This window comes from Pinus tabuliformis, chromosome Q, assembly GCF_031772625.1.
Source record: "Pinus tabuliformis cultivar Carrire ecotype Pingquan chromosome Q, CPIR1, whole genome shotgun sequence".
Taxonomy (NCBI): domain Eukaryota; kingdom Viridiplantae; phylum Streptophyta; class Pinopsida; order Pinales; family Pinaceae; genus Pinus; species Pinus tabuliformis.
This window is the reverse complement of record NC_142296.1, coordinates 132751136-132823224: the sequence shown is the minus strand read 5'-3', so window position 1 is coordinate 132823224 and position 72089 is coordinate 132751136.

Genomic DNA, 72089 nt, shown 5'->3' with positions numbered 1-72089 from the left:
TTCATTTTTTAACGAGGTTGACACGAGATAAAAACCGTCCTCGGAGTCCAAATCCATTAGATATAGAAGGTTTCATATTCCACTGTGGCCACTTCCGCCAGATTACTCGGAGGCGGTATGGCAAAAGTACCCATTAAGGCAGGGTCTTTTAGGAGACCTACTCCGATATTTTGGAGCGAATGATTACTTCCATGGATCATTGGAATGCTTCCAGTAACTTGAGAACCATTGGGGAGGAAGTTTTGCTGATCGACAATTGTAATCCCTCCTTGAAAGGGAAATGCAATCTTTCTGAAATAGGTCGACACAACAGCTGCCATGGCATATATCCAGGGTCTTCCCAATAGGATGTTGTAATCAAGGTTTCCGTCGATTACTTCAACATCAATTTCTATTGTTTTCCCTCCTAGTTCAACTTTCAAGTTACTTAGGATACCATATGGTGTATATATCCTTCCGTCGAATGCTTTTAATGTCGTCGAAGATCGCGAAAAGGTTGGAGATCCTAAAGTTTTCTAGCAACTCATCGACATAATGCATGTAGATGCCCCCTCATCAATAATTGTTCGATGAAAATTTTTGTTGAGGGCTTTCACTTGAACAAGGAAAGCTAGTTGAGCTGGTAACTGAGGATCGTATCCTTTGTGGACAAAGGATACAAGATTGGAATCCTTAGGGTCAACCCCACCAATGGCTGATAACAAAGCCTGCCTTTGGGATGGGCAATTTTGTAGTACTTCAAGAGTCGACATAGCGGATGGCGATTGGGCCAAATCTTCCACTATGTTATAATGTTGCGCTGCTCTGGCGCGAGGATTAAATGTCGACTTGTGTACTACTCCCTTTGGCGGTTTTATTGTTAATTCAGGAAAGATGGGTGGTACAAATTCTGTCGAAGTTGTTGTCGAACTACTCGGTTGATCTTTATCCTTTCCGTTCAACAGCTGCGGATTCCCGTAATCTTTGTTCCTTGTCGAAATCAAAGCATCATTTTGTTGCTTGGAAATCGACAACATAAGCACTTGCGACGGGGAAGCATTTCCATTATCAACCAAATTTTGTCTTGGATTTGGAAACGGATCAGTTAACACAGCTGAGGTTTGCGAACTCTTAAAGAATCTTTTAAGCTCAGCTTTGTATGGACATTCTTTTGTCCAATGATCCTCATCACATATCTGACACCCTGAGGGGGGTGGTTTCCTATTTCCAGGAGGGTTTGAAGAAGTTTTTTCAGGAGATGACTCACCCTGTTTCTTCTTCTTCCCTTTGTTTTGCTTATTCTTGCTTCCTGGTTGTTTGGTTTCTTTGCCCTTATCTGTCGATACGGCATTTACTTCTGAAGCAAGAATTTCGTATTTTGCATTTTGATCTGAAACCTTACGGGCTTTCTTGGATGTAGCCTTTGTCGATTTCGCGTTTGTCGTGCCAATCACGCCATCGCCGGCGTGAGAGTCATTGTTTGATTTAGGAGGAGGAGGAATGGAGAATTCTGGTCTATGGGCGTCAGGTATTTTGTCGTAGAGCATGCCAGACTGAGTATAGACCAAGTCTAGATATTGCGCACGAGCGATAACTTGCTCTTCCATTACGACTCCCCCCTTGGCCACATCTTCCATGATGGTAGGAAGTAATGACTTTATAAACCATTCAGCTAACAGCTGATCGGGAACGTATGTTTTTACCATCCTACGACGATGTCGCCACTCATGTATATGATCAGATATGTGAGTGGCCGTTGTCTGTTTGAAGTTGGTAAGGATTTTTGTCCCCGTTTCATACCTTATAGGTAATTGAAAATGGGTTAAAAAGGTAGTGGCTAAGGTGCTGAAATTGTCGAACGAAGCTCTAGGTAATTCAATATACCATTTAGCCGCTGGACCCGTTAACGCCCTATGAAAGAGGCGAAGCCTTATCGAATCATCATTTAAGGTGTTTGACGAACACCATAGATGAAATGTCATCACGTGATTCGATGGATCTTCACCCGAATTTCCATTAAATTTAGGAATGTCTGATGGAAGTTTGTGTGGAATCGCTGGCCACCATGGGGCGTAAGCAATTGGATCGTTTGTTAACCGATGTAAATCAGGTAACTCTAGAGTTGCCACGAATGGTAACTGCTGGCTCAGATTAGGTGAAGCATAGCCAGGATACGATGGGATCGCCTCAGCAGTTGGTCTTTGCATACCAGCATAATGCAACTGATGCTGGTATGACTGGTAAGGTTGGTGGACAAGACCATTATAAAATGGTTGATTTTGACCGTTTTGAATGTACGGTTGCCCACTATTTGCAAAGATCGGTTTCTCAAAACCTTGGTATACTTGTTGGAATTGTGGTTGTTGGTATTGCACCAGCCATGGTTGAGAAGCCATGTGTTGTTGCGCTATACTAACCATTGGACCAAGGTGTGGGGTAATTGTACCCGTTTGGACCTATGTCACCCCACTAGTTGGTGATTGTGGTTGAGTCACAGGGTCAAGGGGCTGTTGCATTACAACCTGAGAAATCTGAGGTTGACATACAATAGGCAACGTTTGAACTTGCGACACCGTCACAATCGCTGGTGTAGTTGGGATATTTGACATAGGTACACACTGTTGCATCGAATACACAACCCTTGGTTGTTGAGGTAGCATAGGCACCCAACCACTTGAAGCAATTCCAGTGTAACATGAACTTTGTTGTGAACTCCCGTATGGATAGCCTCCCGGAGGGGGTAATGAAAGGGCATACTGCCCCCCATACGGTGGTGACCCGGCACCGAAGGGGATTGTTTGCCCTTGGGGACCGGATTGCCCAAATTGACCTCCAAACGGATCAATTTGTCGAGTTTCAACATAAGAGTTGTCGGGTATTATTCCGGAAGAACAAACAGGAACAGACCATATTGTCGTAATAGCCCTTGAATGGGCTCCTTCCAGCGGTTGAGAGCTAGTTGGGATAGATGGTATGCCGGCGAACATTGTTGGAGTGACGACAGGGAGTTCTGCTGTCGCTGTGTTAGGTGCCACAGTCCTAGATGTTTACGGTTGTTCAGACATATTTAGTCTATCCAAGAGATTCCCTAGCGATTCTATAGGAACTTCCGCTGGTGGTAGACTAACTTCTGAAGAAGGATATAGAGTGACCCCGACTCCAAAGTGAGTTGGAGTACTTGTTGGAGGGTCTTCTACAATTTCTTCAATCGCAATCAGACCAGGTGGAAGAGGAAGACCGTCAGGTCCGTAAAATATTTCTGGTGCCGAAGAAGGGGTTGTATCGGCAGCGACAGATGTTTGAAGAGCACCACTCTCCGGACCGGTTACTGATGGAACTGGTTCGGTAACACAAGTGTTTACTCTCAAACTAGGATCAGTATCACTGTCCCTCTGTGGCTGTTGAACTTCTTCTGTAGAGGTAGGGATTCCAGAAATGTTTGGAGTAACCAGAACCTCCGATGTCGTCGAAACACTTGTTCTAACTTTAAGAGGAGATTTGGAACCGGTTAAACGAGTTCGCTTTGTCCGTACTGGTTTCGATTCCGGAGACAAAGACGGTTGACTCGTAAGCCTCCGCGAACGACGGGGTTTCAATTGACTTTCTTCCACGATTACGGATTACTCGATCAACTAAAACAAACAGGGGAAGTATGTTTCTGGATTAAATGAATTTTAGACGCTTTAAACACAACTTGCTTTTTCAATTTTAAAGAGTCGAGAAAAAGCTAAAGATGACTCTAGTCTCCTTCGATGTTTTAACGAGCCCGAAGTGACAAATGCTCGGATGGACTTTTTCCGTTATAGAGTCTGAAAAAGGCCAAAAGGAACTGCTCTGGAGTTCTAGGTAGAGGGTGTGCCAAACTTTTCGCAAAACCGCAGAATACTTTTTAAGGTACGGGCGGTCAATCTTCCTGAATGTTGTGTTCAGTGCATTGCGATCAGTAGGGCGGCCGACATGGCTTCCTAAGGATAAAGTTTTTATGCCTATAGGGGTCTCCCAATATATACTCGACGGTACATGGGAGCACAATCCGTACTGGCGCTATCGTCCCTCAGGAGGAATCACCCACCATCAGTGAGATCGACAGTCACCAGGCTTTACGACGCCGAAACACGTCTCTAGCCTAGACCTCTATGTTGTGCGTTATGTTACAAAGCGTTATTAAGTTCATTCAGTTTATTTTATGTTGATCTTTCTTAGAAGTTTGCCTTTTGAGGTTCACCACGAGATGTATAGACAACTTCCTAAATGCAATCTAAAAGATGATAAGCAATTTTATCTCTTTTTCAACAATGAAAATCCTAGCTACAAAGGGAAAAGAAAGACACCATCTTTTCTCAGAGAGCAATCAGCACACTCTAAATGCACTTTCCCTAAATCAATCATGCAAACTATCAAGATGCAAATGCACAATGCAAGTGTTTGTTTTCCGCTTTCTTAATATTGATGCCTAAAAAGAAAGCTTTTTGCACAACTTTGAATTTGCTTTTAAATGACAAATACAAACAAGTTTACTTTTTCGAAATCAGAAAGGGTAGAAGAGATTACAACACTTAACGATTTTCGAAATGAATACTTGTTTTGACACTCAAAAGAGACAAACTCAAACCAAAAGCAAAAATGAATGTATAACCAACTGTAAACAGCCAATGAACTCTCTCCTAAGATCACAATCAACAGATCTGAATCAAGGGCTACAGGATGACTATTTCACTCTTACAAAGGGAAACTGTAAATGATGCCACACACACATAAAAACACTCACAGTCTTTTGTACAAAAGGAGGGGGAATTTAAGCAGAGAAAAGGGGCTATCAGGCAGGTACCTATGCTCATTACAGGCTGCAAAAATCAGAGATCAAAACAAGGCAAAACAAAGCAGAGAACCCCAGCTGCACAAGACCTAACTGGATCAGCGCACCTGTATAACAGGGAAACTGAATTTCAACGCAGGTCGCCTTCACGGGAACTGCGTTGAAATGCAGAGTCTCTTCACAGAGCCTCCGCTGAAGGAGAAACGAGAGTTCCTCACTGGGTTCTGGGTCACGGTTTGCTATTTAATCTATAGTTTCTGGCCAAATCAAAGAAACAAGCAAGGTACAATCAAAGGGATGCTTTGAAGGAGGAATACGATCTATCACAAAGGATCATCAGATCATTTGTGAGTCCATTGTTCAGATCATAGACAAATCCAGTGATTGGATCAAAGCAGCAGCTGTCTACTTTGCATATGAGAATAGCAGATGCAGTTCGATTGTTGCTGTTGAGTCTATGAAACAAACAATGATAGAAACACAAATAAAATGACTAAACAGATCTCCCCAGCGGAGTCGCCAATTTGTTGTGGGGAAAAATGCCTATGCAGGACGATCCTATCCACCTAAGGTGTGACAGTGCCTTAGCAACAAACAGAGGCAGCTATTCTAGTATTCTTCCTTTATGAAATAAGAATGAAGAGAGATGGATGGACTAACCGGTGTCTTACGTTTGTCCCTCGATCTGGCTTCTCTTCTCTTTGAGAGCTCCCAGCTACTTGCCTTCTCGCTCGCCCATCTTCAACAGGTTCCTGCAAGATCACAAGAAGGGAACACTACACAAAGACATAGATTCATATTCATAACTAGTTCAGGATTAGAAATAAACCAAATACACTAATGTAATCATACATCAAAGACACATCAGCATATAGGAGAAACCAAGATAGCTTTATTGATGAATAACAAGGTTCAAGAGGAGATACAACCATAAGAGTTCCAATCCAGCATCTCCTTCCCAACAAATGAAATTCCTATCTTCACCTCCCTTCAAAGCATTAAGCACCCAATGATTCCAATCTCAAACCAACAGCAATTCTTTGTAATAACAAAATTCCAGCCTCTAGATCTCATGGAGAAGAGATCCATATATAGATGTTTGGAGTGAGGATGAGTCAGCTTGTGATCTGACTAGTGTCCTCTCTCTCTGTCAATTCTTACTTCCACTTGGAGACTAAGAGCCTCTTACTCATCACTTAGTCGAACTCAGCAAGGCAAGTGTCATGGAGGAAGATTCTGGAAGCTTCCACAGTCTTGACACCTCTCACAAGAGACCCTGACATTTGTCATTTCCCGCTCAGCGCACCCTGGTAGTGCTTCCACCTGCGTTGCAATGCAACTAGCCAGTGTAGCCTCTGCATTTCAACGCAGGAAGCTAGTGGAGCTTCTGAATTGATCCTGAATTGACTTGTTTTTGAGCAGTTTCTGGTGGAGAACTTCTGTGAATTGTTGTGGTTTGTTAGCCTTGTTCCTCTAGGGGTAGGAACAACATGTTTAGGGACTTTGGATCCCTTGGATTATGGACATTTCATGCTTATAGCTGTAAGGCACAAAAATTTATATAACAGGACCGACTAGAGGACCGAGTATTAATAGGACTAGAAGTAGTGCAAGATATGGAAGAACAAATGACTATGATTAGAGGAAGGTTAAAAGAAGCACAAGATCAAAAAAAGAGCTATTTTGATGCTCAATGGGTAGACTGAAGTTATGAAGTGGGAGATAGGGTGTTCCTGAGAGTAAGGTCGCCCCAAAAAAAAAGCTCTATAAGGTTTGGAAAGGGAGAAAAACAAACTGCCTCCACAGTTTGTGGGACTTTTTGAAATCTTAGAAAGGAAAGGGCTGATGGCATATAGGCTTGCCTTACCTCCATATTTAGCATGTATGCATGATGTGTTTCATAATTATGTTTTGTGTCATTATATTTTAGATCCTTCACATGTTATTGAATTTAGTCATTTGCAGGTTTCAGTTAAGGGAACAGTAATGGCCGAACTAGTTCGCATACTAGACTAGTGAACTTTGCAGATTAGATGATGGTTAGTGGATTAAGTTGAGGTCCAATGGGGCAATTATATTCCTAGTTCAGCTACTTGGGAGGACGCCGAGGAGATGTGTCACCATTTTCCTTACCTATTCCAAGGACTTTGATACGAAGTCTATTATTAAGAGGGGTGTATGTAGTGCCCCGCTCTAGTTGAGTCACTTGATATGAGATTAACATTTATTTAGCCCTAAGGCCCACACTTTATTATTTGAGGACCTTAGGTTGAGGATCTGGACACATGACTCTATTATTATTGGCTGTGATATTAGTGGTTGTGATGTTTATGTATGATCTCCATTTATATTATGATGAAGATAGCTTTAATGGTTATGCATGTTCTCTATTGATATTATGATGATTGTAGCATAAATGGTTATGTTTGTTATCTATTTGATGTTATGATGTTGATAGCTTTGATGGATATGTATGCTTCCATTGATGTTACAATGATGATAGCCACGATGGATGTGTAACCTATGTTACCTACTTGCATTAGTTCTATTTCACAATGAACAATGATGTGAATGACCAGGTGATGGTAATGATGCTACTATGATAATGAATAACACTAAGAAACCTTATTACTGATTATTATTGAGTATCACAGGAAACCACCAGAGGCACTCGCACATGACAAGTTGACGACACTTGGTTTGATCAAAATTTATATTATTTTATCTTTGAAATTCTAAGTAAATTTTGAAACTTGCTATATATGTTTATATATATTCTAATGATATGATAATGGTTGTAGGCACAGATTAGTTGCTTGGCCGAAAGACTCACATATGGGTGATGGGGTTGTACAATTGGATGGAACTGCATGGGAGGGGTGGGACAGTGTCCCTGATCTCACCCACTAGCACTCCCGCCGTGACTTGGGCTAGAAAGGTTGAAACACCTTCACCTTGAAGATCATGATGTCATGAGGGCAGGTCCCAAAGTTGGTTTGCTCATGAGGATTTTACTGTGGGGGGCGCATCAAGGCGGATTCCTTGATCCTAGACACCATTAGTTTCACTATAGTAGGCAACATAAAAGATGATAATGGTCTCCATTGTTGCACCTATACCTTCCCCTTGTAGTCACTAAATGCTTGAAGGGCAACTGGCGTGGCACCCTTGGAACTTCAAGGGAAGTTCTTGAAGGGCACCACCAAGCTTGGCACCCTTGGCATCACAAATAAATTGTTAGGCATGGCACCCTTAGAACTTCAAGGGAAGTTCTTGAAGGGCACGACCAAACTTGGCACCCTTCGAATCATTAAAAATAAATAAATTAATAAATATAATCAAGAAATGAAAACTAGATAAATTTACATCAAGGGTAAATGATGCTAGAAACCGAAGTAATTAAATCAAGAATAAAACTTGGGTTAAGAGGATCATAGGAAGAAATAAAATATTTTATCTTAAAAAAAAAAATCTACCCTCTACATGTTGGAAAATATTAGGTAGATTATGTAGTTGAATTAGGTAAAAAAGGGGAAAGAAGGACACAAATGTAAGGATAAAGATTAATCCTAAAATAGTTAAACCTAATTAAGAGAAGAGGATGGTGAATTAAAATAAGATTAATAAATTAAATTTTAGAGAAATGTAGAGAACTTCCATGTGGCAACAACCAACATAAGAATATCCATCTAAGAGATAACTTGAGTTAAATTAGGGAGTATATAGGCGATCAAATATTGACTCATTAATTGACTTTAGTAGTGAACGCAAATTAAGGAGTAAAAAGGGGGATCAAGAGACAACTAGGAGATAAAATAGGAATCTTGTTGAGGTGAGGAAAAGTATTATTAAAATCTAAGTAAATAATTTTGGAGATCCTTGGTGAGAGAGTGACACATGGGTGGGTGAATAATCAAATTATCGAATTATCAAAAATAATTAATTATGCATGAAATTCCAAGTGTCACCTATGAGGACTCCTATAAAAGAAGGGGAAAGCCATGGGAGAAGAGACCTTTTCTTTACCCTATTGTTGGATGGATGAGACTATGTTAGATTAGTGACTACGAGCTATAGTGAGTTTGGTGAGGTAGAGGACTTTAGAGAGGGGACTCTTGAGCCAAGGAGTGCTCTCCTCTACTAGCTAATACATTCCTCTATTGTACAACCCCATTGCAGCTCTGGGGTCCGCGGGGAAGGAGAGTACCCAAGGAGTAGGCTGGGAGGTCAACCAGTGGGTCATTGCATTCAGATCAAGCACATCGACATTCACACTCGGAGGCGACCGACAACAAAGGAAGACAAGTAGCGGCAAGTCAAGTTTGAATCTCGTCTTCTGGTGAACGGTACCTATGTTGTATTATATTCTTTTATGACTTCGTTATGGTTCTAGTTAAATTTATGTAAATTAGAAGATATGTTCAATGAAGTGAAATTCAGGAAAGTTTTATATAATGGTTAATAATTTTTGGGTTCCTAATGCTATTTTCCTTCTGGTTGTATTTTTAGCATTAAAAAATAAAATAAAAAATTATAGGGTTAGTCCTTACAAAAGGAGTAAAAATTAGGAAAACTGAGGGGAAATATGAAATCCTTATGATAAGATATTTTATAGATCTGATAATTCGAATGTGAATTGTAACCCTAAGGAAGATAGATTTTTGTGAATTTTAACCATAAGGAAGATAAATGTTTAATTGTGTTTTTGCATACTCTAGACACCTATCTACAAAAAACTTAATTAAATTTAAATAACATTTTAATGATAAAACATGATGTGCTTTTCATGATCAGTCTCATCCTTGCTCTATAAAATGTAGATACAATTCTCTAAATAATAATTATTTAATATTCCTATTATTCACCCAATTTATATCTATTTTTCCCTCATTTCTTCCCCACCTTTTAATTAAATAAATATATTTAAATAAGTGTGGGTTATACAATTAGTTAAAATGCTCCTTTTGTACGTTTAAGTTTAATTTTATACATTTTCTCATTTATTTTATAAAATAAAGAAGGGACAAATTTTATCATATTTATTTAAATGAGTGCATCTATATCAATATAATTATTATATTTAATTACATAAATGTGGCTTTCAAGGGTTTATTTTGGGAAATGGAATCACAACCAATACCAAGGGTAAGACCATAGTCAATCTATCCATGGTACAAAAACATTCACATGAAGAAACTAATATTTTATAGGTATTATTTTTCACTGCAACCCATTTACATTTGGTGAGTGACTCATAATCTAGTAAGGGATATAGGCTTCATGCCCTTATTGTGCAACCCTCATTTTATTGGCATGGGTGTGATCAAAATACCATACAAACATGTGAGGACATATCCATTCCAATGTAGACTATGGAGGTAGTTGATAATAGGTGGGAAAATACTCCAACCTTCCTTATGGAACACATCTTAAATCCACATCATACAAGCATTACCTATATGTAGGCTTAATTGTTAAGGCTAACACTAGATCCTACACACTTAGGAGCACAACATTGGAGAACACTATCAAAATAATCAAGCCATGATATATATATATATATATATATATATATATATATATATATATATATATATATATATATATATATATATATATATATATATATATATATTACCAAACATTTCAAGACATCCATCCTATTGATCACATATTCAATCCATCTTCGTTGAACTTCTTTTGGAGTCCATGAATAATTAGTTCCTACCTATCATACGCAATAGATCGTCATATAACAAGCCAACGATGCATATCTTACAATAATGAATCAATTTCACATGTCAATATATTTCACAAAATTTGATTAATAAAGCATCACATCAAGATTAATATAAATCAATATTCAAGATTATGACACCTTATTACATAGAAATGAATCCCAATATATTTCATCTTGTTTTTACAATGAAACAAAATATAACTTAGCATGTTTACAACTCATGTATAGTCAACCCATCATATTGAAATGGTTTTTCCTACAATAGCACCATAGTGGAAATTATAACCATGGCCACTACCTTGATGCAATAATATTTGTATTGCACTAGTGCCATCTCAATACAATATCTGCCTCATTCTAGGCTGACCATTGAATCTCTTTTGGTGAATTAATAATGTGCAAGCTTATATTTACATGAATCCATCCACATTATGTGTAAAAATCTAAAGTAAAATTATAATATAAAATGATTAAATGTTTTATCATAACCAATTGAAATAAATAACATAAAGCCACAATTACTCCAATTGAAAAATAAAATGTATGAGCTATTGGATGTGTATGCCCAATATGATGTAGAGGTAAATAGAAAAAAAAAATTATATTTTCATTTAGGTTATTATCATTCTAATAAATGAAAATAAATGAGGTTATTTGAGATAAAGTATCTTAGATCCATCATAACCTCAGATCTATCAAGCACTGAGGGGAATCAGATATCTCAAGGTGCAAACCTCTTTTTGATTGCATGACTTGAGGAAAGGTTTGCACCTTAAGATATTTGATCCCCTTCGGCACTTGATATATCTAGGGTGAAGATGGATATAGGTTGGTTATATAATACTACATAATATCTATATTTGTACCTATGTGTATATTTCTTATTCCCTCTCTCTATCTCACCCACCAAAAATACACTCTCTCTCCCCCTCCCTCTTCCTCTCCCTCTATCTCTCTTCCCCTTCTCTCTCTCATCCCCTTATCCCCCTCTCTCTCCCCTTATCTCTCTTTTCCCTCCTGCTCTCGTCTATCCCTCATTCTCTCTACATGTCTCTCTTATCACTCCCTCTCCCTCTCCACCTTTCTCTCTCAATGTCTTTCTTCTCCCCCCCCCCCCCCCCCCCCCCCCCCCCCCACTCTCTCCCCTACGATTCCATCTCTCTCTCTCTCTCTCTCTCTCTCTCTCTCTCCTCTTTATTGAGTCATATATATCTTCCTTACACTCTCTCCCTTTCTCTCCCACCTCCCTATGTCTCTCCCCCCATCGATGTCTCTCTCTCTTCCCTCCAACTCTATCATTGTCTCCCTCCCTCTCTCTTTCTCTCGCTCCCCTCCATCTTTGTGTCTCCCTCTTCCTCTCCGCTAACTTAACAACTGAAAACTCATCTCAGGATTTCATGTGTTAAACCATGATTGAAACAAACCCTTCTTCTTATAAATAGGGGCTCGCAGCACTGAAAAAGGGTTCCGAAATCTGAAAGAAAATCTGTTATTTTTGTGAAAATTGTATGACTTAGTCACATAGATCTTGCATAATATTATAGAATTGGCGATGGTTCTTTCTCTGAAGTATAACAATGTTTTATTTCTCATTTTCATTCATCTTTTATATTTTCCTCTTTCGAATTCATGCAATAATATATACTCTGATATTTCAAACTTGTCTACAAATTCATCTACATTAAAGTGTTAATGCATATACTTGTGTGAGGGGTTGAAATCATATTTTCAAGCTATATTGCGTGAAGCATATTACTCAACTTATTTTTTGTCCATTACATCTTCCTCTAATTCAGTAGTTATAGTAAATCTCGTGGTTTCAGGCTCTATGTGTTATATATAGAATTCTCGGTGCTTTGAGCTTTATAAATTGAGTTGTCCTTTTGATTTGACTTCTCTCATTTATCTTATAAAGTTGATTAAAACTGTAAATCTTTGAAGTGCTCGGGCTCCACTATTTATGTTATATTTCTGGGAACTATGTGTGTGTAGAAAAGCTAAAACATATGGCTTGTATCTTTGGATGAAAGAACCAACTCTCTGATATATATGTATAGAATACGGGTGATGTCTCCTCCTACTTGAGAATCATTTGACGCACACCGATTTAGATGTACCCAGGCACTGGTCTTGTAAGCAATCCATGGCTGTCTTTGGGAGAAACAACAGAGCGTTAGACTTTGGTCTTGGGAATAACCCATGAGTTGTGGGCGAGCCTTAGAATATTAAGCACCCAAAGGAATAAATAGAAAGAAAGGCCCAACAAACATATTCCATTGCATAATCAACCATGATTGAACAACCATAATAACCATAGCCAATCATATTCTATCATAGTCAACTATGGTTAGATTTGGAAAACCATGTTCATTTATAGTTAACTATATGTTGACCCTAGTAAACTTCCTCAACCATAACTTGAATTTATTTAGCTATAGTCAACCATGGTTTATTAATCGTCTCCATGCACATCAATTGTCAACTAGTCCAATTACATTAAATACATTGAAAATATCTAGCCATAGTCAACCATGGCCTATTAATCCTCTCCATGTAACTAATCCAATGACATTTACTTTGATAGTCTTCAATTTCTACCTTCCATATATCTCTCAACATCATTAAAAGTTAAAAATAATGCCATCAACATATGTCAACCACTTGATTTAATATGGTTGTAGTTAGGGTTGGAATTTGACAGGAAAAGTGGTCATCATAAGGCATTTTGTCCGTTAAATACGTTTAAATATTTTGCATGAATGTATCTTATGATGTGTCTTGAATTTTTCAAAATGTATTTTTAGTGGTCAATTATTTTCCTTAAACGTTTTTAAAACGCTATGGCACTTACATAGATAACATAAATAAATTGAATTCGCATATCTTGAAGTTGACAAGAGGTTTATCATTGATAGTGGTTATATAATTGCTGGGTGGGAAGATTCCCCAAGAAATCTAAGAGAAAGGACAACCTTGGCCTACAACTATGTGCAATAATTAAAAAATAATCACATGCATCATGGAAATGAGTGTTGGAACCACCAATAGTAGTAGGCTAGGGTAACTTGTAAAATAGAAAAATCCTTTTGGTTTTGTTAATGGAGGATTTGATTTTCATATCTGTTTTCTGTGTTTCTGAAAGAAGGCTCTTTATCTCAATTCGATGGTAGCATTTACTACAACAGATAAAGGTCGTTTTAATAGGTCTCAAAGAAAATGAGGTGATGAAAACTTTCATCCATCTCTTGATAAAATAAACATGCGTATAAAATCGTGGTTTATGGAGAATAGGTGGATAGATAAAGCCATGGAGGAGTACAAGTGGAGGTGAAAAAATAAATTAACTTTGGTACACCTCTCCCACTTTATTAATACCATTTGGATGATGCTCTAGATATAGGTTCTGTTAGCTCTGCCACATGTTGTTGATACTCGAAATCTCAGAAGGAAGCTCAGTCCTCGTTTCCTGCTCAAAGGAGGGCTATAACTGGTCATTCCGCCTCCCCTTTCACTCCGAACACCCTCCTCTCATCTCCATTTCTTGGGCTTGACTGTTAAAAAACCATATACTCTTAGCCTTTGCCCTTAAGCCCAAGCACGGAGTTTAAACCATCATATAACCTTAACCACATGACCATGCGTCTTCACAAGTCCTTTCCCCGTCCCATCAATTGAACCAAACTGTGTGATTAAATCCCCGCCTCCGATCATCCCCGCCGTGATCGGACAGCGTCCACTCTTCCCGCGCCCACAAAATAGCTGCATGATAATTCACAATCAAAAGCGGTTTTCATTTTTCCCCACCGCCACGCATCACAGTTTTAATGGAATCGCTCGGCTGTGTATGATTACCACCTGACCCCCGATAGCGGTGTGATAAATACTGCTCACCGCCAAAACCGTCCTCCCTGCTTGTTAAACTCCGCACATCTCCTCCGCCCGATGACCATTGGATCTGTCCACCCGAGATCCAATGGCTCACGATCGTCTCTCACCTCGCCCCCATTGATGGTTCCCACTGAGCGATCTCCGCCATCCATATGTTTGATCCAATGGCTGATGTTCCTCCTCCACCCTCCTCATGCATCCGCCATGCAGTCCATTCACCTTGATCATGTCGTGCACCGGAAGGATGAAGGTGATCACCTACCAGTACCCGACACATTTCATCTTCAACAACAGCATTCAAGAAACCATACGGTCGAGGAGAAAAGGACAGAGTCCAAACAGGTGAACGCATTTAACAGTTATGGAATTCTATCCTCTACAAGGACAACAAAGCATCCAAGAAGATCAATTTTGTTCACTACAACAAGCTATTGTACTCAGAAGTTCTACCAAGCAGTTAAAGTGGTTGGTGGTCATTATGACCCCTCCACGCCTAAGAATAGCAGAACATTTTTGTAATCAAACTCTATATATACCCAAAAAACAGATATAATCAAGGTTTATGGTTGTTGTTTTGATGTAAGGTTCAACTTCTGGAGACTGTAACTGCTTTGATATTTGCAACATCTCGTCTTCATTTTCAGCTAATACAAGCTTCTTTTGTTGTTAATTGCTCACTTCCCATCTGTTTTCTGTTCTAGGTTGTGCTTGATATGCATTTTTCTAGAAATCTTGATGTATAGAATTAGAGGAGCTGTCATCCTACCTTAGTGTTTGAATCTTGCATGTATCAGTGAATGTGTTAATCAGGTTCTTTTCACTTAGTGATAGAGAGCTGTTATCCTGTCTGGGCACTAGGGAAATAGATTTGCAGACCTTTTTTACTGGTTGCAGTCGGCCATCACAGGGTCCTGTGCATCTGCGCATGTGGTCAGTATTCTCCATATTCACCCAATCCTTAAGCTGTGAGTAATTGATGGTCTAAAGCCTTGTAGTTGGGGGGTGTTCACGCATGTCTAGAGTCAAGCAAAGTAGAAGTGGTTATCTGGCTTAAATATGCATCATTCCTTCCATTCGTCCATTTCCAACATTATGTTGAGTTTGTAATGTTCCTGAGCATCTCCGAGCTACAACCTAGGAGAGTTTCTTGGGGTGATAACATTAATTGGCGCCATTTCCGGGGAGAGGAGATTGAAGCTCAGCTTCCGTGGGAGAATGACACAACTCCATGCTTTGATGATAGAAAAATTTTGGACACATCTCTAGTTGTAATCATCTATCTAGCGACTCTCTTGGAGAACCTACCTGGTGGCGACTCCACATTTCATTTCTGGCTCAGTTTGTGAGGCATACCTGGAGAAATCCTCAGAGATCACCAGCTGACCCAGTGCCTGACCCTGAGAAGATTGCTAAGCAGAAGAAAAAATCAAAGAAAGGAGCATCGGGATCAGGTAAGCCTAAGAAAACTTATGCATCTCTGAAAGATAAGGTTATAGCTGAGGATATACAGTTTGAAGATTTAGAGCCTAGCACTGTTAGTAAAGAAATTCCTTTAGAGATTCATACAGCTCCTTGTTTGATCAGTTCCCCTTTGGATCTCAGTCCAAAGAAAGCCTCCCATTCAGTCAATCATATTCCTTCATTTCTATCATTTATTTCATTACTTCCTACTACCCAATCTACCAGTATCCTTCCACCTAGCCCAATCATGGCAGGACAGCAAGCTCCCATGAAGATGGAAAGAATCATAGTTGCTAGGTATGGACCTCTGGTCTTGCTTGTTCCTTTGAATGCCATGCCTGCAGGAGAATATCAAAAATATATGCCCAAATTCACTGGTACAGAGGGGGTAACTTCTAAAGAACTCCTTGAGTCTTCTTATAGTTATGTTGATAACTTAGATATCAGTGAGGATGATGTGTGGATGAGGGTGTTTGTCCATAGCCTTGATGGAGAGGCTAGAAAATGGTTCAGAGAATTTCCCCATAGGTCCATAACAGACATTGGGGCATTGGATAATGCATTCCTGAAGCAATGGGGAGGTAGAAAAGACCTGCTCTACTACCATACAGAGTTTGGAAACCTAAAGAGGGAGAATGGGGAATCTTTGCCTGATTTTAATAAAAGATTTAACCGTATGTATAGTAAGATACCAGCTGAAGTAAAGCCTACCCCCACCTCTACCAAACTCACTTATGCTAATGATTTTGACTCTGATTCCTGCCTGCTTTTGAGGGAAAGAAGATTTGCCACTCTAGCTGATATGGAGGATGCAACACTAGAGGTGGAATCAAATATCATGGCTGCAAAAAAGATTAAAACACATGTTGATAGAAGAAGGCAGAGAAGTGAGGCTTCTTCTTCCTCTGCTTCATCTTCAGAACCCAAATTATATAAAATGACTAAGATTATAGAGTCATTGGCTACTGAGATATCTAAGCTGAAAGTTGAGCAGAGTTCTGGTAAAACAAGGCTTCAAAACACATTCGCTCCAAAAAATCCAAATCCATTCAGAAGAGCAAATGAGTAGTTGCAAATCATTCAAAGGGGTAAAGAAACAAATGAAGAACAAAGAGTTAAGGCTCCTTTCCAAAATGTAGTCATGGAGGAGGAGCAGTTTGAAGAGGAGGATGAAATTCATTGCATGGAAGATAAAGGTAGTGCTACCTTTTTTACATTGGATGCATATGAAGAATCATTACTAATGGACCAAACCAGACAAGAGTGGGACAAAGAGGTTGTTTTGCAGACTGGTGAACAGTAAAGATATAATCTGAGGTCAAAAGCAAACAATGTCAAGGAGAACCCTGCCCAAAGAGCTGTTGTCCAAACAGAGTCATAGAATATCAGACAGAAGAAGCCAGCAGTTGATCCAGTTATCCTCAAAGCACCAACTCAAGAGGTAAGAGGTCCTGATAAGTCCCCTTCCCCTTTCAGTTTTGAATCAAAAGTCCAGAAGTTAAAAATATCTGTGCCTGTGATAGAACTTGTAAAGATTGAAGTTTTTAGAAAGCCTATCCTTGAGGCTCTTGAGCTAAAAGCCACACAAGCCTCCACTGACTATGTCAATTTGCAAGATGTCAAACCTGCAGTTGTGCTTAGCTATAGTCAACCATGGTTTATTAATCGTCTCCATGCACATCAATTGTCAACTAGTCCAATTACATTAAATACATTGAAAATATCTAGCCATAGTCAACCATGGCCTATTAATCCTCTCCATGTAACTAATCCAATGACATTTACTTTGATAGTCTTCAATTTCTACCTTCCATATATCTCTCAACATCATTAAAAGTTAAAAATAATGCCATCAACATATGTCAACCACTTGATTTAATATGGTTGTAGTTAGGGTTGGAATTTGACAGGAAAAGTGGTCATCATAAGGCATTTTGTCCGTTAAATACGTTTAAATATTTTGCATGAATGTATCTTATGATGTGTCTTGAATTTTTCAAAATGTATTTTTAGCGGTCAATTATTTTCCTTAAACGTTTTTAAAACGCTATGGCACTTACATAGATAACATAAATAAATTGAATTCGCATATCTTGAAGTTGACAAGAGGTTTATCATTGATAGTGGTTATATAATTGCTGGGTGGGAAGATTCCCCAAGAAATCTAAGAGAAAGGACAACCTTGGTCTACAACTATGTGCAATAATTAAAAAATAATCACATGCATCATGGAAATGAGTGTTGGAACCACCAATAGTAGTAGGCTAGGGTAACTTGTAAAATAGAAAAATCCTTTTGGTTTTGTTAATGGAGGATTTGATTTTTATATTTGTTTTCTGTGTTTCTGAAAGAGGGCTCTTTATCTCAATTCGATGGTAACATTTACTACAACAGATAAAGGTCATTTTACTAGGTCTCAAAGAAAATGAGGTGTTGAAAACTTTCACCCATCTCTTGATAAATAAACATGTGTATAAAATCGTGGTCTATGGAGAATAGGTGGATAGATAAAGCCATGGAGGAGTACAAGTGGAGGTGAAAAAATAAATTTACTTTGGTACACCTCTCCCACTTTATTAATACCATTTGGATGATGCTCTAGATATAGGTTCTGTTAGCTCTGCCACATGTTGTTGATACTCGAAATCTCAGAAGGAAGCTCAGTCCTCGTTTCCTGCTCAAAGGAGGGCTATAACTGGTCATTCCGCCTCCCCTTTCACTCCGAACACCCTCCTCTCATCTCCATTTCTTGGGCTTGACTGTTAAAAAACCATATACTCTTAGCCTTTGCCCTTAAGCCCAAGCGCGGAGTTTAAACCATCATATAACCTTAACCACATGACCATGCGTCTTCACAAGTCCTTTCCCCGTCCCATCAATCGAACCAAAATGTGTGATTAAATACCCGCCTCCGATCATCCCCGCCGTGATCGGACAGTGTCCACTCTTCCCGCGCCCACAAAATAGCTGCATGATAATTCACGATCAAAAGCGGTTTTCATTTTTCCCCACCGCCACGCGTCACAGTTTTAATGGAATCGCTCGGCTGTGTATGATTACCACCTGACCCCCGATAGTTGTGTGATAAATACTGCTCACCGCCAAAACCGTCCTCCCTGCTTGTTAAACTCCACACATCTCCTCCGCCCGATGACCATTGGATCTGTCCACCCGAGATCCAATGGCTCACGGTCGTCTCTCACCTCGCCCCCATTGATGGTTCCCACTGAGCGATCTCCGCCATCCATATGTTTGATCCAATGGCTGATGTTCCTCCTCCGCCCTCCTCATGCATCCGCCATGCAGTCCATTCACCTTGATCATGCCGTGCACCGGAAGGATGAAGGCGATCACCTACCAGTACCCGACACATTTCATCTTCAACAACAGCATTCAAGAAACCATACGGCCGAGGAGAAAAGGACAGAGTCCAAACAGGTGAACGCATTTAACAGTTATGGAATTCTATCCTGAGAAGGACAACAAAGCATCCAAGAAGATCAATTTTGTTCACTACAACAAGCAATTGTACTCAGAAGTTCTACCAAGCAGTTAAAGTGGTTGGTGGTCATTATGACCCCTCCACGCCTAAGAATAGCAGAACATTTTTGTAATCAAACTCTATATATACCCAAAAAACAGATATAATCAAGGTTTATGGTTGTTGTTTTGATGTAAGGTTCAACTTCTGGAGACTGTAACTGCTTTGATATTTGCAACATCTCGTCTTCATTTTCAGCTAATACAAGCTTCTTTTGTTGTTAATTGCTCACTTCCCATCTGTTTTCTGTTCTAGGTTGTGCTTGATATGCATTTTTCTAGAAATCTTGATGTATAGCATTAGAGGAGCTGTCATCCTACCTTAGTATTTGAATCTTGCATGTATCAGTGAATGTGTTAATCAGGTTCTTTTCACTTAGTGATAGAGAGCTGTTATCCTGTCTGGGCACTAGGGAATTAGATTTGCAGACCTTTTTTACTGGTTGCAGTCGGCCATCACAGGGTCCTGTGCATCTGCGCATGTGGTCAGTATTCTCCATATTCACCCAATCCTTAAGCTGTGAGTAATTGATGGTCTAAAGCCTCGTAGTTGGGGGGGTGTTCACGCATGTCTAGAGTCAAGCAAAGTAGAAGTGGTTATCTGGCTTAAATATGCATCATTCCTTCCATTCATCCATTTCCAACATTATGTTGAGTTTGTAATGTTCCTGAGCATCTCCGAGCTACAACCTAGGAGAGTTTCTTGGGGTGATAACATTAATTGGCGCCATTTCCGGGGAGAGGAGATTGAAGCTCAGCTTCCCTGGGAGAATGACACAACTCCATGCTTTGATGATAGAAAAATTTTGGACACATCTCTGGTTGTAATCATCTATCTAGCGACTCTCTTGGAGAACCTACCTGGTGGCGACTCCACATTTCATTTCTGGCTCAGTTTGTGAGGCATACCTGGAGAAATCCTCAGAGATCACCAGCTGACCCAGTGCCTGACCCTGAGAATATTGCTAAGTAGAAGAAAACATCAAAGAAAGGAGCATCAGGATCAGGTAAGCCTAGGAGAACTTATGCATCTCTGAAAGATAAGGTTATAGCTGAGGATATACAGTTTGAAGATATAGAGCCTAGCACTGTTAGTAAAGAAATTCCTTCAGAGATTCATACAACTCCTTGTTTGATCAGTTCCCCTTTGGATTTTAGTCCAAAGAAAGCCTCCCATTCAGTCAATCATATTCCTTCATTTCTATCATTTATTTCATTACTTCCTACTACCCAATCTACCAGTATCCTTCCACCTAGCCCAGTCATGGCAGGACAACAAGCTCCCATGAAGATGGAAAGAATCATAGTTGCTAGGTATGGACCTCTGGTCTTGCCTGTTCCTTTGAATGCCATGCCTGCAGGAGAATATCAAAAATATATGCCCAAATTCACTGGTACAGAGGGGGTAACTGCTAAAGAACTCCTTGAGTCTTCTTATAGTTATGTTGATAACTTAGATATCAGTGAGGATGATGTGTGGATGAGGGTGTTTGTCCAGAGCCTTGATGGAGAGGCTAGAAAATGGTTCAGAGAATTTCCCCATAGGTCCATAACAGACATTCAGGCATTGGATAATGCATTCCTGAAGCAATGGGGAGATAGAAAAGACCTGCTCTACTACCATACAGAGTTTGGAAACCTAAAGAGGGAGAATGGGGAATCTTTGCCTGATTTTAATAAAAGATTTAACCGTATGTATAGTAAGATACCAGCTGAAGTAAAGCTTACCCCCACCTCTACCAAACTCACTTATGCTAATGCTTTTGACTCTGATTTCTGCCTGCTTTTGAGGGAAAGAAGATTTGCCACTCTAGCTGATATGGAGGATGCAACACTAGAGGTGGAATCAAATATCATGGCTGCAAAAAAGATTAAAACACATGTTGATAGAAGAAGGCAGAGAAGTGAGGCTTCTTCTTCCTCTGCTTCATCTTCAGAACCCAAATTAGATAAAATGACTAAGATGATAGAGTCATTGGCTACTGAGATATCTAAGCTGAAAGTTGAGCAGAGTTCTGGGAAAACAAGGTTTCAAAACACATTTGCTCCAAAAAATCCAAATCCATTCAGAAGAGCAAATGAGCAGTTGCAAATCATTCAAAGGGGTAAAGAAACAAATGAAGAACAAAGAGTTAAGGCTCCTTTCCAAAATGTAGTCATGGAGGAGGAGCAGTTTGAAGAGGAGGATGAAATTCATTGCATGGAAGATAAAGGTAGTGCTACCTTTTTTACATTGGATGCATATGAAGAATCATTACTAATGGACCAAACCAGTCAAGAGTGGGACAGAGAGGTTGTTTTGCAGACTGGTGAACAGTAAAGATATAATCTGAGGTCAAAAGCAAACAATGTCAAGGAGAACCCTGCCCAAAGAGCTGTTTTCCAAACAGAGTCACAGAATATTAGACAGAAGAAGCCAGCAGTTGATCCAGTTATCCTCAAAGCACCAACTAGAGAGGTAAGAGGTCCTGATAAGTCCCCTTCCCCTTTCAGTTTTGAATCAGAAGTCCAGAAGTTAAAAATATCTGTGCCTGTGATAGAACTTGTAAAGATTGAAGTTTTTAGAAAGCCTATCCTTGAGGCTCTTGAGCTAAAAGCCACACAAGCCTCCACTGACTATGTCAATTTGCAAGATGTCAAACCTGCATTTGTGCTTAGCCCTATGATCAAACCTACTAATAATAATTCTCCATCATTTTATGTCTCCTTAACCATTCATGACAAAATCCTCCACAATTGCTTGCTAGACATAGGGGCCAGCCACAATCTTATGCCTAAAGCTGTCATGGAAGAGTTAGGCCTTGATATCACTAGACCATATCATGATTTATTCTCATTTGATTCAAGAAAGGTCAAGTGCTTAGGGTTAATCAAAGACCCGACCATTACCCTAACTCAACTGCCCATGAAGAGTATGATGATGGATATTGTGGTAGCAAATGTCCCTCCTAAGTTTGGCATGCTGCTGTCTAGAGGATGGATTAAGAGATTAGGTGGGACATTACAGAATGATCTATCTTATGCCACTGTCCCAGTTTTTGGAGGAGAAAGCAAGAGATTGTAAAAAGAAGCACAGCTGGCCTAAATCATCAATGATGAGAAGAATCCTTCTAATCATCCTATTTATGCTATGGACACCGACTTTGGAGCTTTCATTCTCCAAATTGAGGAATCCCATAAGGCCTCAATGTAGCTCAGGAAACAAATAAATCAGGTTGAGGGAGAGCAAGGAGGTCTGGTTTGGGAGATGTTCTTTGATGGAGCATGTTCCAGGGAGACCGCAGGAGCAGGGGTGGTGCTGATATCTCCAGAACAAGAAAGCACACATCTGTTTTTTAAGCTGGCTTTTCAAGTCACAAACAATATAGTAGAGTATGAGGCTCTGCTATTGGGCCTTAATGTAGCTAAAGACAGAGGAATCAGAAACATAAAAGTGTTTGGAGATGCTCATCTTATCATTCAGCAAGTAAACAGAACATTTCAAGCAAAGCACTCAAGGTTGAAAGCATACAGAGATGAGGTATGGAAACTTAAAGACTCTTTTGATAATTTTTGTATCTCATATATCCTAGAGCCAAAAATCAACTTGTTGATTCCCTTGTTGTGTATGCTAGCATGTTTATCCCTCCCATGCCTCCCAGTGTAGTTTATGAAGTCCAAATGAAATATAGACCATCCTTTCCTGATAATGTCCAGCATTGGAAATTTTTTGAGGATGATGATGAAGTAAATAGGTTTCTGCAAGTCATTGATGAATTTTCTGAAATGCAAATTGACCAAGAAAATGAAACCTTGGAAGAAAGTCCCCAATCCTAGCTTAGAAACAGAATTGGTAAAGATAGCATTGTCCAACTGCCCAGTAATTATATACCTAAGGGTCTGGTTCCATTAGAAAAGTTATTTGACCAAAATCATGTGCCTTATAAGGCTGCCCAAAAAGAAGACCAATCTGCAGTATGTGAGCATAATATAGGGAGCCCAGGTCAGCCCAGATACATAAATTTGTCTACCCATCTGTCTGCTGCCCAAAGTGCTGAATACAGGAATTTAATGAAGCAATTTGTTGATGTCTTTGCGTGGGAATATAGTGACCTGAAAACATATGACAAAAAGATTATCTAGCATAAAATCCCTTTAGAGAAAGACACCATCCCTTTCAAGCAGAAGCTGAGACCAATAAATCCTTTGCTCCTCCCTTTGATTGAAAAAGAAATAAAGAAGTTATTGGCTGCCAAAATCATAGTCCCTCTCAGATATTCAAAATGGGTAGCCAAATTAGTGGTAGTGAGGAAGAAAAGTGGAGAAATCAGACTCTGTGTTGATTTCATATACTTAAACAAATGCTCTAAGAAAGACAACTATCCTCTACCCAAGTTGGAGCATCTGTTGCAGAAGGTCTCAGGAGCCAAAGTGATGTCTTTCCTGGATGGATTTTCAGGGTATAATCAGGTTGTTGTACATCCAGATGACCAAGAGAAGACTGCATTCACCACTCCTTGGGGCACTTTTATGTATTCCAAGATGCCTTTTGGATTGATGAATGTTGGAGCCACCTTTCAGAGAGCTATGGATATAGCATTTGTGGGGGAGAAGGACAAGTTTGTCCTTATCTACCTTGATGATATAACAATATACTCCAACGACCATCATGACCATTTAAAACATTTAAAATAGTGTTCCTGAAGTGTAAAAGGTTTGGGATTTCAGTCAATCTTAAAAAGTCACAGTTTGCTTTGGAAGAGGGCAAACTGTTAGGACATGTTGTTTCTGCTGCAAGTGTCTGAATTAACCCAAAAAGAGTAAGAGCAATACAGACCTTGTCTGTCCCAAGATCGAAGAAAGACATCCAGTCCTTTCTGGGCAAAATAAATTTTGTGAGGAGGTTTATCCCAAATTTTGCAGAACTCGTAAAGCACATTACCTCCATGTTGAAAAAGGGGTCAGAGATTAAATGGACTGATATAACAAGAAGATCCTTTGAGTCCATTAAGAAAGCTATTATGGAGGCTCCCACTTTAAGAATTCAAGATTACAGCAAGGAGTTCCATATATTTTCATTTGCCTCTAAAGACACCCTTGCAGCAGTTCTATTGAAAGCAAATGAAGAGGGCTCAGAGCATCCAGTGGCATTTTTCAGCAAAACCTTAAGGGATGTTGATCTGAGGTATGACATCATTGAAAAACATGCATATGCTCTTAACAAGTCTTTGAAAGATTTGAGAGTTTATATTCTGCATTCCAAGATAATTGCATATGTACCCTTTGCTTCAATAAAAGTTGTCTTAACACAGCCTGATGCTGACGGAAGAAGGGCTAAATGGATTGCAAAGTTAATTGAATTTAATATAGAATTTAAGCACACCAAGCTTGTCAGAGGTCAGGGCCTTGCCAAGTTATTGGTTGAAGAAAATTGCAGATCATTGGACATAGTTTTCATTGGCACAATTGCAGAAAATGGTCGAATAGAAGAAGAGGAAGCAGCTGAACCAGGGAAAGGACAGTCATTAGCAGAAAATCTAGCTTCTTGTGATTGGTACTCTCCAATAGCTAAATTCTTGCTGAAGCTAGAAATCCCTCCAGGCCTTACTCAAAGTCAAGCTAGAACTGTTAGGCTCAGGGCAGCGAAATATTGCATCCATGAAAACCTTTTCTATTGGAGGGACCCCTTTGGAATTCTTTTGAGGTGTCTAGACAAAGAACAATCCATTGAAGTCATGCAGCAGTTTCATTCCAGCATGTGTGGAGGGCACCATTATTGGAAAACTACAGCCCACAAAATCTTCAGAGCTGGGTACTATTGGCCGACCTTATTTTCTGATGTTTTTTCATTTGTCAGATCTTGTGACAGGTGCCAAAGATTTGAAGGAAAACAACAATTGAAGTCCTTGCCCCTAAAACCAATACATGGTAATGGACTTTTTCAACAGTGGGGCTTGGATTTCATTGGAGAAATTAATCCTCATTCCAGTGGCCAGCACAGATGGATATTAGTGGCCACAGATAACTTCACCAAATGGATTGAGGCCATCCCTACCGGAAAATCTGATCATAATGTGGTCATGAAGTTTTTGACAGAGAATATCTTCACCAGATTTGGGTGTCCACATAAAATAATCACAGATAATGTAGCAGCCTTCAGGGCAAAAGAGTTGGTGGGTATGTGTGATTCAATGGGCATTAAACTGGTTCATTCCACCTAATATTATCCCCAAGGCAATGGCTTAGCAGAATCTTCCAACAAAGACCTGATAAGGATAATTAAGAAGATGTTGGAAGACAACAAAAAGAATTGGGATTCTAAGCTAAAATATGCACTCTGGGCTGACAAAGTGACCATTAAGAAATCCACAATGAATTCTCCATTTAGGCTGGTATATGGCACTGAAGTTGCATTCCTGATTCAGTTAACTCTTCTTGTGGCAAAGCTCCTACAAGAAGAGCAGAATGAGGAAGAAGACATGGCAAAAAGGATCACTAATTTAGCAGAGGTACATCAAATCAGAGAACAACTGGTTGAAAGGTCTGCAGCACATTAGAAGAAGATCAAGGAAGTCTTTGACAGGAGGGCAAAAATAGATAATTTTCAGGTTGGAGACTTGGTTCTGAAGTGGGATGCACTGAAAGAAAAGAATGGCAACCATGGGAAGTTTGATGGGATAGGGAATTTTATTATTTTTCAGATTCAAGGGAACAATACCTTCATGCTGAAAAGTATGGGAGGAGAAGCATTTTTTGATGGCCCAGTTAATGGGCATTTCCTGAAAATTTATGTGATTTAAGGTCTTTTGGCCTTAAAGTTGTAAATATGTTGTTTTACCAGTTTTAGTTAGACTCCATGCCCAATGGAACACTAGGAAATTCTTTCTATTTTGTTTTTTCAGGGAAGGCATTGATCTGCGAGTTCTTAAGACCTCATAGGGAAGATCTCATCCCCAGAAGAAGCCAGTGTTAGCTCTGCCACATGTTGCTGATACTCAGAATCTGAGAAGGAAGCTCAGTCCTCATTTCCTACTCAAAGGAGGGCTATAACTGGTAATTTTCCCTCCCCTTTCACTCCGAACACCCTCCTCTCATCTCCATTTCTTGGGCTTGATTGTTAAAAAACTATATACTATCAGCCTTTGCCCTTAAGCCCAAGCGCGGAGTTTAAACCATCATATAACCTTAACCACATGACCGCGCGCCTTCACAAGTCCTTTCCCCATCCCATCAATCGAACCAACCTGTGCGATTAAATCCCCGCCGTCTGATCATCCCCGCCGCGATCGGACGACGCCTGCTCTTCCCCCGCCCGAAAACTAGCCACATGATAAATCGCGATCAAAAGCAGTTTTCGTTTGTCCCCATTGCCACGCGTGACAGTGTTAATGGAATCGCTCGGCCGTGTATGATTACTGCCTGGCCCCCGATAGCGGTGCAATAAATACTGCTCACCACCAAAATTGTCCTCCCCGCTTGTTAAACTTCACACATCTCCTCCGCCCAATGATCGTTGGATCTATTTGCCCGAGATCCAATGGCTCACGATCTTCTCTCACCTCGCCCCCCGATAGTTCCCGCCGAGTGATCTCTGCCATCCATCTATTTGATCCAACGACTGATGTTCCTCCTCCGCCCTGCTCATGCATCCGCCATGCAGTCCATTCACCTTGATCATGCAATGCAGTTGAAGGACGAAGGCGGTCACCTACCAGTACCCGGCACATTTCATCTTCAACAACTGCATTCAAGAAACCGTATGGCTGAAGAGAAAAGGACAGAGTCTGGGCAGGTGAACGCATTTAACAGTTATGGAATTCTATCCTCTACGACACTTCACCTGGCTGAGAAGGACAACAGAGCATCCAAGAAGATCAATTTTGTTCACTACAGCAAACAGTTTTACTCAGAAGCTCTGCCAAGCAGTTAAAGTGGTTGGTGGTCCATTATGACCCCTCCATGCCTAAGAATAGTAGAACATTTTTGTAATCAAACTCTATATATACCCAAAAAATATATGTAATCAAGGTTGATGGTTGTTGTTTTGATGTAAGGTTCAACTTCTCGAGAATGTAACTGCTTTGATACTTGCAGCATCTCGTCTTCATTTTCAGCTAATACAAGCTCCTTTTGCTGTTAATTGCTAACTTCCCATCTCTTTTCTATTCTAGGTTGTGCTTGATATGCATTTTCCCTAAACTCTTGATGTATAGCATTAGAGGAGCTGTCATCCTACCTCAGTGTTTGAATCTTTCATGTATCAATGAATGTGTTAATTAGGTTCTTTTCACATAGTGGCAGAGAGTTGTCATCCTGTCTGTGCACTAGGAAATTAAATTTGCAGACCTTTTTTATTGGTTGTAGCCGGCCGTCATAGGGTCTTGTGCATCTGCTGGTGTGGTCAGTATTCTCCATATTCACCCAATCCTTAAGCTGTGAGTAATTAGTGGTCTAAAGCCTTGTAGTCTGGGGGCATTCACGCATGTCTGGAGTCAAGCAAGGTAGAACTGGTTATCTGGCTTGAATATGCATCATTCCTTCCATTCATCCATTTCCAACATTATGTTGAGTTTGTAATGTTCCTGAGCATCTCCAAGCTACAACCTAGGAGAGTTTCTTGGGGTGATAACAAGATCAATTCCCTTACCCTCTCGAGTAAAATGAAGGGAAAATTATGGGTGGCATGTATCCAAAATATTTTTCTATATAAATTTGGAGGCATGGTAACAAGTTATAGGTGAGTAATGATAAAAAAAAAAATCGTTTATACAATTTAGGAATACCACTTCCCCATGATTTGGATTTCATTTACCAATGGATCCATTTAGGGAAATCAGATATGCTATGCAGTTTCTCCTTGTAATATTATTGTGTTGGTTCAGATGGATTTGTGGTTTTGCATTTGGATAATTTGCTGAAGCTTTTACAAGTTCTTTTGATTTTCTAGATATAGCAATCACATGTATTGGTAATTTAGTTTCTTTTAGTATAGTTATTTTACGAGTTTAAATTTTGATAGTGGGTCATTCCCTTTTTGCACCAACATTAATACATGAGAAATTGAAGAAAATAAAAGGGTTAGAAAGACTGATAACTTGTTACAAAGAACTATGAACATGTGATGTCATAATATTTTCAAAGTAGACTCCAAGTTATTTGATGCAGAAATTATTAAAGTATCTCTCTGATTTTCATCAAGTGCACCCCATATTTTTGCAATGTCTCTCTTTACAATCTGTAGAAAAAGTCAGTGTGGAAAAAATTATGTTATTGGCATCTGTTGTTATGTTTACCTTGGTTTATATTTTGTATTTAGTATTTTGGTGCGAGGAGGAAGAATAAGCAACAACAATGGGATGTTGGTGGAAATACAGGCACAAATTTAGATTGAGGATGGAAAAATGGGCATGGGGCTTGGGATTGATTCGAGTACCATGGGTGGACCTCTAGTTTCTTACTCTAGAATTCTTGATGGAGATCAACTATAAAATTCTTGATGGGGATTATGAGAGGAAGCCAATAAGATGAAATACAGTTTGATCTTGCTAATGTTTATCTTTGTGTACTGAGCTTGGCTTGCTTAGTTGTAGCTCTCATGGCCATTGCCAACAATCAGGGGTCTGGAGTTGTTACCATGTTTCGGTTCAAGATTGTTGTGTATCCCAAGTGGTCATATTTTGATTCATTTGAGTGAGCTTTAAGATAATTTTGCAGTCTTTCATGGCTTGACTTTGGAATTTGAGGAAGTGGGCGTGTGTTATTTTTTTTTTTGTTTTAGTGTCGTGTGCGTATTTAGTGAGATGGAGAGAATTTTTTTTGTTTTAATAGTTTTCATTTTTTGTACGTTTATGATTGTTTGATCTTAATGTCTTTTGGCCATATTCTTGGTTGGAGCTTTAACTGCAATTGTTGATCATTCATTTCTTCAACTTATGCTATGTGGGTTGAAAATGGTGAAGAGGAAATCTATTATTCCCTCAAGAGCTATATTCTTAGTTTTGAAAATTCATGTCACTAGAGAGACGGTTTAAACATAGTCACAAACACACATGTATGTCATTGAAGGCCTTTTTCTTAGGAAGGAAAGGGATAACCTTCCTTCACACATATAAATATGATTGAATGCTTTCTACTGAGCAAGGAAAGGGATAACCTCCATGTCTCTCACACATATATTATTTAAGGCCTCCTCAACAAGGAAAGAGAGAACCTTTAGTAATTTGTCCACCTAACCTTTTGAGTGAAAGGATGGACTTATTCATTCTAGATAGGTAAAATATCAATGCAAGAAATTTCTTCTTGAAACTTGGAATTGACATGTTTTTTGTGTGAGTAATGTGTTTCTAACATGGAATTGACCAGATTGTGTTGTGAGTTATGTGTTAGATACTATTTTTGTTTTAGAACTCTTCATAATAATCGTTATTTCTGAACTTATTCCATCTAGTGAGACAAAATATCAATGTAATAAGTCTCTTCTTCTAGCTTGAAATTAACAGGTTTTTGGTATGAGTAATATGTAATGTGTTTCTAATTTAGAGTTAACAAGTTTTTAGTGTCATTAATGTGTTTTTAGCTTGGAATTAACAAGTTTTTTGTGTGAGTTATGCGTTAGAGACTATTTTTGTTTTATAATTGTTTATAATAATTGTTATTTCTTCAATTATTCCATTGAGGGAGAAAAAATATCAATGGACTAAGTATCTTCTTCTAGCATGGAATTGACAAATATTTGATGTGAGTAATGTGTTTCTAGCTCGGAATTAATGATTTTTCGGTGTGAGTAATGTGTTTCTATCATTGAATTCATAAGTTTTTGGTGTGAGTTAGTGTTATGAGACTATTACAATGACATGTATAGAGATAGAAACTTTTGTGACATTATCATAACATAATCCCATAACATTATGTTATGAGATCCACAATGTCAATTTATTATAAGTTTAGTCTTTTAATTTTTAAAAGGTTGAGATACCATGCATTCAATCTTGTTAATATTAGTGTATATCCTATGACCCAAAACAATGCTAAAATATATATATGGTGAAATGTATATTTTATTTTTTAATCCAATAGTATTTATTAGATTATGTAAATCATAACATAAACCATATTAATGAATCTATTTTTTAGTTTTTATTAATAACATTCAATAGTTTTACTATGGTGGTCACCTTATATGTCTCATAAGATCTCTTTATCATATCTCATATATACAAATGCTATTGCATGTCGAGGTCGAGTTCCTAAGATTTTATTGTTATTGTTCCATGAAATTTCAAACCAATATTCAATATTTAATAAGTCATTTAGGTGTCATGGTCATTTTTTTTTAACTTATAATAAATATGAGAAAATTTTAGCATAATTATGTTCTTGAAGAGTAATTTTTTTAAGCAAGCCTTTATTGGTGAAGGGTTAATTTATTATGAAAACATCACTCTTGAAAGATAAAATTTTAAACATAAGATATGTTGACAAAAAACATAACGAACCAAAACATAAAAAATATATAACCAATAAAAAGAAATCCAAATTCCAAACCGAGTTGTAGTCATCATAATTATAAAAAACCAAATTATGTATGTTATAATTGCTATTCAAAATTAACTATGTATATAATATGACACTGAAGTTGAAGCCAACCGTCCATTACTTTACATATTATTTTTCTGTCTTGTATTAAATTTAAGGCCAAAGTTGTCACATTGCTCATCCATGCTCCGTGCTTGCACATGCAGAACCAGAATTCAGTAATCTTCCACCACTTACGCGTAAGATGTTCAATCGATAGAGAAAATATAAAGTTTCCACTTTCGAGGGTCACTTTATTGGGTCCACAATCTTCGAACCTTAAGTAAGCTTCATTGTATTGGAGATAAATACAAAGCGAATATTATTAACATGAAATATAATGTCATTATATAAAAACATTAATTCATTAAAAAAAATTGGCATTCATGCATGGCGGGCCTCATATTTGTACATTGCATGGATCATGTAACACTTCGCCATATAAATATAAGTCAAATACTTTGTGTGGCTGTGAAAAATATAAGCAATGACACAAACAGCTCGATAATATTCTTCTCCTGATAAGTATTGTGTACGCACGTGGTGCATGTCGAAACCCCCAGTTTGCGTCCATATATTCTTGTCTTCCCAACCGACCCCGTGCATCTTTGATCCTCCAGAGCTATGAAGCCCATATATTTCCCACGTCGGTCAGCGGAGTATTGCTGTCGTTCTATGTTTGTGTTGCATTATAAGCTGCAATTGACAGTTGTTGAGGTAATCAAATTATAAAAGCTGGTAGATATTAGTACAGTTAGAGACACGCCTATATTTTAAATATTCCAATTCATTTTTCTTTTTTCATTTAATTTGAAGTAACAATGTCTCTTAACATTGTTATGGCCATCATTATTATTATAGGCTATCTTCTTTTATTCGCGAATAGATTGCACAAATGCACGTACTACCATAATCACCGATAAAGCTGTAAAGTCTGAGCGATATTAAATTTATTTTTTTTCCATTTATTTTTGGTAACCATCCATCCTAACATATTACGTTGATGTGTTAGGTGACCAACTTTATTTTACTATATGGTTGCCTAGATGCCATAATTTTTCCATAAGAAATTTTATAAGAGTGAATATACATTTTTCACATTTTTAGATGCGGTTCAGAATCCTTTTGGTATCAAGACAAAACTTCAAATACATGCTTGGGCCATCGTCATATTTTTATGACCAGTGTAAATAGAATGGTAAGAAAAACATTTCTGTGCTCTGCTTTTGATTGATTGTATCTGCAAAAATGCTGTACATGACAATAAAAAACATAAATCGTCAACATCTGAAAAGGCTTGGTAAGAGTGCACCTGCGTGACAATCTGAAAACAAATTTTCAAGATTAGTGGTTATAAGTCGGAAAGCAGAAATCATGAAAGTCCTACATGCACTTATTTTGGACTTATTTGGACACTCTTATTGGAAGTGGTTGGAAGTGGTTAGTTGTGGAAGTATATGTCTGTTTCAATACTGATTGTCATAATTTAGTCAAAATATAATTGTGATATTTTCAGTACATAGTGAGAAAATTTATCATAATTTAGTTATCAAATCAGCAGTGAGAAAAACTATTTATGAGTTTTGACTCATCACTGTTATTCAAGGACAATCAGGCAAGTTGAAATAACCCGCTCGGGGAAGGCTCTCATTCCTGCCATATGCCCCATATGCCTCAAAGTCTTGGGCCTTAGGCCATTAGCGTGTACTTCTAAGGAAAATGAGCTCTTACCTAAACAGAAACAATTTTAAGACATAATTGTGATATATATTTTAAGACATAATTGTGATATATATATATATATATATATATATATATATATATATATATATTATTTATTTAAAATTGATTAGTTATATCTATATATATATATACTAATTTTCTAAAATGGATTAAATCCATTAGTATGTATTTTTTGTGTTAATTTAAATCAAATAAATTTAGTTTAAATAATTTCCTCAAAAATTTATTAGATTTATGAAATCATTATATATGGTGTATATAAAAATATTTTTATATATATAATATATTTTTTGCACATATATTTGAATTTGTACCTCATAAACAAAAGTTACTTTGCTATATGTTGTTAGCACTCTTTTATTGGTTATCCTATATTAGATTTCTTTACTACAAACATAGTGTAAGTGATATTGTTTAGAACAAAATTTTAGTACAAATTTCTTTTAGGTACTAGAGGGCTCATATATGTTCCCCTATCATATTACAAAAAATCTCTCTCAAGGAGGCAATGATTATCTTATTTACAATTTTTATATTCCTTGTTACATATAGATATAGTTTAAGATCATAATCTTTTACAATTCCACCAAATTTTTATATATTTCTTGAAGGCTTGTTGTAGTTTTTACCTTTAAGTAGCTTTTTTCCTTTTGCCTTTAACAATGAGAGAAACATTCTCCTCTTCTCCCCCATCACTCTATGAATTACATCTTATCTCCTCTTGATGGAAATCATCCTACTTTCTTCCCCAGTCTGGAAGATGCTCACATGCCACTATCCCAACAATGAAGGTGTCTCACTCCTTGGAAAAACCACTCATGGCTAATCTAATCAGCTACTCATTTGAGATGGTTTCTCCCATGACTTATCTCTTACTTGAGTGATCTCAGTGAGGTATGACGATACAATGTCAGTTTTGGTCATTAGTGCACTAGAAAATTTTAATCAAGGCTACACACATCTCAATGGAATAAGTCTTCTGCAAAACATGAGGAAGAAGGTGGTATTTAATAGGATCTAGAAGAAGCCTCTTCGTCTTAACATTCCTTTTGTTAAAATTAGCCAATTGTATTAGATCAATGGGTATTTCCATTGTATTCTCAACAATGTCCCATAGCTCAAAGTCCTAAAGTAAAAAAAAGACCTCTCCTTCCATGGGCTAAAATTATCTACACCATTCATATTATTCTCTATTGAACATTGGATAAACCAGTGCTCCCTGCATGTTTCACAGCATGTGCTTAACTGCCTCTCGTGGATCCATTACCTTTGGCAATGTGTCTGTTTACTAACACCTACATGTTTTGGTGTAACTATAATTGTGATTACAAGTGGTATCCCATGTCATAGGGTTCATCGAACTTGAAGGTTCAGGTTTGAAATTCGGCGAACCTCAAAAAAAATTTGAAATTCCTTCAGGTTCGCCGAACCTAAAATTCGAACTTGAATTCGAACCTAATCGAACTTGAACCTGAACGCGAATTTAATCGAATTGTTTTAAGGTTTGATTTAGGGTTCGCTGGTTTTTTTGACGGTTTTATTTGGTTGTTTACGAAAAAAACCAGGGGCCGCATACCGCTTTTCTGCAACGTTTCCCGCCAAATATTTATTTATAAACAATGGCTCTCTAATGTTTTGGCACAAGCTGTCGAGAGTATTGAGTGAGCGTTTGTATTGAGCAGGCTGCAGAGCTGTGCATTTGCTAACAGTCTTTTGTCATACCTCATGGGTCAATTTGGCTTGTGTTTTATATCTATGGCGCAAATGCCAAAACTGACCAAAAAAATATGGCTGGAAAGGACCCAAAAACTGACCTCATTAAACTACTATGTTCAAATTTATCAATTTTGAAAGCAACGTCACCACATTAGCTTGATAGACGGCCTTTCCAACACTGCGCAGGGTATTTTTGTATGAAATCTAAACAAATCATCGCTGTTATAGGTATCCAACCACCATTCCAGGTAGAAATTGCCAAAATCCAAAACTATCACAAATTTTTGCCCTCGAGAATGGTAAAATCCAAACTAGGAATGCTTCTCCAAACTGTCAAATGTCAAATCAAACGAAAAAGAATCAAAAAACGAACCTGCTGCTATCAGTTTTCAACCACCAAATTTCCAACACATAAAATGGTCTTCAGAACGTACTGTTTTGGTTTAAGGTTTCTGTTAGTATTTAAACATTAAAACGATGTGATTTTTTAAAAGATTGCTAGTATTTGACATTCATTTAAATTTTGAAGACTGAAAATTATGTCATTTCTTTTTGCAAACTACTATTATGTATGTTTACATTTAACTAGATGTTAGAATGATTACATTATTCATGTATGTTTACTAATAAGAATTTTTATTCATGTGTTTATGGATCGATTTTGAACTTTCTATTATTTTGTCATATATATATATATATATATATATATATTGAAAAATATGTATAGTCAAACCTAATGCCGAACCTCATTCAAACCTAATCGGAAAATTTGAATTCAAATCGAACATAATCATTGTCGAATTCGAATTCGAACTCGAACTGTGTGACATAGGTGGTATCAGAGCCAAAAGTCTTCAGTTAGAATCACACTTGGCTCACATTGGGGGGGATGTTGTTGTAAATTAGATAAACCATCACTCCCGGCATGTTTCAAAACATGTGCTTAATCGCTTCTCATGGATTTGTTAACTCTGAAGATGCACCAATTTACTAACACCTCCAGGTTTTGGCATAATGAAGATCATGATTCCAGCATCCTCCACCCTCAACCATGATTCCATAACATGCCCAACTAACCAACACTAACTTTTCACTTCTCTTTTTCTACTATGTCAAAATATGTTAACTATCCCTTAGAGTGCCAACTCTGATGCCATATTTAAAAACCACATACAAGATGATTTTATGTAGTAGGAATTTTTTCGAGCACTTGGTCAAACTTTGATTTTTGTCTCGAATAAAAAATTTCCCAAATAATGCATTTAAGCTTAAAAACACACAATATGATTTTTACAAGAAAAACTACAAATGCTTAGTATCTAATCTTTACTAGTAGAAATAAAAAGTAAGCATCACAAATTTGACATAGATTTTTTGGGCAATGCCCCTCAAAAAACCTTGAAAGGAGGCGAGTGAGAAGAGGAATTTGTTATTGAGCTCACAAAGAAAATTTCTAAGTTTACAACACGTGAAATTTCCACCAATACAGAGTTATACTTATCTTGTAAAGCACGCCAAACAATACTTGAATTTATTGCTACTAAACCTAACTAGATTCTCATGTTGTAGGAACAAGATTTGTTTTTGTACGCCCTACAATAATTGTGGCTAGACCTACCTTGAAATTTGTGCTATAAAAACCTCATTTTTCATGCCCATATTTTCCTAGAAGTTTATGTGTCAAGCTCCTTAAAATTCGTTCCTTAGCTGCATAAATTTCCCCCTCACACTAGGTCCATTGAAGCTTGCTTTCATCTAGAACCTATAAAACTCCTTTTCCTTTGCCTCGAATTATGTTTTTGTCCACTGCCTCAAAATTCATGCTAGAAAATTATTCCCTTCTTCTGCCTATCATTTTGTCCCCTCCTTGTTGTCCCAATTGCTATAATACCCTTATTCTTGATGAACTTCTCTCTTGGATCTTTGTCTCCTCTCCTCCAAATATCATGAAGAATAGTGTGCCCCTTCACTCTCCCTTTCTCCTTTTATTTGTCATCAATGACTAAAATCCATAACCCTACATCTCAATATCTCATATTTAATATAGTCATCTCAAGATCAACATTTATGGCTTAATTTCATCTTAGGGGCTCTTAAATCACCTAGGTGACCCAACTTTATAAAGTTACACTCACTTTATAAAAATTCACTCTTTAGCCATTAATTAAAGTAGGTACACTTTTGAACTTTATAAAGTAAAGTGCCTAAAGAGTGAAATATGTGTGATCACTTATGTATGCTAGGAACTGCTAATGTATAAGTACCCCTTGAGATAAAAATACTAACAAAGTATGCCCCTCATTAACCCCAATTCCTAGATTTCCTTGAGTATTGATATAGGAGCCTAGTGTGGCTAGACTATTAATTGCCACCTTGATAGAGATTGATGTTTTGCTTCCAAATAGAATTACATTTCTTTCTAGCCATAGTCCCTAACAAACAACAAGGTGAAGAGCTTTTTTCTGGGCCATTTCTATTTTTGATGCCCAATGTTTTAAGTTGTAATAAAAAATTTCCCCTTCCCATGGAAACTAGATGTTTTCCTAACTATATAGATCTATGCAAACTCTTCTTGCACAAGAGTAGCTTATGAAGAGGTGAGAAACTATATCCACTTCATTACAATGATAGCAACAGCTGGATAAGATACCTCTGCTGAAAAGTATTGTCTACTCTTGTAGTACATGTGGTACCCACCTCGAAACGCCTGGCTTACGTCTATAGATTCTTGCCTTCCCAAGCGAACCCATGAATTACTCATGAAGTCTATATATTTCCTACCTCGGTCAGCATAATATCGCTGTCGTTCCATGTTCGCGTTGAATAGTAAGCTGTAACTAACACTTGTTGAAGTTGGGGATCAGAGTTTGACACCGAAGGTGTTTTAATGGGTTTCCTATGTGCATTTGAAGTAGGGGATTTTCATAAAGTGTCATCGGTCATGGGACTCCTTGCAGGCTACTACAGTCTCGCTATTCCGAGATTGTTGTTTTGCTTAGCATTCGTGTTATTTTATAATAGCACAGTCATATTTATCAAAATAAACATGGTTAATATACGCTAGATTATTTTTATATTATTTAAATAACCTAATAATATAAAATAATAATAATATAATCAATATTATTATAATAAGAACAGTAAAGACCAATTATTTAGTATTTATGATAATTAATAATTATAAAAATAGTAACAACTATATTCTTATATTCTTATATATTTATGATTATTATATTAATATTATTATAATAATATAAACTCATAATAATATTAGTATTATTAATTATTGTTATTATTATTATTATTATTCTTAGGCTTTAATATTTTTAATATTTATCTTAGCGTTTGTATACATAGGGTTAATTATTGTCAGTATTTAGGATTATTAATAAGTATATAAATATTAACAACCACATTATTTATATATATGAGTGTATAAATATTATATTAATATTATAATAATTATATAAACTCCTCATATATATTAATTAATAATAAGAATAGCTGAAACAGGGGCCTGGTAGATGCCCTTTATGTTTAGCAGACTCAGAATCCATCTCTCATTTGTTCCTCGCCTGTCCTTTCACAAAGCAAGTCTGGAGTGAAGCGGAAAAGCTCTTGAACGCAAAGGTTAGGTGGGAGGGGGATGTTTTGTCCACAGCCTGGGAATATTGGTGGAACCATTTCCACGAAAAGAATCTGAGAAACTTGCCTCCCATCATCTGCTGGGGCATATGGATTGCCAGAAACCGAAGTATCTTTAGAGAAATTTCGACCCCAGCGGCAGCTATTGCTATTCAAAGCAATGCCATCCTCGCCAGCATCCCTGAGCCGGATGGACCTGTAAAAAATGATCAGCGGAAAGAGTTGCGTCTTAGAGATGGGATTCCGTGGGCTTTTTTTGATGGGGCAGCCCAAAATAATATCACAGGAGCTGGGATCTGTATTCATCTTAGTGTCGTTCACTCGTTAAAAGCCTCAGTGGGACTTGGGATGGGAACAAATAACTTTGCAGAACTTTCAGCTTTAAAACTTCTCCTTTGTTGGCTCATCCACAGAAATATCCTTGCAGTTCAGATTTTTGGAGATTCGATGAATGTTGTTAATTGGGTCATTGGGAAATACAGATGTCAGCATTACATGTTGTTGCCTTTATTAGAGGAAATCCAATCTTTAAAATTGTAGTTTAATGTTTTTTCAATTGATCACATCTACAGGGACAGCAATGAAGAGGCCGACCGGCTTTCTAAAGAAGGTATGCAACAAGCTGTGGGCGCATGGAGAATAACAGAACAGCGTCAGGATCAGATCCGTGTGTCGGATCTCCCTCCAAACATATAATGTTTCTTGGTTTGTCTATATTTATATGCACCAGTTTTTATCAGTGGTTTTATATGAAAATGGTGGCATATAAAAACTGTTCTTTCTTTCACATACTATGATGCTCTGTTTTGATAGAGCGGGTTGTAAACTGTGTTACTGTATGTGTTTTCTCTGGGTTGTTTTCCTCATGAAAGGAGACCCAGGAGACATCTTGGATTTTCAGTTTCTTTTTGGTATGGCTGTTTAGGCCGGGTACAGGAGTCTTATAGACTTCTGTAGGTATGCTGATGCTCTTACTCAGAGGAGTTTTTGCTCCTGACCATGCAGTTTTTGCAGAATGTTTACTCATATACTATGTAACTTTTTTATTCCTAATAAAAAAGTTCGTTTTTTTTCCTTGGAAAAAAATAATAAGAATAGCTCATAATAATATTATATTATCATTATATTATTTAAATAATCTAATAATATAAAATTATAAAACAATAATAACAATTATATTGTATTCTTATAATAATAATAATAATAATAATAATAATAAGGTCGTGGAGGCGGCGTAGTGGTAAAGTCGGCCTCGTCATGACGGACCGGTCTTGTGTTCGATCCCGAGCAAGGTCGTTGCTCGTCGTGCGAGTAGTAACCAAACCGGGCCAAGCCCACTACCTTTACAAAAGGTCATCAAGTTGAGAAGGCTGAAAGATTTGTGAATTTAGTTAGCTTGAAGAATGGCTAGCGCAGGTTTCCTCGTTCCCGCTTTCGTTGTCGAGCTTCGGCTCTTCCTTAGGGTTTATGGCGGCAGGGAAAATGGAGGGCGTCAGCGCTGCTCAACGGCCTTTGACGAAGGAGCCCTTGCAAGAATCATTGCATCTGCATATGACGCAGAGATTTGGCTCCCCACTGATGTAAAGGACCGCGGATCTCCACGGTTTCTCCTCGCCGGCAAGCCAATAGATGCAAATGTGAAAGAAACCAGGGCTGTGAGGGGCTTATGGGTTTCGAAAATGCAGCGAATGTTAAAAACGGAGGACGTTATTGGGTTTCTCTCACAGGCGAACCCTCACAGCCTCAGATCTATGCGCTTGAGCGAGCTGTTGTTGAATGAGGCTAGCCGAGGCATTGTAACAACCGAGTTATGCACAGATCTGATGGCTCGTTTCCAGATCTGCATCAAATCGTTGGGGGAAATACTACTCATCAATTCGGGTCTACGGACATATGTTCGGCAGCAGGTTATTTTTCATCTTCTTGAAGCTTGGGCACCGAAACACTCCTGTGAGGGTTCGGGCAGAAAGGATGTAAAGCAGATCTATAATATGGCCTCCATATTATTAGCTTAGAGCCAGGTTTCTCAGGATTCAAATACGGTTCTGGAAAAAGATTTTCAATCTATTTGTAAAGATCGCAATGTCAGATTCGGCACCTCCAGAACTCCCGCCTCCTCTCTTCTCAATCTCCTGTGGCAAACGCAGGATAAGAAGGCCAGCCTGTTGTCTCAGATAGGCAGAGGCAAGCAGAACTCTGGTTCCTCTGCCCCTTTTCAGATCATGATCAAGCCTATATCAGGCAAAACCCTGCTACAATGGGTGAGAACGACGGATCTAGTGCAAGACCTTAAACAGGCTCTGGAAATCAAGCTGAGGATCCCTTCTACAGCACAGATACTTCTCCATGAAGGTAAACAACTCGAGGATCTCTTCCCCCTGTCTTTTTACAGCATTCAAAGAAATTCCTCCATTGCTCTTACCCTTCGTCTAAGAGGGGGCGCTGCAGGGCAGTCTTCCTCAGCGGAGGCGTTTTCTTATAAAGACGCTGTCCATGCAAAGTTGCCTAAGAGAACAGTTCCACCTGCTCAAGCTCCCAAGCCTTTCCTGGTGGACAAGCTAGAGGAAACCCCCTCCATAGAAATAAAACACCCATCGCTGGATGAGCAAACCCAGCATTTTGCGGACCATGGCATTATCTGCAGGTTTAATGGGCTATGGCCACGCACAGCAGACCTCTACCAATGGGTCCAATCCAACTGGACCAACAACTGCAAGGTTCTGCTATGCTCAAAGGGATTTTTCATCGTAGTATTCGCCTTCGATGAGGACTATCAAAAAGCCTTATCTGGTGGCCCATGGTTCTGGGGTGCAGCTGGTTTATTCCTCACTCCTTGGTTCCCAGATTTTGATCCCTCTACAGAAGTTATCACCAAACTCCCCATTTGGGTCAGACTTCCAAACCTCCCAGCGAATCTCTGGCACTTTGCGGTATTTCAAGGGATCGCCGAATCTCTAGGCCGCCTATTAGACACAGACGTTTACAGAGGGGAAAAGGGCTTATACACTTTTGGCAGAATCTGTGTAGAAATTGACATAAGCAAAGGTCTCCCGGACCAGATCAATCTCAAAATTGGAGATTTCCATTGGACTCAGTCTTTGGATTACGAGAACACAGCCTTCCGCTACCGCAACTGCCATCATACAGGTCACCTTCAGAGCTCTTGTCCCACGATGCCAGCCCAAAAGAAGAAAGCCAATGCTAAACAGAAATCCAAAAGCTGGAAGCCTCATGATCCTCCTCCCATGGACGATTTTGACTTCAGCTCCGATGAAGAGGAAGAGAATAAGGAAGATATGGCAGCAGCGACGGAACCGGATCTGTCCTCGGCAGGTCCTGTGGTTTCATCAGTCATACCAGCCTCTCAGAAAAGGAACCATGAATCCTCCACCTCGGAATCAGAAAAGGAAACCTCCCCGTTGTCTCATCTCAGTATGCAAATTATTCCAGCTCAGCAAGATCCTCCTGAGTGGGTCAAAGTTGGTAAAAAGAAAGGGAAAAAAAGCAGAATAGTGGATTCCGCACATGTAGGGTAGAGTCCTCTGTTCAGCTCTTTGCTCTTTTGTTCCTCTTGTTTCTTCATGCTCAGCATTGTGTTCCACTCTTTTTTTCTTAGGAGCCGAGGTGGACAACCAATCCTTTCCGGCTGCCTATGTTCTTGCTTCTCTTGCTTGTAACCACGCATTGTACCATACGTTTTCTTAATAGATTTAGTTTTTACTGAGAAAAAAAAAATAATAATAATAATTGATTATTATATTATAATAATATTATATTATTATAATAAAAACAATAAAGACCAATTATTTATTATTTATGATAATTAATAACTATACAAATAATAGCAACTATATTCTTATATAATTATATATTTATGATTATTATATTAGTATTTTTATAATAATATAAACTCGTAATAATATTAGTATTATTAATTATTATTTTTTTGTAAGTTTAGGTAGGACCCTCTCATTTTCGAGTTTTTACATGTTGGTTATTCACCCCATTTCTGAGGAGAGTAGCACAAGAATCGAACCCAAGATTTTTAGTTCAGTGAGACTTCATTTCCACGGCCATTGCCACTTGAGCTACCCCTTGCGGACAAGTATTATTATTATTATTCTTAGGCTTTAGTATTTTTAATATTTATCTTAGCGTTTGTATACATAGGGTTAATTATTATCAGTATTTAGGATTATTAATAACTATATAAATAACTATATAGGATTATTAATAACCATATAAATATTAACAACGAGATTATTTCTATATATTATTATATAAATATTATAATAATAATATAAACTCCTAATATATATTAATTAATAATAAGAATAGCTCATAATAATATTAGATTATCATTATATTATTAAAATAATATAATAATATAAAATTATAAATAATAATAATAATAATAATAATTGATTATAATATTGTAATAATATTATATTATTATAATAATATACAAATGTAATTATTATAATAATAATAATTATTATTATATTTGTATATTAACATAATAATATACAAATATAATTATTATTATATTTATAATAACGTAAATATGTTTCGAGTCCGCCAACGTTAATCGTAATTGGCAATCTTTATTCATATTCATACATATAAGTGATCGGCGATCGCTTATCAGAGATCAGGCTTCAGGCTTCGGAGGAGGAGTAGCGCAGCATTGATAAGGAAGGCAGACCCGACGATTTATGAATGCGGAGGTATAATATTTGAGATCCGATAAGCCAATCGTAATTGCGCATCAGTGAAGTCCCAAGATGCATATCAAATGCCCATTCGGAATCCGCCGATGCGATTTTATTATTGGAAAGTGCGCTTTTCAATAAAGGGGAAATATGATTGTTAAACGAATGTTTGCGGGTCTAAAAGCATAAATCAATTATAAATGAGAAACAAACAATTTATTGATTTCTTAAAGATTATCCTACCTCCCTATGACAGCTCACTATTTATCGCAATCGGAGTTATGAAAAGGAAACAACTAAAACATAACGTTTGTGCCTCCCGAGATTTGCGATGCGACGTATCATTATGGCATTTAAGTATCACGATTTGGCAGTTACGGAAATCATTAATAGAGCAATTATGGTTGAATCCTTCGAGGTTTTCATCTGTGGTAGCATAACATATTAAAACCCGAATAGTGTGTTAGCTTTGAACGAATTTTTCCTCTGTTACGGTCTTCTATTTCTTTTTGCAAAGCAAGGCTGAATTCATCAATCGAGCAGAAATGTCGAAGAAATCAAAGAAAGTGAAGGTTCCCTCCATAATCAAGGATGAACCAAAAAAGACGGTATTGATATCTGATACTACCTGCCTCGGTCTGGGCAAGGCTTCATGGGAAAGCATATATAATTTACTGGAAGCTGAGGACCCAACAAAGATTGAAGAAAAAAGGGGAACAGTAGATTCAACCGACAAGTCAGAGAATACTCTTAATGATTTTGCCAGCTCTTTTCTTCACAAAATAGCTGCCCATGCCAAAACATTACCCTACAATGACTTGGTTAGATGGGTAATTGAAAGTATCAGCATAACTGATAGAGCATTCTTTACGGCTGATGGAAAGATTTTTGGGTCATTCAGGGTAGAAGATATCAAAAAGATGCACCATTTTCTGCAACCGCAAAAGCATTACAACAACGCATTTCTAGAAGCTTTCACCAAGGAAAATGACCTGGAGTCAGACCCTATCAGGCAATGGAGGCATTTCCCAAACAAACAGAAGCACGAATCATCGGGTTTGTACTCCGTAAACTTCTTAGCATCTCCTTAGTGCTATGCTGGTGCTATGATATGTAGACCCTCTGGAGTCGCTGATTCAACGAGGTTTTCTATAGAAGTGGTGCCCTTAATGGAAGCGGCAATTAACTCTTATATCATGGATTAGGCAACCATTATTTCTGATAAAATCGCCAATCAAATCCTTGGTAACTACCCGGGTAACACCCCCATTTTATATGAGTGCCTACATCATGGATGCCATCTATTTTAATTCTGATTACCCCATTTTCGGCTGGAAATGGACTGCACAAGACCCAACCCCCATTCATCTCTATCATAAGTATTTATGGAAGGCCCATTATAAAAACCATCTTTATAGAATCTGCCATGGTTTTGTCTTGCCCGTTCACTATGCTATATTCAACAAACCTGCTCCTCGGTTGTTCGATGAAGCTAGTGTCGATCTAACATCAATTGGTAGTTGGTTCGGTGAAGAGAAGTTCACCTATATCAGAGTTTTTGGCAGCACTGCAAATCCACATGTCCTCCCCTTATACATTCCTGATAAACTATTTGCCAGAGAAATAGCTTATCAGATAACAGAAGCAGGGATGTCCAGAAACCTAAAGGAGTCCAAAAAGCAAATGTGGCCAACATTCCCCCTCTGATGTGGTACTTATACACTGCATGACTTTAAACATGTAGAGAAGGAAGCTGAGAAAATTAAAATGTTAAAGTTAGCAGTCATTCCAAAGAGGCAGTATGATCCAAAAGCAATTGCCTACAACTTTACCTCTCATGTCAAACTTGCCAAGTTTGAACATGAGAAAGATGATTATGATGATTTGTTCACTTTAGCTGAGTTATTTTCTCAAGTAAAACATCTTGCAAAAATCAGATTGGGAGCAGAGGGATTAGAGGGATTTCTAAAGTCCAGAACACAGAGGTTGCAAACTCTACCTCTAGACTTATTAAATACCACCCCTATGGTGCAACATGAAGGAAACATTCAAGGAGAAACTACATAAAAGACTCCTAAAAAGGAAAGGAACCCTGAAAGGTAGAAAAGTCCTGAGAAGGACCAGACAAATGAAGGGACTAGTGAGATCCTTGATACTAATGTTACTATTGATCCTACTTTAATCAAGGAATGGCAACAGTTTGATCTAATCATAAAAAAATTGAACGAATCCAAAGAACTCACTACATCAAAATCACTAGAACCTGAGGTTACTAATGTTCCAATTCAAGGGGAAATCAACACATACAAAATTCAGCAGGATATTGAAATAATTCTAGAAAATCCAATAAAGGAGATTGTTCTGAAAATACAAGAAATACCACCACTAGATGTATTCTACAGTCGAAAGCATAGGGTTGTGGTCAAGAGACAGAGGAAAAAGAGGAAAATTGATCAAGGACCTCTTTCAACTCCTCTTGCTAAACCGATGAGCATGGTATGGAAAGACTAAGAAGTCAATCCTTCTAAGGATTTAACAAAATTATCTCAGTATGCAAGGGCTTACACAACCGCAACAATGGACAAAGCCTTAGAAGTGAGTCAGCTAATCAAAGAAAAGGACAAGAGGATCAATCAACCTGAAATGCAATTAGCAGAAGAACAACAAAGGATTAGTAAGACTGAACAATAATTAGCAGAGTAGAGACAACAAAATGAGCAATTGAAAGAGTTGTTGAATCTAGAGAAACAGAAGATTGATCAGCACGCTCTCCAGAAACAACAAAAATTGTCTCAAGAGCTGAGCAGGCTTCAGATGGCAATTGAACAGGAAAATAAGGCTAAGGAAGATCAAATTGCAAAACTGCAATTATAGATAGGCAAGTATAAAGGTTATCCATAGGTTAATGAATTCAAGAAAGAAGCCTTGGAAGTGACCAAAGCCTTATCCCAGCAGTTAAACATCCTTTTCCATAATATATCTTTGGCTAACCCTTTGTGCGACATCTCTGTATCACTGATTGATAAGGCAGTTGGCACCAGACTGGAGTTGGAAAGAGTAGATGAAAAGATATCAATTTTTCTCTCTTGGCAAGATTCAAAAGAAGGTAAGGCTACCAATTTGCCTAAAATACAACAATCACACAAGGGAATCTTGTTTCCAAAGTGGGAATCACAAATAATGAAAGTCGAGAAGGCGACTTCTAGAAAAAGAGCTGTAATGAACGGAGTAATCGAATTAGTAAATGATAGTTTATATATGGCTAATTTGGTCTTCGATTGCTCTCTAGGAAAACTCCCCAAAGCAAAAGTACTAGAACATCAATGGAGACAGGATTTGGCAAACAGAGAGAAACAAATCACAGAACTACAAAATTTGACATGGGATGCATTCTGGCTTTTTCTAGTCAAGCCACATAGCCAACAGATGGCCATGAAATGCCTTTCCGATGTAGTCAACCGAATGATTCCTGAACTCTCTGATGCCACCTACACAATGCAACTACATTCCAGGATGAGCCATCCTCCGGAAGTCCAGCCAATGCTCGCAATTTGTCAACTTCAAGCACAAGAAAGGAAGCAGATTCAATGAATTAGTCAAATCGCTATCACACTACTATTTTAAGATAGCAAATCTCAGATTTTCATGTTTACAGTTTTAACAACACATAGCGATTTTTATTGATAGTTAGTTTTTATTTTTATTATTTAAAGACCCTTTCATGTATTTAGAAAGGGTCCTCAATTTCTATAAAACTTGACTTGGGAAGTTGCACTTCTGTACTTCTAAATATTTTTTTAATCAAGAGTGGATGCTTTTGTCTTATTTCCTTATGTGAATTAACATTTCTTTCAAAATTTGCTATTGTTTATATGTATGTATGTTTTTCAAGTATTATTAGGAATTTATATTTTCCGTACTTCTAAATATTTTTTTTTATCAAGAGTGGATGTTTTTGTCTTATTTCCTTATGTGAATTCAATGAATTAGTCCAATCGCTATCAGACCGCTATTTTTATATAGCAATTCTCAGATTTTCATGTTTACAGTTTTAACAACACATAGCAAATTTTATTGATAGTTAGTTTTTATTTTTATTATTTAAAGACCCTTTCATGTATTTAGAAAGGGTCCTCAATTTCTTTAAAACTTGACTTGGGAAGTTGCACTTCTGTACTTCTAATATTTTTTTTATCAAGAGTGGATGTTTTTGTCTTATTTCCTTATGTGAATTAACATGCCTTTCAAAATTTACTATTGTTGATATATTTGTATGTTTTTCAAATATTATTAGGAGTTTATATTTTCTGTACTTCTAAATATTTTTTTTTATCAAGAGTGGATGTTTTTGTCTTATTTTATGTGAATTCAATGAATTAGTCCAATCGCTATCACACTACTATTTAAGTTTATTTATCAGTTATATCACTAGCGGAGGTATAAGAATCATTGCAGGGGTTCATCCTTAATGAAGCTCTGTTATTTTCTTTACATCCGCAGGGTCTAAGGGAAATGAAGTATTTTGTTTATTATAGATTGAAATGGAAATTAAAGAGGTGTAAAAGAATTGACCCCCATATAGGCAAGAATTAAATCAACTCATAATATAAGAAGTTATATGGAGTGGTCCTCTTATATATATATATATATATATATACAATGAAAATAAACCACAATCGCAAAAGTGTAGCAGGCAGGTTATTACCACAGGAATCACCGATTGCGATTAATGGTGGTGAACCCGAAACATATTTGCGTTATGTTTAAAAGCTCGATGGTTCCGCAAGGCGCTGAATACATATGTTGGTGCATTCAATGAATTCCGATTGCGATATGGGTAAGCCGAGCCCAAAACATATTTACGTTATGTTTTAACAGCCTGGTGGCTCGTAAAACGTTGAATACGTATGTTGGTGCATTCAATGATCAGCAATTGCGATTTACGATCACGGGCCGAACCCAAAAGGTATATTCATTATGGTTGTAATTCCAGTTAGTTCTGGCGTGTCGAAAAGCCTTTTTATGATTGCGCATTTTATATATTTCAATTATAAAGAGATTATAATAGAAATGATTGCCGATTGCAATATGGGTAAGCCTGACCCGAAAGCCTATGTATTATGTTTGATGACTGTGGTGGGTCCGTCATATCGTTGATATAATGTATATATATATATGGGGAAATGCTGATTGCCTATTGTGATTAGGGGTATGCCTCGACAGTCATGCTAATAGTATGAAAAGTGGGAAAAGCACATTTTATGATATATTTTCAAAAGCACAGACACAAAGGATTTATATACAAATCCAATATTATTAAGGGTGCATAAAGGGTTGATTGCGATTGCAACTGATTGCGATTGTGGTTGCGATTGCGATGGTCTGAGCTGTTCTGGTCATACATGTACTAAGCATTAAAGACCAAGTTTCCATGTCCTTCATTTAAAGACACAACATATATTTAAGTGAAAAATAAGTGATAGTAAATAATATTTATTAATGTCTTAATCACAATTTCCCTATAGCCCGAAAGAGATTTACTTAAACATTTTTTCTTTTGGAAGAAATATTAAACCCAAGGGACCAATATTATAAACCCAACGTATATAAACCCTAAGAAAAATATTATAAACATTGAAATAAACATGATGGACCATCATTTATTTCCATATTCAGACAATCCTTATGACAATTCCATGTTAGACCATGGTTGACATCATAATAAACCATCTTCGACTCAGGAATAATAAACCCAAGCGATTGATATTATAAACCTAAGGGATTAATACTAAAACCCTAAGGGATTATGAACCAAAGCAAATACTATTAAACAAAAGGGACTAATAATATAAACCCAAGGGATTGATATAATAAACCCAAAGGAATAATAAACCCAAGGGATTATTATTTATTTTCATGGTGAGACAATCCTTGTCACAATGTGACATTCAAGCATGGTTGGCTATGATTGACAATGGTTTACCATGATCGATATTATAAACCAAAGGGAATAATAAACCCAAGGGATTAATATGAAAAACCCAAAGGAATAATAAAATGAAGGGATTAATACTAAGACCCCAAGGGATTATGAACCCAAGTGAATAATATTAAATCCAAGGGACTAATATTATAAACATTAAAATACACATGATCGACCATCATTGATTTACATATTCAGACAATTCCTATCACAATTCCATGTTGGGCCATGGTTGACATTATAATAAACCATGTTTGACTCAGGAATAATAAACCCAAGTGATTGATATTATAAACCTAAGGGATTAATACTAAAACCCCAAGGGATTATGAACCTAAGGCAATATTATTAAACAAAAGGGACTAATAATATAAACCCAAGGGAACAATATTAAATCCAAGGGACTAATATTATAAACCCAACATATATAAACCCTAAGAAAAATATTATAAACATTAAAATAAACATGATCGACCATCATTGATTTACATATTGAGACAATTCCTATCGCAATTCCATGTTGGACCATGGTCGACATTATAATAAACCATGTTTGACTTGGGAATAATAAACCCATGGGACTAATATTATAAACCCAATATTCATAAACCCAAAGGAATAATATTATAAACCCAAGGGAATAATAAACCGTAGGGATTGATATAATAAACCCAAAGGAATAATAAACCCAAGAGATTATTATTTATTTTCATGGTGAGACAATCCTTGTCACAATGTGACATTCAAGCATTATTGGCTATGATTGACAATGGTTTACCATGATCGATATTATAAACCTAAGGGAATAATAAACCCAAGCAATTGATATTATAAACCCAAGGGATTAATACTAAAACCCGAAGGGATTATGAACCAAAGGGAATACTATTAAACAAAAGGGACTAATGTTATAAACCCAAGGGAATAATAAACCCAAGGGATTATTATAAACCCAAGGGATTAATACTAAAACCTCAAGGGATTTTGAACCCAAGGGAATAATATTAAACCCAAGGGACTAATATTATAAACCCAACATTCGTAAACCCAAATATAAATATTACAAATAGTAAAATAAACATCATTTATCTTCATGGTTAGAAAATCCTTGTGACAATGTGACATTCAAGCATGGTTGACCATGGTTGGCTATGATTGACAATGGTTTACCATGATCAATATTATAAACCCAACATTTGTAAACCCAAATATAAATATTACGAAGACTAAAATAAACATGATTTATTCATGGGAAGACTATCCTTGCGACAATGTGACATTCAACCATGGTTGACCATGATTGATATTATAAACATGAGGTAATAATAAACCCAAGGCATTGATATTATAAACCCAAATGAATAATAAACCTAAGGGATTAATACTAAAACCCCAAGGGATTATGAACCCATGGGAATAATATTAAACCCAAGGGACTAATATTATAAACCCAACATTCGTAAACCCAAATATAAATATTACAAACAGTGAAATAAACATCAACAATGGTTTACCATGATCGATATTATAAACCCGCCATTTGTAAACACAAATATAAATATTACAAAGACTAAAATAAACATGATTTATTCATGGTGAGACAATCCTTCTGACAATGTGATATTCAACCATGGTTGACCATGATTGATATTATAAACATGAGGTAATAATAAATCCAGGGCATTGATATTATAAACCCAAATGAATAATAAACCCAAGGGATAAATACTAAAACCCCAAGGGATTATGAACCCAAGGGAATAATATTAAACCCAAGGGACTAATATTATAAACCCAAAATTCATAAACCCAAATATAAATATTACAAACAGTAAAATAAACATCATTTATCTTCATGTTTAGAAAATCCTTGTGACAATGTGACATTCAAGCGTGGTTAACGATTGTGAACCATGGTTGGTTATGATTCACAATGGTTTACCATGATCGATACTATAAACCCAACATTTGTAAACCCAAATATAAATATTACAATGACTAAAATAAACATGATTTATTGATGGTGAGACAATCCTTGTGACAATGTGACATTCAACCATGGTTGAGCATGATCGATATTATAAACATGAGGTAATAATAAACCCAAGTCATTGATATTATAAACCCAAATGAATAATAAACCCAAGGGAATAATATTAAACCCAAGGGACTAATATTATAAACCCAACATTCGTAAATCCAAATATAAATATTACAAACAGTAAAATAAACATCAACAATGGTTTACCATGATCGATATTATAAACCCAACATTTGTAAACCCAAATATAAATATTACAAGGACTAAAATAAACATGATTTATTCATGGTGAGACAATCCTTGTGACAATGTGACATTCAATCATGGTTGATCATGATTGATATTATAAACATGAGGTAATAATAAACCCAAGGCATTGATATTATAAACCCACCCAAGGGATTAATACTAATACCACAAGAGATTATGAACCCAAGGGACTAATATTATAAACCCAAAATTTGTAAACCCAAATATAAATATTACAAACGGTAAAATAAAAATGAATTATCTTCCTAGTTAGAAAATCCTTGTGATAATGTGACATTCAAGCATGGTTATGTTGGCATTATGATACATATGTTGTACTTGATGGCAACCCACTCATCTCAGATGATAAATTATAGTGCAACAGAGTTCACGCACTTTCATGAAGATAAAAGTTTCTTTCATGTAGAGAAACGTTCACGCACTTTCATGAAGATAAAAGCTTCTTTCATGTAGAGAAAAGTTCACGCACTTTCATGAAGATAAAAGCTTCTTTCATGTAGAGAAAAGTTCACGCACTTTCATGCAGAGAAAAGTTTCTTTCATGTAGAGAAAAGTTCACACACCTTCATGCAGAGAAAAGTTTCTTTCATGTAGAGAAAAGTTCACGCACTTTCATGCAAATAAAAGTTCCCTTCATGCAAGAGAAAAGTTCATGCACTTTCATGATTGGTTCATGGTATTAGTCTGACAGTTTTTGATCCTATGGTTTTGGTCCGTGGTATTGCATCCAAAAGTGTTGATCTCACGCACTTTCATGGTTGGTTCATGGTATTATTCCGACAGTTTTTGATCCTATGGTTTTGGTTCGTGGTATTGCATCCAAAAGTGTTGATCCCAAGTATTGGGTCCGTGGTATTGTGTTATTATGGTTTTGGACCGTGGTATTGTGAAAGGCCTAAGACTATAAAACAGGAAGGAGATCATTTGGTAAAGCATCATCTGAATTATTGAATATCTGATAAAGTGCTAGATCTGGAATACTATGATTGGGTTATGGTGCAGATCTGGATCTGAGCTAAAGAGGGATCTCACCGGTTGATGGAGAACAAGATATAAGGATAGATCGGGATCAAATGGCTTGAAATGAACTATCTCTATATAGTTGATTATGCTTATTCTAGATCTGTATACTAACGCTTGTAATGATCTGAACTGGGTATAAATTAAGTTTGAAATCGCTGCAAGTCATGATTGAATATTTATAGATCTGTACACGGGTTGGCTTTGGTGAAAGCGCGTATGTACGCAAGTTTGGTTCATTGTAGTAGCGTATACCATTTGAGCTATGATGTTTAAAGTTACAGGTGGTTTAGGTTATTGATGTGTTCTGATGACTGTTTAATGGTGTCAGTATTCTACATATTCAGTTTGATTGATTGTGTTGATGGATGAGATCTAATAATGGATCAGGATCATAATGACTCATATTTATGTGATCTAATGGACTAGATCGGGTTGCTAACACACATATTATCCTTGTATATGTATTGATCTAGTGATTGGGTGATTCAGAAGATTGATTGATTATGTACTTCAATGATATTAATGTGTCCAGTATGAAAATTGGATGAAACGTGGCCTTTCAGATTATGATGTTGTGCTTCAGTGTATCTAGTGTGAAAATTGATGAAACGTGGTACCTGGAGGAGAGAAGATTGTAGGCCAGCACCTACGTACTAGTATCTTAGCTAGTACAAGAGCTAAGGGGGTAGTAGCTCCCTTCCAGTAGCAGTTGAAAACTTTGGAGCATTGTAGCAGGTAGCAGCCTGCGTACTAGTAAATGGATCGGCTAGTACAAGAACTATGGGGGTTGTAGCTCCCTTCCAGGAGAGACTGGAGAACGAGAGAGGGTTGCAGGTAGTAGCCTGTGTACTGGTAAAGGACTGCACTAGTACAAAATCATTATAAAAGGATTTTCTTATTAAGAAGAAGATTGAGATGACTTGCAGCAGGTGGTTTTCTCCCACATTGGGTTTCCACCTTATATCATGGTGTTCATGTGTGTGGCTTATGTGTGATGATCTGTTCTATTTTACTGCACCTGTTTACTGTTAATATGGTTGATAATGTTCTAATGCACTCATTAAGGATAAACTAACTGAATCATAAGAAGTTGTGGAAGTAGCATATATGAATCTGAATATGGAAATGAAAAAGTTTTATTGATGTGATAATAGTGATTCACCCCTCCCCCTCTCAGTATTATTTCCAACAATTGGTATCAGAGCAGGTCCTTGATCACTTGAAGGAGATCCGTGGAACAATGGGAAAGAAGCTTAAGAAGAAAGCGCCTAAGCAGAAGAAGACATCTCAGAAGAACTATGACAGTGGGAGAATCAATTGGGGATTATGTGGAAGAAGCACTTCAGATTCAGAATCATTTCAGAATGAAGATGAACTATCAGGTATGAATTTGTTATCCTCTGATGTTCCAGCTATCTATCCATTTGGAAAAGATGAAAGTGATAGCGAAACAACTGAATTTGCTTTTATGGGTGAGCAAGAAAGATATCAAATAGAGGCAGAGTTTAAAACGCTTACAGACAAAATTAGAGATCAATAAGATCTATTGAACAAAAGGGAATGTGTCTTCAAAGAAGAAGCTGGCAAACTAAAAGCTCAACTAGAGGAAGGAAACAAGGTAAGGAAGTTATTCAAGGACAAATATCAAAAGTTGCAGGATGAAGTAACATCACTAAGAGATGAAGTCAATGAAAGAAGCACAACCATCAAGAAACTCAGAGATAGATCCAGTTACTATGAAAGTCTTGAAGCCACGATCTGCTCGCTAAAAGAAGATCTTGAAGAATCAAAGATGCAGAATAAAGAACAACTCCAAGCTCATGAAAATGAAGTTCTTGAACTAAGACGTCAGTTGGAATAAGAAAGAAATGCTGAAGAAAACGTGAAGAAGCAGTATCTTGAAAAGAAAGAGCAACATCAAGTTGAGGTAAATATTCTAAAAGATAAATTAGAAGAAAAGGATAAACTGTTACGATTTCAAGATAGTACTAAAGTCTTGGATGATATTCTTAATAGTCCAAGGTCTCCTGCTATCAAAACTGGTCTTGGTTTTCATGAATCTATTGAAGGTGAATCTAGTTCACAAAGTAAGACAAGGGACTCTACTGCAAAATCTGAAATGCTCAATAAGGAGATGAAAGGTCAATCTCATCATCAACCAAAGAAAGAAATTCTTCAAAGAAAATCTTTTACTCCTCCTATGAATAATGTTGAATGTTATGTATGTCATAATCTTGGACATGTTGCAGCCAGATGTAGAAGAAGAAGGTTTCAAGACCATCATGCAGAAAGATCATCATATTCAAGGTACTTTAATGGATATTGCTTTTCTTGCAATATGTTTGGTCACAAAGTTGTTGATTGTTATAGAAGAAATATGAGATGTTACACATGTAACAAGCTTGGACATATAGCTAAGGAATGCAGGAACAAAGTATGGGCACCATACCAAAAGGAGAAAACATCATCATCACACTTGAAGATGTGGAAGAAGAAAGAAGTACAGTCAGAAAGAGGTGGCACAGCACAACATACAGACATAACAGAATCAGAGGGAGCTGGAAGTGTAAAACTTCAGTGTCCTAAATCTCATACACAAGTTTCTTAAAGAGAAGTCACGTATATACGCGAGTTGGTTATGGCATAGTCGCGTATATGATTGTTTGAGGAAAGGCAGTAGGGATAGGTTCAGGAAAAGGATCAGTTATGATTCAGTTTATTATTTGCGTTGTTTGATAACGGTTGCAATTTGTTGATGATATGTGGAAATGACTAGATGGTTAGAAGTGTTTTGTTTCTAACTTGATAATGATGATGTCTTGATACTTCTTGCTGATATGCATGATCAGATCTGACAGTAAACAAGATGGCACAGGTTTAGGGGGAGCATATGCTTTTAATGCATTGTTGGCATTATGGTTAATAGTCCTTGGTGATGATGCTTATATGGATAAATGATTCATCTTGCTATGATATGGTTATGAGTTGTTCAGATGATTCTTGGGGTTACATAGTTGATATTTAGATCAGATTTGTGGTTGATTCTCTAATGGTGCTTACATGGTGATCTTCATAAGGATAAGGAGAAGTACATAGCTTGAATTCACATCTTCTTTACTTGATGATGAGTCACTCATATGCTGTTGTCGTCATATGCATAAAGATCATATTTTACAGTTATGATGCCGGATTCCTATTGTTCTTGGCACATATATGGATGAGGATTGTTGGCTGGATACATGGATGATTATTCAAAGTTGCATTGTTGGAGACATGATGATGATGAGTTCTTACCTATATGATGATAGGTTGTTTCGTACATATGTTGATTGATGCAGATATTCCCAATTGATGATACTTGGTTCATGCAGATCTGGATGGCTATGGTGTTTCTCACATATGATAAGAATGTGAATGATTCTGTATATACAGAATTCTGTTCAAAAGGATGAGTTGATACGGACATACCTTGATGATTCATGCACTAATACAAGTTGCTGGTCTAGTTGCTGTTGACAGATGCTATGGAGCAGATCATATAGTGTCGTTGCTGATGTTTATCATGATATTATTTAGGTGATTGGTCTCTGTAAAGGCCATATCAAGACTCATGATGTAATAGTGTGTCTCTATCTATTGTAGTCATTTGATGAGATCTCTTCAGGTCATGTAACGGCCTATGTTGGTTTCCCCACTATGCCTGGGATGAATGATGTTATTCTCTTATGTTATCATATGTAAACTTTTGGTATATCACCATTGTGATGGGAGATAGATGTATGTATGAATATTTGGTGATAGGAAGGTCATTTATGATGTATAGAGTCATGTTCTTATTGTAGAACATCTTTTTACAGACCTTGCTTACAGTCAGGGGGAGCATGAACAACACACTTCAGCAGAGCAGAGATTTCAGCATGTAGCATGGACAGATTGGTACACCTTGGCATATACAAAGGGGGAGCTCATTCAGAGATTTCAGCAGGTACTCAGAGGAAGCATGGATAGAGTGGTACTTCTTGGCATATACAAAGGGGGAGCTCATTCAGAGATTTTAGCAGGTACTCAGGGGGAGTATGGGTAGCAGAATGTTTATCTAGGAAAGAGATTATCTTGGTCTGCCCTTTGCCCTTGATGTCAAAGGGAGAGAGTGATTGGTTGTTGTTGCCATCAAGTCCAAAGGGGGAGATTGTTGGCATTATGATACATATGTTGTACTTGATGGCAACCCACTCATCTCAGATGATAAATTATAGTGCAACAAAGTTCACGCACTTTCACGAAGATAAAAGTTTCTTTCATGTAGAGAAACGTTCACGCACTTTCATGAAGATAAAAGTTTCTTTCATGTAGAGAAAAGTTCACGCACTTTCATGAAGATAAAATCTTCTTTCATGTAGAGAAAAATTCACGCACTTTCATGAAGATAAAAGTTTCTTTCATGTAGAGAAAATTTCACGCACTTTCATGTAGAGAAAAGTTTCTTTCATGTAGAGAAAAGTTCACACACCTTCATGCAGAGAAAAGTTTCTTTCATGTAGAGAAAAGTTCACGCACTTTCATGCAAATAAAAGTTCCCTTCATGCAAGAGAAAAGTTCACGCACTTCCATGATTGGTTCATGGTATTAGTCCGACAGTTTTTGATCCTATGGTTTTGGTCCGTGGTATTGCATCCAAAAGTGTTGATCTCACGCACTTTCATGGTTGGTTCATGGTATTAGTCCGACAGTTTTTGATCCTATGGTTTTGGTCCGTGGTATTTCATCCAAAAGTGTTGATCCCAAGTATTGGGTCTGTGGTATTGTGTTATTATGGTTTTGGACCGTGGTATTGTGAAAGGCCTAAGACTATAAAACAGGAAGGAGATCATTCGGTAAAGCATCATCTGAATTATTGAATATCTGATAAAGTGCTAGATCTGGAATACTGTGATTGGGTTGTGGTGCAGATCTGGATCTGAGCTAAAGAGGGATCTCACTGGTTGATGGAGAACAAGATATAAGGATAGATCAGGATCAAATGGCTTGAAATGAACTATCTCTATATAGTTGATTATGCTTATTCTAGATCTGTATACTAACACTTGTAATGATTTGAACTGGGTATAAATTAAGTTTGAAATCGCTGCAAGTCATGATTGAATATTTATAGATCTGTACGCGGGTTGGCTTTGGTGAAAGCGCGTATGTACGCAGGTTTGGTTCATTGTAGTAGCGTATACCATTTGAGCTATGATGTTTAAAGTTACAGGTGGTTCAGGTTATTGATGTGTTCTGATGACTGTTTAATGGTGTCAGTATTCTACATATTCATTGTGTTGATGGATGAGATCTAATAATGGATCAGGATCATAATGACTCATATTTATGTGATCTAATGGACTAGATCGGGTTGCTAACACACATATTATCCTTGTATATGTATTGATCTGGTGATTGGGTGATTTAGAAGATTGATTGATTATGTACTTCAATGATATTAATGTGTCCAGTATGAAAATTGGATGAAACGTGGCCTTTCAAATTATGATGTTGTGCTTCAGTGTATCTAGTGTGAAAATTGATGAAACGTGGTACCTGGAGGATAGAAGATTGTAGGCCAGCACCTACGTACTAGTATCTTAGCTAGTACAAGAGCTAAGGGGGTAGTAGCTCCCTTCCAGTAGCAGTTGAAAACTTTGGAGCATTGTAGCAGGTAGCAGCTTGCATACTAGTAAATGGATCGGCTAGTACAAGAACTATGGGGGTTGTAGCTCCCTTCCAGGAGAGACTGGAGAACGAGAGAGGGTTGCAGGTAGTAGCCTGTGTACTGGTAAAGGACTGCACCAGTACAAAATCATTGTAAAAGGATTTTCTTATTAAGAAGAAGATTGAGATGACTTGCAGCAGGTGGTTTTCTCCCACATTGGGTTTCCACCTTATATCATGGTGTTCATGTGTGTGGCTTATGTGTGATGATCTGTTCTATTTTACTGCACCTGTTTACTGTTAATATGGTTGATAATGTTCTAATGCACTCATTAAGGATCAACTAACTGAATCATAAGAAGTTGTGGAAGTAGCATATATGAATCTGAATATGGAAATGAAAAAGTTTTATTGATGTGATAATACTGATTCACCCCCCCCTCTCAGTATTATTTCCAACAGGTTAACCATTGTGAACCATGGTTGGCTATGATTCACAATGGTTTACCATGATCGATATTATCAACCCAACATTTGTAAACCCAAATATAAATATTACAAAGACTAAAATAGACATGATTTATTGATGGTGAGACAATCCTTGTGACAATGTGACATTCAACCATGGTTTAGAATGATTGATATTATCAACATGAGGTAATAATAAACACAAGGCATTGATATTATAAACCCAAATGAGTAATAAACCCAAGGGATTAATACTAAAACACCAAGGGATTATGAACCCAAGGCAATAATATTAAACCCAAGGGGCTAATATTATATATCCAACATTCGTAAACCCAAATATAAATATTACAAACAGTAAAATAAACATCAACAATGGTTTACCATGATCGATATTATAAACTGAACATTTGTAAACCCAAATATAAATATTACAAAGGCTAAAATAAACATGATTTATTCAAGGTGAGACAATCCTTGTGACAATGTGACATTCAACCATGGTTGACCATGATTGATATTATAAACATGAGGTAATAATAAACCCAAGGCATTGATATTATAAACCCAAATGAGTAATAAACCCAAGGGATTAATACTAAAACCCCAAGGGATTATGAACCCAAGGGAGTAATATTAAACCCAAGGGACTAATATTATAAACCCAACATTCGTAAACACAAATATAAATATTACAAACATTTAAATAAACATCATTTATCTTCATAGTTAGAAAATCCTTGTGACAATGTGACATTCAAGCATGGTTGACCATGGTTGGCTATGATTCACAATGGTTTACCATGATCGATATTATAAATCTAAGGGAATAATAAACCCAAGGGATTAATATGAGACGCCGAAGGGAATAAAAAAATGAAGGGATTACTACTAAAACCCCAAGGGGTTATGAAGCCAAGGGAATAATATTAAATCGAAGGGACCAATATTATAACCCAACATATATAAACCCTAAGAAAAATATTATAAACATTGAAATAAACATGATGGACAATCATTGATTTTCATATTGAGACAATCCTTATGACAATTCCATGTTGGACCATGCTCGACATCATAATAAACCATCGTATATAAACCCTAAGACAAATATTATAAACATTGAAATAAACATGATGGGCCATCATTGATTTTCATATCGAGACAATCCTAATGACAATTCCATGTTGGACCATGCTCGACATCATATAAACCATGTTTGACTCAGGAATAATAAACCCAAGCGATTGATATTATAAACCCAAGGGATTAATACTAAAACCCCAAGGGATTATGAACCAAAGGGAATACTATTAAACAAAAGGGACTAATATTATAAACCCAAGGGAATAGTAAACCCAAGGGATTGATATAATAAAAGCAAAGGAATAATAAACTTAAGGGATTATTATTTATTTTCATGGTGAGACAATAAATAGAATTTAAGCCATAAATACATTGATATGAATACATGAATTTAACCAACATTGCAACCACAGAAAGAAAATTGAGTCTTAACATATATTTTTTGTTTTGTCTACATCAAATAATCCACTACAAAATTGAAGTTCAAAACTATAAAGAAGGTCACAATGTTATTAGTTGTATTTCATAGTGATATGGACTTCAATCCCTCCTCTTCCTTCTTCCTAATTGTAACATATGCACTATCTTTCATCTTGGCATAACGTTGGAAAGAAAAATGCGGTGCAATGCGTAAACCATCTATTCATTTCACTCTTGATATGGCTGTGAGGGTAAGGCCTTTCTACTCTTTATTCCCAATATCAACTGATGCTTGTTCTAAAGTCAATCCCTGTGACTTGTGGATTGTAAGAGCCCATGCCATCTTCAAAGGAATTTGTTTTTTATTTCCTCTTATCACTGGGGTGATAGGGACAATGTTGGGATTGCTTGCATTAAATGGAATACCGACATACTTATTAGAAACAACAATTATTAACATTAGAAGTCGAGGTGGCTTAGAGGTAGGCAGATAGAATATATCCTTAACAAAACCAAGTGCACCATTCACCAAACCAACTTCAACCCATAAATTACATCTCAACATAACAAGTTGACCACGACACAACAAAACTTCACGGTCCAATTGATCATCATCAACACCACTGATTTCTGAACGCCTTTAATATTCAACAACACATCGTGCAATTGGATAATTTAATGATTTGAACATATGCCTATTATGCAAGGACACCAAATTATTTGTTGGAAACATGTGAACTGCTGCATTAAATAAATCCCTTTCTATAGGATGCAACCCCATATCAGCCCGAGACATAAGAAAGTCCCAATCTTCAAGAACAGGTTCTACATTTCTTATGTTATTAAGGACTCTACAAAAACAAGATTGTTTCTCATTATTCCCTTGTTGGTGAAAGATTGTGTCAAGAGTGACAACAATGTTGAGTTTGTTCCACAAGACCTTCCCTGTTGTATTACCTACATACAAAGGCTTATCTCTGATAGGAGGCAGTTGGGCAAGGTCACCCACAAGGATGATGGATCTCCCACCAAAAGGAAAATTCTTTTTCTCTGGAAATGCTTCTCATAACCGAGCATCTATTTGCATAAACAACCTTGATCCCAGAAAGCTCATTTCATCAATCAATATATATCTAACATGTTGCATTTCTTCTTGGAATACTGCAAGTGACTGCCCCTGTAGTGGCTACATATCTTTAATCAGAATTTTTAGATTCGAGTGTATTGTTTTTGCATGTATATTAAAAGACGTTATTCTTGTTGGCGCACGAAGAAGCAAAGGGCTTCTTCCATCACTTGAAGAATTAGAAAGAGCTTCAAAAATACAATGGATAAGGAAAGAATTCCCAGTGCTCACAATGTCCTGAATAATCATAAGAAGAGCTTCACGAATTTCATATTCAGCAAAGTGCCTTAACACAATCTCAAAAGCAAGTCGTTGTTTTTCCGACAAAGAATCTGGAGATACAAATGTTATGTTTGAAAGGTCAACAATATCACCTGCTGATTTTGCATTCCTTATAAAATTAGTAGCTTCCTCTACAACATCATCAGAAATATTTGTACCTTCCTAGTCAAAGGATATATCAAAGTCCCTTCGACCAAGGGTGTGAAGATCAAAAACATTTACATAGTTTGGTGGAATTAAATGAGAGAAAATCCGCCATTCTTGAAAATCATCTTCAACATTCATTTCCTAGTTAGAAAAATCACCATGTTCTTCATCTTCAATATTGTCTATAATTGATGGGTGTCGATCAACATGCCATGCTCAATATTGAAAATTCCTCCAATTTTCAATAATAATTTCAGCTGAAAGGCCAATTTCTGTAGAAATGCCATGAAATGGCTTGTACAATAGCAATTCTGACCAGCAAAAGGTTTCAAATTCCTCTGAAGCCTCACCAGGAATAGAATAAAACCATGGCCAAACCCAAACAATAGCATGAAAATCTCTAGGCTTCCACAGATCTTGTTTACGCTTGCTATCAAATGTCCAAGATCTTGCTGTTTCTATCAAAGATAGATGTTCAAGGAAAAATGGTCTCTTCTGGTAATTTTGAACGAAAGTATTCTCAGATGAACATTGCAAGCCATCCCTTGATATTTTCCTAAAAGCCTTTCTTCCAACATTTAAGGAAACAAATTTTTTGACTACAAACAACAAGAGGCAGGTTAAGCAACATATGGCATGTTTCTTGTGCTCCAATGTCACGGTAAACAATCATTTCTGCAAGAAAATTTCTATATGCACATAAAGCATGATCCTCAGAGCCAATAGAATTTGAAATTCTAGTTAACATATGATGATAACTTTCAAACCTTTTTTCTGCTTTCGATGCATACTTAACAATGTATTTCAACACATCGTAGCGAGAAAGCACTGGTTGGCAATGAATATTTGCACGCCACATTGTTAGAAGGTCAATGTTATGTACATTAAGCCTGCCATCGTTTCTTGTTGGCTCATATTTTTTTCCTGCTTGATCATCTATGAAAAATCTTGATTCACCACAAAGATCCCATGGAGCATTGTACCGACATGTTAGAATAGCGCCCTTTTTGCGCAAACAAGAATCCACAGTACACTTTGTGCCTTTAGACATGGTTTAACAATTCTTCGTAATCATTATGAGGATAACAAGAGAAAATCTGACCAGTATTCAATAGGCAAGGGTCATCATTGAGGCTTCATGGAACCATTATGTTGCGACGATGTATGTCACGCGGATTCCATGCAGTTACATACTTGTCGAAGAACATCTTTGCAAGTTGTACATCAGAACTATTTGACTAATCAAGTATTTCCATGTCAGGAGCTCCTTCTAACCATAGGAAACCATGGATATGCACTGAACCTCTGTATTGCCACTCATATCTGAAATAAATGAACATATAGTTACTACAAACAATATAAATAAAATCACAATAAAAGTTGAAAAAGTATAGAAAAAAAATTCAACACAAACCTGTACCAAAAGTGTTTAGCTTTAAGATATTTTTGGATAACTTCCTCTCGAAAAATATTGAATCTATGGTGCATAAATGTCGCAACAATATGAGGGCACTGGATAACATTCTCAATTTTCATACGATGCTCATTTGAAGAATGAGAATGTGAATGTATGGGCATGAGGTTATGCAACTCTAGCCACTTTGTGTTAGCTCCACTCAAAGTAAAAAATAAAGATAGACATCATAACTGAGTAATCATGTTCGTCAATTTAGATTGACACTTAGTCCAGTATGCCCTTGTACCTCTCAGAGAAGAACCAAACCGCATAATATGCTCAACAAACTTATTATCTGGTAAATCAGATAGTTGGTGATGCAACTCCTCAACTGTTGTAGGTGAGTTATCACGTAAATGTTTCTTTGCAAAAACTGCAACAGATGCTTGGCTCTAATGCCACATTATCATGTTTAACAGGTAATATGGAAACTAAGGATGGCTTCCAAATCTCTGATCATAGTACCTAAGAAGATGCAATGCATACTCATGAAATTCAACACTACAAATACGTGGTTGCAACCAATCAACATCACAAGTGGGGAACAATGTTGGGAATGCCATATCGAACTACCCCTCTGTATTATATTATTTCACTGGAGAGGTTCCGATAATGAGCCAATCCATGTCTTGAACATGTGAAGAATGAACATTATCAAGAAATGATCTAATTTCTTCCACTTATCTTCATTCATTTGGTAGGCGAGCAACAAAGGAAAAAGAATGAGAGGGCAATGCTCAACATGAAACTCTTCATTATTAGTTTCATTGATCTCAGATTCTTCAATACGACAATCAATAAATTTAAGCCTAGAGGAGACATCTGTTGATCTTTCGGGCATAGCATTCACTGAATCATAATCAATTACAACATCTCGATAGTATTGATCACGCTGGATTTTGAAAAGAAATGTATCCATCACTCGAGATATTTTGACATAACATTCATAATATTTAGACTCGGCACCATGTCTCCTCACAATTAGAAAGTCAACATCTTCAACACATTGGGGAAGGCTTCGTACAATTGTAGAAATATATTTAGGAAAGCTAATTGTATGACCAATATACTTATATTTCCCACCTCGAGCATGTTTCACTTGCAAAATGGGATTCACACGTGCTATTAACATTTCTTCAACTTGAGTAAGAACTCTTAAAATATGAGGTTTCTCACCAAGATCCATGTTATTATACCATCAAAAACGATGGGCTTCTCTTGCACTCTTTTATCATCTGCAAACAGGTCCTTCAGAATGTCTCACAACAAGGATTCTGAGATACGATTCTTGGAAAATGTGGCACATCTAGACAACTGACAAGCTATCTATCTTTGCTCGAAACCTTTTATGCACTGCAATCATGTTTTCATCAAGATGAATATGATCTCTACTCGCCGAACCATGTTGAAAACCATTTCGATGACTAAAATCTCTTCTAACATTTACTTCATCCTCAAGAACATGAGATTCCCTTCGCATGTTTGAAGCATGTGGAATGGATCTATGAGAATGTGTTTCAAAATTTATCATGTGTATTTCGCGAATCTGAGAGGATGTAAAGGTCTCTTTGTCATAAAAGACTTTAAAATTTAATTTGAAACTAATTATAAATGAAGAAAATTAAAAGAATCAAATGCATTCAAAATTTACATTTGTGTCTTCATGTGGATGAGGGTTATGAGATGGTTGCTCTTGGAATCTAAGAAAAGTGGACGGAACATTTTTGCATGTAGTTTATTTGGATCTATTCAAATGAGTTGTTTCCTGTTTCAAAAAAATAAAATATGTTATAAAACTAAATGTCCAAAAAATAAAGATTCAAAAATTGAAAATAAATGAAATACATTAAACATTTACAATAGTTTTACAATTTGATCATTTAGATTCCAATTGGCCAACCTAACGAGATGACATCATGGTTTCATGTGGATGAGGGTTATGAGATGGTTGATCTTGGATTCTAAGAACAGTGGACAGAACATTTTTGCATGTAGTTTCTTTGCCTCTATTCAAATGAGTTGTTTCCTGTTTCAAAAAAATAAAATACGTTATAAAACTAAATGTTCAAAAAAGAAAGATTTAAAGATTGAAAATAAATGAAATACATTGAACATCTATAATAGTTTTACAATTTGATCTTTTGGATTCCAATTGGCCAACCTAACGAGATGACATCATGGTTTCTCCATGAAATATTACAAAAGACAATTTCAAGGCAAGTGTAAATGAGAACATGAGAAAAATATCAAATGCAATCAACATTTACATTTGTTTGGCGATGTGGATGAATGCTATGAGATAGTTCCTCTTCACTTCTAACATCAGTAGATGTAAAATCTACGAAGTTAATTTCTATTCCTCTATTGGAATGACTTATGTCATGTTCAAAGAAAATAAAAGATGCCATAAAATTCAATGTCTAAGCAATTAGAAATTTAAAAATGAAAAGCAAATCAAAAACACTGAAAATTTACATTAGTCTGGAATGCAGCTGAACAACCACTATTGCAGTGAAAACCAAAATTTAATTGTGTTACCTCCATTGTGCCACATGAAATGCTATCAGGGATGACTGATTCTCTTGGTGGGACCACATTACTTTGAGAAGTGGGATTTGAAGGTCTTTTGTTTTGAGCAACTGAATCCAAATTATCAAACAAATGGCCAAGTAAACTATCATTCAAATCATCACACAAAATGTCATTATTACCTCCACCATGGCTTTTTTTCAACCTTTGGCCATTAGAACATGCAATTGGACACACAGAAGGGTTAGGGTGGACATCTGCATGCACAATATCAATATGGTGTTCTTCCCGATTGCAAGATGTTTCCCTAATGTTATGAACATTTTCAGAAGAGCATCGAATAACAAGACTATGCTGAGGAGGAGCATATCCTGATAATGAACTATCAAGAGGAAATGTTCTTTCCATTATATCGTCCATACTATGATACTCACAAGCAACTATAGAATCATTTTGAAGAGTGGCTTCACTCGTTTTTCTCTTATATGGAGCTCTCCTACGCTCATTTATCGCATCCTTATTTTGTTGATATTGCAAACGACAACTTTCATTAGACCTCTCACGTGATTGTGATGACAAAGATATTTTTCTTGCACGCATGCTTGTGCCTTTAGATGACATGTCTACAATGAATAATAATTACTCATTATGCAATCATAAACATGGAACATAAAAAGTGTATATCTTATTTTTTTTCAACCATATAAACTTATGAAAATGTATAAGGCTTTTTCCAAATGCCTAAAAGAAAAAGCAAAAAATTTCAAAATGGCAGAAAATACAAATGAATTCTTCCTAATGGCTCAAACCAAAAAATAAGTCTACATTTCCATGTATCATATTATAATCAAAATGGAACCCATACTATCGCAACACAAGAATCTAAAAATTTGGAGCTATATATACTATCAAAATATAAATATAAATATTATAATGAACATAAACATATAACATTGTTTGAGAATCAATGACAAAAACCATTACAAATATAATGTATAACATAAATCATAGAAATTATAATTATACAAATAAAGAAAAAAGCACACCATCGAGAAAGATCGTCATGTAAATAAGAAAACTTTAGCGGAAACAATATTAAATATTTTACATCACAAAGATCGATACAAACCTAATTTTAAAGTATTACCATAAAGACACATAGTATGTATAGAGGCAAAAATGAAAATATTTTCCACAACCACAGAGAGTATATAAAATGGAAATATTTATAAGAACTCCTAAGAATACTAATATCCTAAGAATCCATCACCATATCCAATGGTGGAATCTCATCAACAGAATCCATATGGGTAGCAATTGCAAAAACATCTCCATACTCAATTAGATCATTGCAGTCCTCTTGTGCTGGGTACCAAAACCGAGACATCTGCTCATTAGTTGAATTATCAATATCTATTGGAAAACATATACGAGTTACCATCTCATATAATATGAAAGGAACTTCACTGTAGTTTCACATAAGAACCAGACCATGGACTGTTCGGAATGGAAGATAGCTAGAACATTTGCTATTTATATCTGCAGAAATTTCTTCCAACAACTTCCATCTGAAACCCCAATCATCTTCAAAGTAGTCAATTCTTCATTCAAAACACAGTTGACCAAATTGGAAATGATCTAATTCTTCAATTGACCGTACAGAAGTGGACCCATCATTGATAAGGCATATCAAGTGATTCATTTATATTTCTAACGACATACAACGTATGTCACTGATTGGAACAAATGAAAAACCCCACTCATTTTTTATTATGTCAAACCAATAGATTGTATACCCGAGGATAATATTCATACTCCTTTACGAGATATAGCCAAAACAATTTACTTTTATAAAACACTACATTCTTTGGGGGTGAAGTGCCACCAAATGGAACAATAGCCCTTTGCCATACCCTATCAAGACTACTACAAACATAAAATTCAGATTGGATTCCATCATAGATATGTTTTAAAAAAACCTAGTCATATTTTTTGCTGCTTACATTTTCCAATAATGAAAAGAACCCCGAGTCTCCAATTCATTCTGGCCCTATGTTTTTGAATGCCTTTGTAAATCGATTCACTACAAAATAGTTGTGTGTTTGGGAGCATTATTTTGGTAAGGATAAAACCACCATTGGTCCAGCTACACACTCTACTCTGTATCTTGAATCTATGAACCCCTAATGAAATTGATATATGTGGCCATTCTGATTAAGGTATTGGGTAGCAAAACAATTGTCTTCATTATTAAGGAAAGGAACGAGAAATGCAAATTGGTTCGTGGAGACATTCTTGCAACGTAAAAAGAAAGAAGGGTTCTGCAAAACATTCTTCCATTTTTTACATACAGTGCCAAAATTTATCACAACCGATAAAGGGAGCCACAGCAAGACAAGTTCAAGAACTTGGAATGGAAGAGAACTCCAAATAGTTGGATCCATGATGAAACAGTGAAATCACCTAACATTAAAAAAAAAGTCATTTGATATCAACAAAACAATTTAATGTTGAATAAAATTAAAAGTAACATAAATACATAATTTACCACACACAATTTTCCATTTTGTTCAGACTATGTTAATTGAAAATAGAGTAAAGGATCATGAATCCACCATGATGATAGACACAGTGCAAATAGCCATGGAAGCTGTTGAGACAGTCACTAAGAAGGAAGGACATCTACTGAAAGATGTTAAGAAGGAAGGAACCTATGCAGAGGATTTAACCTTGGGAGAAGGAACACTAACAGAGGAGTGTTTTACAGAGGATGACCAATATTTTGAAGCTGTCACAAGTATGGAGAAGTATCTTTTAGAAGATAAAAAACTCTGAAGTAAAGGAGGATGGAGAATGTCTGTTAAATGAGAGAAGCAATGATTTATTGCAGCAGAAAGAATTTGATAATACATTGATATTTGAAACTGTGACAACATAGGAACAAGTTATTGTGCAAGAAGGAGATGAAGTTCAGTTTGAAGAGATGATATGTGAAGCAACAGTTGAGACTGTTGAACCTTATGATTTCCAAACTAATAATTTGTGTATAAATGCAGGAAACGTAAGTAATGATGAAATACATATAAATTGTCATAGAGAAATTGCATTTCTTACACTTACTTTGTAATTATGTATTAATTTATGTATATGTCCAGCGATTTAATCCCAAATTAAATAAGTGTAAGCATCAAATGGTGGAAGATGAGCGAACTATATCATTATGTGTATATGTGTGTGTGTGTGTGTGTGTGTGCAGGTGAAGTGCAGCAATCACATAGAGAATACATAAAGAGGAGGATCAAGATGGGGTGTTGAATCCATTAGAAGGACCAATCAAAGCCCAGGAGGAAGAGTGCACGACAAAATAACAGCACAATGAAATCTTTAAAGAAGAGCAAAAATGAAGACTTAGCATAAATTCTAAGTGAAAGGAATGAGCAGAGGAGCAAAGATTGATGATGCTTAGCAACCATTAGATCTGGGAAGATCAACAACTAAGATCGAACCGGGAAGGCGAAATATCACATCAGTGGGGTCATTATACAATTTAACTCCCCCAAGAGGAAAACCTAGTTACACTAAGAAACGGTTAAGAACACAGTCAGAACCAAGTGCTGGACTTGAAATATTATAGGGAATGGTTTATATCCCTATGGGGTCTGTAAAGATATCAAATCGGCGTATGGAAGCGGAAGGAGTCTGGCAATGAGGTTGAGAGATATGCGATCGTGCGAGTTAATCTGAACCGTCAGATCGCAAATGAAATTGGGAAGGCGAAATATCACATCGGTGGGCTCATTATACAGTTTAACTCCCACAAGTGGAAAACCCAATTACACAATAAAATGGTGAAAAACATAGTAGGAATCAACTGTTGGAATTGAAATATTATAGGGAATGGTTTATATCCCTATCAAGTCTGTAAAGATATCGGATCAGCGTATAGAAGCAGAAGGAGTCTGCCATTGAGCTAGAGCGATATGTGATCACGTGACTTAATCTCAACCACCGAATCACGGATCGGATCGACGGTGAAGATCTGATTGCAAATCGCAATTGGAGGAAGCATAGATCGGAGTGTGCAATGGAAAGGCTAGGAGACCTGGAACCGATGGACCTATAGTGTCGAATCTATAAAATTTGAGATCCGCTATATATATGATTCGAAGCAGGTTTCCTGTGTAATCCATATATTTCCGTTAAAGTGGTTTAATGCTAAAACATACGTTAATGCTTCAATATCACATATCGGAGCGGAAGGGGCAATGAATATATATATATATATAGAGAGAGAGATATACATATGACCGTGGAATGAGCAATGACTGATTACGATGAGGTTAAACCTCAAGAAACGTGACAAGGTTGTACGGAAGGGTGGAAATGTATGTTTAGGCGGGCATTTTCCTTTGTAAATGGTTTATAAGGAAATATGCGTTGATAAGATATTTATGTGTTAAAAACATATGTAACCAAAGGTTTTGTAAGGGGAAGCTTATATATGTGTGATTTAAGGTTTTGTAAAGGTTGTGAAGTGGTTTTAAGTCCTGATCTTTTAGGAGAAGATCAACGCGAGAGAAACAATAAATTTTGGGAAAGCGTTTAAAAAAAAAGACCAGAACCTTCTTTTTTCTACGAGCTAGTGATATCACGAAGATTTTATACACAATCGATTCCCTTCTTTTTTTTCAACAAGCTAGTCATCTCATTTGAATTAAAGTGGAAAAATATCGCGGAAAGAAAAATTGTACATACCTGTAAGATCGATTTCTGAATGCCTTTGAAACTTGAAAAATAGTCAGGAATAATTGAATCACACGCGAATTACACCAAATTATCAGAGACAGTCGCGAGAGCATGGAAACAATTAAAAACACAATCACTGAGAAACTGTTTCTCCAATGCTAAAACCTGAAAAAAATAGTAGGAAATAGTTCAATCAGACGCGAACTACACCAAATTATCAGAGACAGCCACGAGAGCTTGGAAATAATTAAAAACGCAATGTGATTTGACAGCTTTTTTACTAGATAGAAGCCGCGAGAAGCCAGCATTCCAGTTATCCTTCAACAATTCCAATAACCTTAAGTGATAACAAAGAAATGCATGCATCCACGGAGCATTTGACAATCACTCAGAAAGTGTTTTTCCAATACTGAAACCTAAAAAATTAGTAAGGAATAATTCAATCAGACACAAACTACACCAAATTATCAGAGACAACCGTGAGAGCTTGGAAACAATTAAAATCGCAATGAGATTTTCCACCTTTTTTACGAGATAGAAGCCGAGAGAAGCCAACATTCCAGTAATCCTTCAAAAATTCCAACAACCTTAAGTGCTAAAAAAGAAATGTATGCATCCACGGAGCGTTTGATTATATCATATGAAATGGGCCATACTATGAGATTCGAACTTTTGTAATGTAACTAAAAACTCAAAACCCCTAGTGGAGGACAATAAGAAGAGGCAGAACGTTTCATATTTTGACTGCACTTAACTGAATTAAAGAAGCCTACATACTTCATTGTCATGGTTATTGATGATTGTCACGCACAAATGCTTTCAATCGTCATTGTAAAGCATGAAACATGTCCTTATTACTGGAATTTATGCCTACATACTTCACTGTCATGGTTATGGATGATTGTCCGGCATAAATGCTTCAACCGTCATTGTAATGGATCAAAACGTGTCCTTATGCTTCAACTATTCATACATTTCAGAATGCAAAGAGACCACTTTCAAACGCGCTATCAAAGACAGGTGTTCGACCCTAATTTTTTTATTTCATTTTTAGGCACAGTAAATTTTTAATCATGCTTTGTAAAAAATTAATTTAAGTATGGTTTAAACATGTGATCTAGACATGCAAGAAAGTTACTGTTGCGAATTTCATTCATTGATTTAGTGACGACTACAAAAATATATTGACATCTTTTAATTCAGGCCATTCGATCAAAAAAAATAATTAAAGAAATGATTAAGTTGTCGATTCGGACAGGGGAACGCCTATCGGCGTAATAAAGAGTGGGATGTGCTGGGCTCTTCATTTCGTTGGGGTAGCCGACTCTCCAGAACCCGACAGCTCTATCAGGAAATACTTTACTGACGTGAACTCGTCTTCCGTTTCTCCCGTCTCTGCCTCTGCCGATACGATTAGAGACAACTTGCCTCTCGTTACATTCGGAAAGTTTGCAGAGAGATTCTGTGAGTCAATGGGGAATGATCCCATGTGTACCGTTTGTTTGAGTTCCTTCGAGGAAGACAGGAAGATGAGGATATCAGAGAATTGGGTAATTGCCATAATATGTTTAACAGGAATTGTCTCCATAAGTGGGTTGATCACCGTCAGACGACCTGCCCACTCTACAGATCGTCTCTTATGCCCAAGGGAATACCAGAAACAGAGATGAATAATGCGTGGGTAGTTGATCAGATTACTTATATCTTCGCTGAAGATTTAGCAATTTCTCGTGGTAAGCACCGATTCGGGTGTGATGTATTTCTAAAACCAGACAGATGTTAATAACCGATAGAATACTTTGGAGGCAGAGGCGGTCTTGTTTTATTGGCGAATCAAATGAACAAAAACTTTTCTCTGTCGTTATCAAATTATAAAAGCTGGTCAATGTCAGGGCAGTGAGAGATACGGCTATATTTTAAAAATTTCAATTCATTTTTCTTTTTCATTTAATTTGAAGTAATGATGTCTCTTTTAACATTATTATGACGGGATAGGCGATCTTGTTTTCTTCACGAATATTGTGTACAAAT